General features: G+C 41.9%; 3 protein-coding genes across 4 annotated transcripts in view; 1 reads left to right on the top strand and 2 right to left on the bottom strand.

Annotated features, from left to right (window-relative positions):
• Positions 1–6,725: 6,725 nt before the first annotated feature.
• On the bottom strand, positions 6,726–12,726 carry LOC310938371 (exportin-4-like; the record flags this gene model as incomplete). The annotated part of the gene is made up of 6 exons (XM_083902864.1): positions 6,726–6,938; positions 7,034–7,150; positions 9,758–9,896; positions 10,030–10,171; positions 10,371–10,476; positions 12,664–12,726. 6 exons carry the CDS (start codon positions 12,724–12,726, stop codon positions 6,726–6,728), a joined length of 780 nt encoding a protein of 259 aa, XP_083758990.1.
• A 5,158-nt stretch (positions 12,727–17,884) lies between these two features.
• On the bottom strand, positions 17,885–39,482 carry lats2 (large tumor suppressor kinase 2). Its single transcript, XM_083903180.1, has 9 exons — positions 39,399–39,482; positions 30,826–31,492; positions 24,099–24,231; positions 22,113–23,677; positions 21,056–21,283; positions 19,484–19,838; positions 19,073–19,255; positions 18,877–18,983; positions 17,885–18,791 (listed from the first exon to the last, which is right to left on the bottom strand). Exons 2-9 carry the CDS (start codon positions 31,237–31,239, stop codon positions 18,240–18,242), a joined length of 3,537 nt encoding a protein of 1,178 aa, XP_083759306.1. The 5' UTR covers positions 31,240–31,492; positions 39,399–39,482; the 3' UTR covers positions 17,885–18,239.
• A 32,536-nt stretch (positions 39,483–72,018) lies between these two features.
• cox17 (cytochrome c oxidase copper chaperone COX17) overlaps positions 72,019–72,089 on the top strand; it is a 2,363-nt gene continuing 2,292 nt past the window's right edge. For both annotated transcript variants that reach the window (XM_083902204.1, XM_083902205.1), the window contains exon 1: positions 72,019–72,089. This exon is cut by the window's right edge and continues 38 nt beyond it. In XM_083902204.1, coding sequence (XP_083758330.1) covers positions 72,034–72,089 — 56 coding nt within the window. In that variant the 5' untranslated portion in view covers positions 72,019–72,033.

Genomic DNA, 72,089 nt, shown 5'->3' on the forward strand with positions numbered 1-72,089 from the left:
AATGGCAGTTTTAACTCACTCTATCGAGCGCGTTCACGTCATTAAAGTTCACGCTCTCAAACTAAGGGGGAGGAAAAAAAGAGTGAAACAACAATTTACACACTCAACCACACGTTTTTTTCACTCCATGCGTGTGTGTGTGTGTGTGTGCACATGCCTGCAGGGTGAGTAATGGACGCAGAGTGACTTGGACATGTGGTTCTGCAGGGTTTTTTTTCACCTGCTACTATCACAACCCTTTCCAACAGGCTCGGGAATAACTGACATGACGCGACCGTTTTTCCACTGGAAAGATAAGACGACGCCGACACACACACACACACATAAAAACACACACATAAAAACACACACCCAAATGACCAAATACACAACCGATGTAAACCACCGACCGCGGGAGTTTAAATCAAAACACGAGTGCAGAGATTCACACAGTGTCTCGTGCCTTAATTAACACCAGCCCAGCAGTCAGATGCCATAAAAGCGCTGCCGTTAGACTCGTCGCAAACCTACGTCACTCTGAGCTCAAACACTAACAGCGCTTCAAATTTAATTTCCTGCCCATTTTCCAGACCAAAGCTCCGCGGCAGACGCTCGGGCACGGCGAGGCGTCTCGGTATTTTTTTAGTTCTCGTCCACGAGAAGCTCAGTCCAGGTAGAGAGAGCGTCCACAAACACGACATAATCCACTTCAAAAAAACTTGTACGAGTTCTAATTATGCAGCAGGAGTAGAAAAATGCTAAAAACATCAACATGAATCGAGGCCGTTTTTTGTGGTGATAAAACGTGTTGACAACTTTCACCACGTCATAACCTCCGCACACGATCATAAAAACGTCTTGTAATTTCATAAGAATGACGACTTAGAACTTTTTATCGTGTTTTCTTTTCAAAGAATAAGTACTAAATCTAAAGTTATCATAAAAACGTCCATTTTAATTAAGACAAAACGAACAAAACAAACTACAAAAATGGGAATAGAACCCTACATAATTAATAACTAATACAATGAAAGATACAATAAAAACATATAATTTCATAAGAATAACGATTTTCTGCCAATTAGTTCTGCGCGTATATAATTATATATACATATATAAATGTATTTTCTTTTCGAAGAATAAGTACTACAACTTAAGATATTACAAAAAAAAAACATTCATCTTATTTACAACAAAACAAACTAAACTATAACATTTTCAGTTAAAATTGTGTGTTTGCACAAGTGATGACATTTACGAGGTTCCTTGAATGCATCCAGTGGGAGGCAGGCTTTACTTATGCACTGGAGTTTTGAATATTTAAACATTACTGGCAGTTATGTATTATTTTACGATGAATAATCAACTATTTTGATAACCGATAAACCGTTTATTAGGAGTGTTTTTTTGTTTGTTTGTTTTAATAATTAAAACTACTTTTCAGCCTCGTGTGAATTTTTTCCTGGTGAATATTTGTGAATATGTTCTTAGTTTCTTTGCTCTACATAACAAAAAATAATAATTTAAACTGAATTATTTTGGTTTACGAACAAAAACAAGACATTTCATCATTTCAACATAATTTGACTCAAACTATTACATTATTCGATTCGAAACTATCATTCGATCATGAAAATAATCACGAGTTACAGCCCTGCAAATCAATAGATGTGCGGCTGAAACAAATATTGTTGAGTTAGCACTTTTTATTTCCGTGAAACGCATTAATTATTTGAAATAATTGGATTAAATGCACCCGGTTTTGCGCCTCTTATTTGAGGTGTGTGCACGTGTAACCTTCACATTTTGCATTAGCAACAAAAACCCTCGGCAGATTAACCCAACGGTAATGTCATCATGGCCACCTTAAATAGCCAACAATCGGGGTGGCGGTAATCTACGTAATCTGAGAAATCTGAACATTGTGCGCCCCCCCTCCCCCTGGAAAAACAACCTTCATGCTCAAGGATCGTGGATTAGCGAGCTTCTCCTGTATCCTCTATTCATTACTGCTGATCCTGTCGTCGAGGACGGACGAGCCGCCGCCGCCGCCGCCCGAGCGGGCAGAAACCGCGGCTGAGCGTCTGCCAGTCGCCGCGCGACGAGAGCGCCGCTATGCTAAGGCGTGTGGTGGGGTTTAAGTGACATATCCCGCCTTAAGTCTTGGACTGCAGCCTCGCCATGTGAAATAACAGTCCAGGAATACCTCCACAATGACCACCCACCCACCCCCGCCTCCTCCTCCCATTCTTCCACCGTTTATTTCTACTGTTTAGCGTCCGTTTGTTTAGACGGCAGCTGTCCTTCATTTTCACTCTGCCTAATCAAATCAGCACCACATTAATCACGCAGCTGTGTTAAACGGCCCGCGTTTGCTTCTTCATAATGACACACTGATACGTTTGGAACAGCGGCGGCGCATTTGTTGCGTTTACTCAATTAAAAAGCAAGGTTATTAGAAGAAAGTACAGCTTAAACGACGATTAATCAATTTATTTAATACGAATAAACTACTTTGAGAAGCGATTTATTGATTTCAGTGCATTTAAAATAAGCAATATCTTCTTAAATGGGAATGTTTTTCCTGGTTTCTTTGCCAAATACGACAAATAAATAATTGAAACTTAATTATTTTAGCTTTAGGACATTTGAGAACATCCTGGTTTTGAAGTTTGGGAACAAAAGATTAATAATTTCAATGTTAAGCTAGCTGCGTTAGCTAGCTAAGTTTAGCGTTACTTTCGAGACTCACTTTAACAAATCGGGAGTCACGTCACGCATGTTTTTTCCAGTCAGTCATCATGGAAACACGCCATGCGTCAACGTTAACGCGCTCACGTGCCCAGCACTAGTTTTTATGGCAAAATATTTTGAGTTTTTAGCTTTTTACTCAACTTGAAGTCAGATAAACAGATTATTTCTACAAATTAGCTTCGTTTCCCTTATTTTACTACACTGTAATTGAAACAAAATAAAACATATCTGCGAAAGATTTTCACGGAACTTTAGCTTGGGGATGAAATGACACGAAGGTGAAGGAATCTGAAGCTCGGGAGATGAAAATGCATCAGCTGACGCCTGTATATACACACTATACGCTCTCGTCTGTGTTTAGACAGCAGTAGCTGAAGATTCTCGGCACAGGTCAGGGCCAAGGCAAACATCCAGCATCGGCTTACACACTCCTAATCCTAACCTTAACCTGAGGGGGCAAAATGCCCATAAATTGACCCCCGAACAGCTAATGAGAATAGTAAGCCGGGGCCGAGGCAAGTGTTTGGCTGACAGACGTCTCCTCCGGCACAAGAATAACTCCAGCTGAGGCAGCAACAACACTAATAAGACATATATGGTCGTTATTCAAAACAAGCTCCAAGATGCATTCAAGAAACCTCGTAAGTGTCATCACCACATGAAAAGTCCACGAACGTAACGCTTGCTGTCGACATTTTTTGATGAGGAATGGTAGTTTTGACACGTTCTCTGATTTTAAAGCTTCTTAGGGCACTTTCAGACCTGTAGTTCGATTGCTTTGGTCTGCACCAGTCAGAGAAATGTTAGAATATAACAAACAGATGTGGGTACGGTTTGCTTTCACATAGGCATAGCTCTAAACGAACCAAAATGGACAGCGAAGACCATCGGCACTGGAACCAGACTAACGCTGGTCTGGCACACTGGAACCAGACTAATTTATCAGACCGTTTCGTCCCATTTGGCTTGGTTGCTTTCACACCAGAGGAACCGTACCAAAGTAGGGCAGATAAAGCCTGCCTGAAGGGGTGGTCTCGGAACGGTTGATTTGGTTGCGCACCAAAGTACCGAGATTACATCCACACCAACGCAAGAGACCCGAACCAAGAGACCAAACGCGATTGCCGTCGGTGTGAAAGCACCCTTGAATGTGAATATATTCCGGTTTCTTTGCTCCATATAACAAAGAAATCATTCAAACTTGAGTCTGGTTTGTGGATTTAATGGATTAAATCGACAATACAATCGATATTTGCATAAACGTTCTTAAATCCACAAAGAGACCACGAAGCTGTTCGTCCACAATTGAGCGAGGTATTTTTTTTTTTAATGTAATTTAACCCCGACTGTGTCCGTTTTATTGGTTTGTTATAATTTTACAATGGTCTCTTATTTTTATGACTTTTTTTTTTACGACCATCTCTGATCTTATTTTCACTGTACGTCTCCTTTTACCGTTTCATATTGGTGGACAATAAAGGTCTATTCTCTTCATTCTCTTCAAATGAAAGACAGAAATATATTTTAAAAAATATAGCGTGCTCGAGTGTAATGTGAAACAACTCCAGTTTTGCCGAGCTGATGCGCCATGAAATCCGCACATTCCTCTCTCCTGTGAAGTTGAACAACAGATGTATAAAGAGCAGACTGCAGAGGAGACACCAGAAAGGCTCTCCACAGACACGGAGATGACAAGCAAACAACGTAAAAGGCCGCGTAAAAAGGCGAACGTCCAGCCGCCACCAGAGGGTGATGCGTCTTTCAGCTACGACGGCCATTTACAGCACCTGACTGTTTTCGGGGGGGGGCGCGCGGAGTGACACGGTGTCGTAGCGACGCCGCGGAGCGTGCCTCGGGGGTTCAGACGGCGGCGTGGACAGACGACACACACGCCGCCGCCAGGGAGGCTTTTTAAGAAGGCGTCGGAGGAGGAGGAGGGATGAGTGAGTGACCGTGTGTTCAGCCGCCGTCAGCCACGCAATTAAGCCGAGGGCCCCCTGATACTCATACTGGCATACGGCCGCCCGCCCGCACTTGTCCGCCCGCCCGCCCACCCGCGGCCTCCCAGTGGTCTTCATCAATCTGTTCTCCTTTTCAACAGCGGCGCGGACACTTTTCCAAGGTCCACTTGACTCAAACATGTATCTTGCTATTTCTAAACCACTTCGCCGTGTGTCACAACTCGGCAGCCAGAAACCGGAGAACGACGGCTCTATTTGCGCGGCTAGCTCGTATTATTTATAATTTTTAAACTGGCTAAATTTGCACTCGCTGTCATTTTAAATTCGCCTAATGATATCGACAGGATATATCCAGGATAAGACGCCAAATGTAAACTCGAGCTAAAGAAAACGACTGAAAAATGAGGTAAAAATGTAGATAATTTTACAATATATATTAATATTAAGACTTTTGGCCCAAAAAAACGCGCGTATTTAATTTTTCTAGACTGACAAACTTTAATTTTTGAAAAATAAGTGTATTTGTGGGTGTAAAATATATGCATTCCTTTGCATTTGTGAGCTTTTATGCTCCTCGATTATTATTTATGCCACTCATAACCTTTAACGACGTGTTCTATTTTTCTCTATAAACATAGTTATGACCATTATTACATCTATATGACAATAGCTTTTACATAATGTATTATTAATTAGGGTGCAAGGATTAATTGTCATGGAAAATGCACTTTTAATCTGACTATTTTTATTAAATTTTTTTTATTTCCCTGTTCATGATAGCATTGTTTACAGAAAAAAGTAATAATAACAATAATATTAATTTTTATATCAAGATTTTAGGGTTATTCTAAACAGCAGCATCTTTATTGTCCTTATTGCGAGTTAAACAGTAAATAAAACTGTCTAATTATTCAAATAATCGACGATTATCAGAATAGGCGTTAATTGTAGCCCTAAAGTAGGTTAAATTAATATAAACTATTCGTTTTCCTTCTTAAATTCAAAAATAAAAAAGGTAATATAGATGTACAGTATCATTTCAAAGAAGCTCGGCGCTGACACGGGATGAAAGTGCCGTCTAAAAATTGACCACAACGGCTCATATACAGTACAAACACAGGGTACATCTTTGAGACCGAGCGTGCCGGGCATACCAAGGGGAGCCTCAACAAGCCAAGGCGGGGGGGGGGGGGGGGGGGGGGGGTTTGAGAGGGGGGGGGGGGGCACTGTGCTGATGGAATGATACGGGGATGGACGCACAGACACCTCTTTGAAAGTGATACACGGCCCTGGGTGGCAGCGGAGCGCCACTACAGATCCGCTCAGACAGGCAGAGAGGAGAGAGGATGCCAGGCTGGGTGGGATTTAGGCCGTAATGAGGCCTGGAGACACACATATGGACGCGTAACACACACACACACACGGAGAGACACACATGTGCCGAGTGCCTAAGTTCGCTCAACAATGCGGGCCAACTGCAAAAGATAATACGCATGTGGGCACAAGAGATGAACTACAAAGCAAAAGAGACGGACAGACACGCATTCCGACAATATCACATATTTATAGAGCTACACACACACACACACACAACAAATAACTCCTGTGTCCTCACTCAAACAAGTATATTACTAGTGCACAAATGCAAAAGCTGGTGCTGGATTCTCTGGCCCCCAAAATGGCCGACATCTCCTCAAAAAATAACGTTCATCTACTTAAAACAGACCTTAGAACGACGGCGTTCTACGGACGTCGTGTAACTAAGCTAGGTTTAGCGCCGCCATGTTGGCGGGAAAAGCTTCAGCAAAAACGAACAGCAAATTTTAAACCTGACGGACTGAAGATATCTGATCCTTACACTGCCCCCTGGTGCTTTTCACTGGTATTGCAACAGCTAGGGTGAACCTTATTCCAGACCTTATTTCCTCTTCACCTCTGAACTGAAGAAGACTTTTGGATAAAACACCTTCAACTTCAAGCTCAAGTAAGTCCTCAAGACGATAAAAAGATGAGATAAAGAAATCCTGACCTTCACGACCCCGACTTCCCAAAGCCAGCTGCTCGGCCTCTGGCGATCAAAGAAAGGATATGATTGGGCGGCAGGAAGTTCCAGCTCAGCACCAGGTTGGCCAGAGACAGGTAGCGCTGAAAGACGGACGACATCTGCGCGTTGAGGTTCTCCCTGCGGCCGAACTCCTGCAGAACCTCCATGGTCAACACGAAGATCTGACGCAGGCTCTCCTCCTGGACGACGGAGAGGAAGAAGAAGAATGAAGACGGGATGTGAGGAGGTGGAAGAGGAGGAGAAGAAGATGATGGGATGGAGGAGGAGAACAAACCTGGAACAGACGCTTGCAGCTGCCGTGGAACTCCATGCTGAGGCCGATGCTGCTCGTCTTACTGGAGCTGGAGAACTCGCTGAGCAGAGCCGTCAGGATGGAGCACGCCAGTGTTTGCTGGAGCAGAGAGGTCAAAGGTCATACACAGAAACACCGCAGAGGTTGAAAGAGCAAGAAAAACGACCGAAAGTTACCACTTAATTTTCATTAAAATAACGTTATACGTTCTTAATTTAACTCATTTTAGTTCTTTTATTTTCCTCATTTGTTGTAAATGGCTATAGATATAAAGGGTACATCAGATTGTGTTGCATAAATGTGTGGGTCAGGAGTCATGTTCTGCATTTCCTTCTGTGGTTTTCGTTGTTTAAACCTCACAGAGATATAAATCTTTCACTACTTCAGCCCTCCGTGGCTCCCATGACCTTTTCTGGCATTGGGTAGCAAATGATTATAGTGCCCCCTGCTGGTTTTAGGAGGAGTTGTTCAGTGCAATGAGCTTTGACAAAACGGCAAGAGAAGAAACGGGTGAAAAAAGGAATAAAAGTAAATGTAGAAAGTGTAGAAACGGATATTAAAGAGTCGTTAATTAGTGCTGAATACATTTTTGGACAATTATAACACGTTCTCCGATTTTCAGGTTCTTAAATGTGAATATTTTCAGGTTTATTTTGCTCCATCGAACAAAATAATGACTAAAACTGATGTATTTATATGGTTAATGGACAAAACAAGACATTTTCCTGAGCCTTTTACGGACAAAACTAATTGAGAAGATAACCGACAGATGAATTGACCATGAAAATAAATAATATTAATATTTATTTTTACAACAAATCATTAAAATTGATATTTTTTTCGGTTTGTGGACAAAATGAGACATTTGAGAACAAGGTTTGGGAAACACTGATCCACATTTTAGGCACGAAACGACTAATTTATGGAGAAAATAAGCAACAGATGTCACTCAAAAGCAAGTAAAGGAATATTAAGTCATTGTTAAAAGTAGAAAAAGCAATAAAATACAGGATTAAAATGGAAAAAAATTCTAAATAACTCTTTTTTTTTTTTACCTTTTCAGACGTTTCAGCTCCCTAAATGTGAATATTTTATTTTTGTGATAAAGAAATCATTAAAACTGATCTTTTTTTCACAAAAGCAAGTAAAGGAATATTCATACATTATAAAAAGTATAAGAATTAAGAATAAAATACAGGATTTAAGAAGCAATTGAATAAATCCCAAGCAGTTCAATCATTGTAAATAATCTCAAGCCTCGATTTCCCTGATGTGCTCTCGATCATTTTTTCCCATGAAGTCGAACAACAACAGCTTTACAGAAACCAAAAATAAAAAAACGCCGTCACGAAAATGCGCTTTGACACAATTTATCCACAGAGCTGATTTTGAGCGTCTGAGCAAAGAAAACAGGCAAGAGAACGTTATACTTTACTGCGACCACAGAAAAAAAAACGCCTGGGGCTTCTGGAGGCCGCGCGGCCCTTTGTGACGTTCCTTTATTTCCAGACTGGAGCGACTCTTTAATCTGAGCCAGTTCCCACACACACACACACACACACACACACACACACACACACACACAGAGAAAAAAACTAAACAATCTGTAACCAAACCACAAATGTGGTCCATCAAAGACGAGTCAAACTGAAACACTACATTTGATGCTGTTTAATGCAGAAAGAACAACTTCACAGGCTCTGACTCCGTTCATCACACACAGAGAATTCTGGGACATTAAAACTTCTCTCTGCTTCAGCGTGGATCGAAAACTTCAACACGTGGTGGTTTTTGGGACAGTGTCATTATCGCAAAAAGGATAATTTACGGGTACGAGTCGAGAGGCCGAGGTTGCAGCCAGGATTGTGTAATGTCCAGAACTTTGTTGCTTTGTGTAAACAACGAGAAAAACGTGCGTTTATTTCTTCATTTTGTAACGTTTTCATCCGTGAGAGACGTTTTAAAAAGCAACAAAGAAAATACTCACATATACGAAAGCTGTAAAATAAAAGTATGTGTTTTGATTTGGGCTGCAACTAATAATCTTCCTGATGATTCTTTCGACGATTATTGGTCCATAAAATGTCAATCGGTGCTTTCAGAACCTCGAAATGACGTCTTGTTTTTGTCCACAAACCCAAATTAAATCACTTTTAAACGATTTCCTTGTTGCATGGAGCAAAGAAACCAGAAAATATTCACATTTAAGAAGACAAAAAATCAGAAAACTCAAACTCAAACCGTTCAGTTTGGTCCATAAAATGCCCGAAAAAGTTAATTGGTGCTTTCAGAACCTCAAAATTATGCGTTTTGTCCTCAAAACAAAAATTATACACTTTTTCCCACCGATTTCTTTGTTATATGGAGCATAAAACCCATAAAATATTCACTTTGAAGACATGCTTCAAAACAAATCTGCTCCAAACAGCTCCTCCTGATGTCATGTGACTTAATTCTCAAACACAACACAACAGACAACAAAGGAGAACATCCAGCAGCTCTTCTCTCTCTGCTCGCTTTGTCAAGCTTTGTATGAGAATAGACTGAAACACTAATCACAAGGGATCAGCTGACTGTCGTGGGCAGAGCCTGGCTGTACCGTACCATTTTACTCTGGTACCCCCCCCCCTCCCCAAGGGAAGGGTGCCAAAGAATGGAACAGTCCTACTCAAAAACGGAAATGCAAAAAAATACAGCGTCTCTTACCACCGTCGGGTTCCCGCTGCTGATGAGCTGTCCGACCTCGTGAAAGATGCTTTTGCAGTTGGTGGATTTCTCCAGATAGCCTCGCTTCACGATGACCGCCGTGGCGAGGAGGATCTGCTCGCGGACGTACTTCTGCAGACTGAGAGGAGGGAGAGGACAAAAATAAGGTCTTTCAAATGTCCCTGCAGGTCTTACTAGTCGCCACCGGAGGTCAATAGAGGACACACAGTCACATGCTGCACCACGTCGTCTCCGTCTGTCTCGTTTCTTACTTGGGTCTCTGTAAGACGTAGGTGAGCAGGAACGTCCGCAGCGACTCGATGTTGCTCCTCTCCAGAAGGACCCACTCCCTCACGGCGGCCTCCATGACGGCGGTGGCCGCCTGGAACAGCACATAGTCCACCTTACTGGTCTCTGGAGAAGAGACGAGGAGACAATATGATGGGACAATAGTCTAATATAATGTAAACACAGAGGTATTTTAGTGATTTGGGATTTTTCAGCTTCTTAAACGTGAATATTTTCTGGTTTCTTTGCTCCACATAGCAAACAAAAAAATCATTCAGACTTAATCGTATAGCAACACAGATTACAGACTAAGTGAACACTTTACCGAGGATGTGCTTGCAGATGGCAAAAGGAGATTTGGACTTCCTGAAGGAGAGGAATACATGTTCAGCGTGTTGTCTCTGTTCTGTGCTGACCATGGAGGGCGGTGCCTGTAAACAACACAAACAAACAAACACGTTATGTTATTAGTGACTCAAGTTCAAGGATTAAATAATTAAAATTAAAAGTCAGTCAGGGCTTCAGGAAACCAGAACAATAAAGAACTGTCAACAATAATCCAGAACAATAAAGAACTGCGCCACACCATGAGTGTACATACGATGTAATCCCAGGGTATCTCACGATAGGAGACGCGATACAATGGTCCACGATACCAATAATATCATGATACGACGATTCTGTGATAATCAATACATCACGATATCTGTCTAAGTAAAAAAAAAACGGGATATTAATAATATGCCATACCATCCAAACCTAAACTAGCTATTATATAGCTCCAGTAGCTAAGCTAAGTACACACATCTCGGCAAAAAGTCCAATAATGTGCATCTCTAGTAACAGCTGGATTTTAGGTATGAAAGTTAGCGTAATATAGCAAGATATCATCTGAAATCACAGGAGATTCTGGTATTTTAAAGTACAAAATCCAAATAAATAGAACAGATACCAGCTAAAATGGATTAAACCATTGAATGTTGAGTATGCAAAACCAGACACATACATTACATAAAGTTTACATCGCGGCACAGCCTAAAAACACCAGGATATTAATAATATGCCATATCATCATCCAGCCCTAAACTAGCTATTACATAGCTACAGTAGCTAAGCTAAGTACACACACACACACACACACATACTAACACAGGGACTGAAATCACAGGTGGTTATTGTATTTTAAAGTATGAAATACAAATATATAAAGCAGATACCAACTAAATTTAATTCATCCATTGTATTTTGAGCATGTTATACGGACCACTACCAGCCAGAATACAGAAATGATAGTACTTTTATGGTTGTTGTTGTGTTTGTTATGCTATATCGCGGTATATCGTGGGGGATATTAATAATACGCCATACAATCCAGGCTTAAACTAGCTATTATAAGGTAACAACAACACCTGTATTCTAAAAGTATGTAACACTTGACTATAAACAGCTAGAATACAGAAATTATAGCATTTTTACGGTTGGTGTTTTATCTTAAAAGTAGAGAAGTGTCTCAACAATGTATTGACACAGCCCTGAGAGACATCATAAAGCTTTAAAAGGACATTTATGTCCAGGTTTATATCGTGGCACAGCCTTAAAAACACCGGGATATTAATAATATGCCTATTTAATAGCCTTAAACTAGCTAGTGTATAGCTACAGTAGCTAAGCTAAGTACACACACAGGTGGTTATTGTATTGAAGTATGAAATCCAAATAAATAGAGCAGATAACAACTAAAATTAATTCATCCAGTAAATTTTGAGTATGTAATACAGACCACTACCAGCTAGAATACATAAATTAAAGTACTTTTATGGTCGTTGTTGTGTCTGTTATGCTATATCATGAAATATCGCGATATATCAATGTATTGACACTGTCCTGAGAGACATCACAAAGCTTTAAAAAGACATTTATGTCCAGGTTTATATCGCGATATATCGCGGCACAGCCTAAAAACCCCGGGATATTAATAATATGCCATATCATCCAGCCTTAAACTAGCTATTGTATAGCTACAGTAGCTAAGCTAAGTACACACACACACCCACGTTAACACAAGGGGCTCATGACATGCACATGGTTAGCCACTTGCTCCTGCTGGTCGTGGTGGAGGGTGAGAGGGTGAGAGGGTGAAAGGGTGAGGGTAAAGAGGGTGAGAGAAGCGGGTGTTTGTGTGGGTGAACAGGCTGAAGCTAAAGCCGCTCACTGAGCTTCTCCATCAGTGTGTGAGCAGCACACAAACTTCGCTGTAACGGTCGCGCGACTGAAAACAGCGAAGTTTCTGGAAAAGAAAGCGGAGCCGCATTGTGAACGAGACCCCGCAAACATGGAGGCTGTTTTGCGGTTAATTGTGTTCGGAGAGAGACAAGGAAAAAGAGGGAAATGTTGTCGTTAAAAGCGGGATAATTTTGCGCCACGCACTGTTCTCTCAGGTAAAAGAGAAAAAATGAAAAAAAAAGTGAGAACACATTTAACAACACAAACCGCGCACGGGCACAAACAAACAGCGGCGGCTCCTCGCGGCTTCCGTGCCCGCGTGAGTCAACCGCAGAAGCGTGCAGGGTCGGCGGCCGAGCCGCGGCGAGGCTTCCGAGTCACGGAGAGTTTCTCACCATTAAAACTTTGGCAGCGCTTTCCAGCTGTGTGATCACTTCTGGTGCACCGACCGCCGCCATCATCGTCCCTCACCAATGACGCGCCATGCGCTCTGCATTGTGGGATACAGCGCTACCACACCGGCGGCAAGCGGGGGGGGGGGGTGATGGGGGGGGGGGGGTTGAACCATCATAATCATCACCGCGGGGGGGCAGTGAGTGCCGATAACTTTACAGTCACTGCATTAAAAACTTTTTATATGTTTTTTTTTACTCACGTGAGATTTTTCACGTCACGTGTCAGTTAAAGGCACAGCGCTTAAAAATCACGTGTCATGGTGAAGTCGAACATTCCAAGTTTGTTGTGGGTCAGAGGTCACAAACCTGCGGCCCGCGGACCACATGTGGCCCACTGCTTAACTACTATGAATATTATGACTTTTTTTTTATTTCAACTTTATTCTTGTAAAAGTATGACATTATTCTCTTAACATTGTGACTTTTTTCCTCGTATTATTATGACTTTTAATATATTACAACTTTCATCTTGTAACATTACATCATTATTATAATAGTATTTTTTTTAAGTATATTACAAATGTATACTTGTGACATTATGACATTTTTCCTCACATTATGACTTTTAATATATTACGACTTTCTTCTTGTAACATTGTGACTTTTTTTCTCGTATTATGACTTTTAATATAACGACTTCATTCTCGTAACGATGTGACTTTGTTGTAAAATTACAACATTATCATAATATCATGACTTTTATTTATAGTATTATGACTTTTTAATATTATATTACAACTTTCTTCTTGTAAAATAACATTATTCTCATAATATTATGACTTTTTTTTTTTCCACTAAAAATATCCCATTATATCATAAAATATTCATGTTTCCGAAGCTGACGTGACAGAACTTGTTTTATTTTATCATTAAAAAGCTTGATCTTTTATGAAAACATGTAAAATAATCAACTTTTCGATCTACTGGATAACATTGGACAGAAATGTAGAATTACAATATCATTATACATGATTTACAACCTTAATTTACTTAAAAGTGACTTTGTCTGTAGTGAAATAAAAGCACCAGAGTCCAAGTTGGTTAATTTAATTTATACATACATTTTACACACAAAAGGACTGTGAAAGCATTTTTACAAATTCTCAGTTCATACATAAATGTAAAAAAAACAACACAAACAAAGCCGTCCTCATCTATAATACTGTGTAGACATGGATGTTTGAACATTAGCACAAGAGGAGGAGGAGGAGGAGGAAGATACAAAAAAATATGTATATCTGTATAAATATAAATTCAAGAGTAACACGAGAGCATTGTATCATACGTTAAGAAGAAGAAGAAGCTCCTTAAGAGTAAGAATACAAGACGGGAGGAGGTTAAGAAATCATCAAATCAAAGTCCGCTGAAGATTGTCAGTCGTCGCTCTCCATAAAAACCTTAAAAACAAACACAAATAAACCACACACACACACACACACACACACTCTAACACGTCACAACTCTCAGTAAATAAAGCTGATTTTCACGCAGAAGTCAGTCAACGACAGAAATGGTTTGGTCTGGACCGATTTAAAAGAAGAAAAAAAATGATGGGGCGAGAACGGAAGAGCAATACCTATCTGTGGTCAGTGGTGGCGCCATTTCACCTCTTATATATGTAGCTGTACTAAATATAATTGGGATTTTAATTCTTGCCCGATATTCAATCGAGAATACGGATTTTCGGACCGATAACGACATCGCCCACCAGCGTAGAATGGTACAGTCCACTTTCCCTCCAAAACATATTAAGCTACATGCTATAATTCAACAAGTGGAACTAGTTTTTGTGTCTCCCGATATCCAATTAAGTGATTTTTGCCAATATAGGACCGATATTGAGATTTCCCTCAACTGTATTCCATTCTATAGAGCGCTAGGTAGCGCAAGGTAACCGTATCAGAGAGACAATATTATCACTTTGCGAAAAAAGGCACATTTACAGGAAAAAAAATTAAAATTTTGCAAACGCAAACTTTCAATACATTGTCAAGCAAAAATAAAAACAAAACAAAAAGTTGTGTAACAAATGTTCTCCACATATTTTTTTTCATTATGCCAGTTTTACGCGACAAAGTCACAATACTGATGGAACAGCCGGGTGTTAAAGGGGACATATTATACCCTCGGTTTAGTAGCATCTCTTTAGGTCCACCTTAAAGGTCCACCTTAAAAAAAATACACAACGAAACTTAAGGGGACAGGAAGTTACATCAGCCACAGAGGCTACAGGGAGCTAACAGCAGTTAGCATTTGGAAAAGTGATCATTAGCAGGCTCTAGCAGGCACGTTGCCGTCATATATAACATGGACAGATAAATCCTCTGAGGCTGGAAGTTTGTGTAGAACTCTGTGCTGCACTGTGGAGCCAGGAACAGAACTTTTCAAGGACTTTGGGGTTTCGGATACCGTTGCTCTCGCCAGCACACGAGTGTGGAAGTCAACATTGCATGTTTTATCTCCTGTACTTAGACTGAGGAGGACCACAAAAACGTGAGTGATTCATCTTTTTTCACACTGTGCCAAAATATAAGGATTTAAATGACTAAAAAGTCGCATAAGTTGCATAATATGTCCCCCTTAAAGTTCAAAGGGGCGCGGTCACATTTTCACTGATTGTCACGAAGCTCAAGGGACGACGTAGCGGCCACACAGGCGGCCATTTTGGATCAATAATAAAATGAAAAATGTACCAAACGCCAACGTGTTATCGAAAAAGTCAACCGTTGAAAAGCAAATTATTATCTTTTTTAACCGTTTCATTTCCTGAAGCCAACAAACCGCCTTTTTTTTTGTTTTTTTGCACGTTTTTCTCCGTCTCCTGAGTTCAGGACCAGCCCGGACACAGGAAGTGAAGAGACGAGCAAACACACACAAAAAAAGGTTCTCGCTAAAAACACTGATCAACAACACACACCCACTCCATTCAAATTTATAAAAAAACACACACACACACACACACACACACACACACACACACACACACACGTGGCAGTTAGGCCGACAGAGAACAGAATACACATGATGTAACAATTATAATAATGTAAATAATAATATTAACCACATTAATAAGCAGCATGATGTAACTGAAAAATAATAATATATAATTATATATATAAAAACCTATATATTTGTACATTTCAGTACTAAAAGCTCAAAAAAAAAAAAAAAGATATTAAGTGTTTTAGAAAACTATATTTATAATAATGTATTTTTTTTTTTCTGTATTGCACATAGTCAAACGATCACATGTTTGGCTGTTGTAAGGAAAACAAATATTGCTTTTTTGTGTGTGTGTGTGTGTTTTTTTTCCATGGCGTCTGGTTACATTTAAAATCTTTGCAAAAGAGAAAGAAAATGGCTGTTAAATTGTGCATTTTGGTGAATACGTGTGTGTGTGATACTGTTTATACTGAATCTGTGCGTGAAAACAACTCTGTTATCTGTACAATTTGAACTAAAATTGTCTTTTCTTCACGAGAAACCGCGTGTTTGTGCTTAAACAAACAAACAAACAAACAAACAAACAAAAACGCCCCTTCCTGAATAAATGTGTGAAATTTCTGGTTCAGTCTTCAAAAAACAAAACGACGGCTTCTCGGATCGCAGAAGAACCAAACTCTACACGTGCTGCACTGCGCCTGTGCTCGTGTACGTTTACAAGAGGTAACGTTTGAAATGTTCAATCCAAGTAAATACGTCTTAAATGAGGAGATTTGTAACCGTGGACCACGGCCGCAACACATTTCTGCGATTTTTCCAACAAAACAGTTCGAGCACGACTCGGTTTGGTATCAGTCACGACTTCATAGTACATTTTATTATTAGAACTATAAATAGATTTGAAAACTATACGTAGATTTTAGAACTATAAGTAGATTCGGAATCTGTGAGTAGTTTTTGCAAATAAGTAGTTTTTGAAAATAAGTAGTTTTTGAAATTAAGTAGATTTTGGAACTATATGTAGATTTAGGGATTATAAGTAGATTTTGAAATTATAAGCAGATTTTGAAATCAAGTAGATTTTGAAATTAAGTAGTTTTTGGAACTATACGTAGATTTGGAAACTACAAGTAGTTTTTGGAAACTATATGTAGTTTTTGGAAACTATAAGTAGATTTTGGGATTATAAGTAGATTTTGAAATCAAGTAGATTTTGGAACAATAAGTAGTTTTTGGAACTATATGTAGATTCGGAAACTATACGTATTTTTGGAATTTGGAACCAAGAAGTTTTTGAAACTATAAGTAAATTTTGAAATTAAGTAGTTTTTGGAACTATACGTAGATTTTGGGACTATAAGTAGGTTTTGCGAAGTAGATTTTGAAATCAAGTAGTTTTTGGAACTTTAATAAATTTGGAAACTATCTGTAGATTTTGAAATTAAGTAGATTCAGAAAGTACAAGTAGATTCGGAATCTATAAATGGATTTTGGAGCTCTAAGTAGATTTTGAAATTAAGTCGTTTATGGAACTATACGTAGATTTAGGAAATATACGTAGATTTGGAAACTACAAGTAGATTTTGGGATTATAAGTAGTTTTTGAAACCAAGTAGATTCTGAAAATATACATAGATTTTGGAACCAAGTAGTTTTTGAAACTATAAGTAGATTTTGAAATTAAGTCGTTTTTGGAACTATACATCGATTTTGAAATTATAAGTAGTTTTTGAAACTGTATGTACACTTGGAAACCATCTGTAGATTTTGAAATTAAGTAGATTCGGAATCTACAAGTAGATTTTGAAATGAAGTACTTTTTGGAACTCTAAGGGGCAAAAAAGTCGAGCTCGAACTGCAGAATGGAAAAGCGTCCAAAGTGAGGCAGCCGTTGAAGCACATTTTGTTTGAAATTTGCTCGGTCGATAAAGACATAAAAAGACATAAAAGATAGAATTTGAAAAGCGGATTCTCGTCAAACGGGATAATACATTCTCTCTCTCAGAAAAAAACAAAAAAACACCAAGAACGACGATTTCTCCACGAGGAAATCCAGGAGACTTTTCTGAGACGAGACAGAGCCACACTGTTCCTCTCACCCTCTGAGAGTGTGTGTGTGTGTGTGTGTGTAGCTTATTTTGCAGCAGCTGTGAAAGACGTGTGTTTTTGCTCGTCCGTCGCCCTAACCCGACCCCCCTTTTCCCCCCCGTCACCGTAAACTAGTTCCACTCTTCACATTGCCGTAAAAAGCAGCTCAGGTAGAACAGGAAGTCGCTCCCCGTGTGTCACGCACAACGCATCACTCGTCCGTCTGTAAGACCGAGGGTGGAAGGAATGGGAGGAGAAACTGACGCAGAACCAGAATTCGGTCCGTTGCGTCCAAAGAATCCATTCATGTCCGAGGAGTTTGCGTCCAAAGTCTCACCTCTTGGTCCCGGATCAGGGGATTTTCTTTATTTTTTTTGAAGTCAAAGTGGATGTGCTGTAGACGCCACAAGGTGTCAGTGTTTGCCAGATCTGCACATACAGACGGAGGACATGAGGACATGAGGGTCGATCCCCATCGCTCCTCTTTACACATACACCGGCTCACAGCCCTCGCCCTGCTCCCCCTCCTCTTCGTCCTCCTCCTCGATGTCCTCGTCATCGTCGTCGTCCTCCTCCTCCCGCTCCTCGTCCTCCTCCTCCGGGCCCGCGCAGACGCCCGGGGCCTCCGGCGGTTTTGGGTAGCGGAAGGGGCAGCCGTTGTCGTCGAAGAACCGGCGGAAGGTGAACTCGTAGAAGGCGTGCTCCGGGTGCTTGCCGTGCGGCGAGCAGAGCATGTCCAGGGCGCGCGTGCTGTCGCCGCTGTCGCTCCACGCCCCGGGGCCGCCCTCCTCCTCCACCGGGTCAAAGTTGGACGTGTCCATCGGGTGCGCGATCTTGGGCCGGTACGGCGCCGGCTGCTGCCGCAGGTTGCTGGAGAAGTCCATCTCGGCGAAGAAGGGGTGCGCCTTGATCTCGCCGGCCCCGTTGGCTCCCAGTCGCTCCTCGGCCGAGCAGCAGAGGCGCGCGATGATGTCGACAGACTCCGGACTCAGTTTGACCTGCGCGGGCACCTGTAGTGTGCTCTCCCAGTTAATGACCTGTGGACAGAGAGACAACATATGAGGTTACCAAGGTGACACCATCATTCACGTCTCGCTTAGTTTTTCCCTCTTCTTCACTGACCTTAATCTGAGTCTCGGTGGGCGTGGGGGCCAGGAAGGGCGGCTGTCCCACCAGCATCTCAAACAGGATCACGCCCACGCTCCACCAGTCGCACAGCTGCGTGTAACCTAGCATCGCAAAAACATCGCAGATTAACATCGTTACGCTGCTATTTCACACACACGGCGTTAAGCATTTAATTTTTTTATTGACGCACCTTTGCGCAGCAGCACCTCGGGCGCGATGTAGTTGGGCGTTCCCACCAGAGAGTGAGCGAGGCAGCGCTGGTGCTGCCGGTTAGCGCGTTGCTCGAGGGTCATCAGGCGATCGCCGCAGCGACAGTTGGACACGTCGTCCCAGAAGTCGCTGGGCTCCATGCTGTCCTGTCGGACGTGGCTTCCTGTAGACGGAAGACGGGGAACAATGACGCATGTGATGGAACAACCGCTAACGGGGTTGACCCGGTCATGTTGACCCGGTCATGGTGACCCGATCATGGTGACCCGGTCATGGTGACCCGGTCATGGTGACCCGGTCATGGTGACCCGGTCATGGTGACCCGGTCATGGTGACCCTGGGATTGCCTCCAGCACCCTCACGTGGGTATTAATTTCTCAGATAGCCTCACCTTTCTGGTAGTACTTGGAGTTGTGCGTCCAGCGGAAGCCCGTGCACAGGCCGAAGTCCGTCAACTTGATGTGTCCGTCGCGGTCGATGAGGATGTTGTCCGGCTTGATGTCGCGGTGGATGAAGCCCATCTTGTGCACGCTCTCGATGGCCAGCGTCAGCTCGGCCACGTAGAAGCGCGCCAGCGGCTCCGGGAAGACGCCCATGCGGATGAGCAGGCTCATCATGTCGCCGCCGGGGATGTAGTCCATGACGAAGTAGAGGCTGTCGCGGTCCTGGAAGGAGTAGTAGAGGCGCACCACCCACTCGTTGTCCGCCTCCGCCAGGATGTCGCGCTCCGCCTTCACGTGAGCAACCTGAGAAAAAAACGACGCCGTTTAAATTACAAACATCATGGTTCATACACGCTTTTCCAAAGGCCAAGAACTTTTAAGGTCATTTTTAACAGGTTTGAGTTGATGTTTATGAGTTGGAATTTTGCGATTAATGATTGCGCCAATAAGATATTACTGTGAGCGAAAGAGAGTCAGTATTTCAAGCATTTTTAAGCACTTTATCCAACATTCAAGCACTTTTCAAGGATTTAAATCACCTGCACGAAATGCCTGAAATGTATAATTTCAAATGGAAATGTTGTTTTTTTAATAGCTGTTGTGTTTACTTTCAACTCATTTGCTCTCTCTTTGTTCGACTTTACTTGCACATTATTCGGCAGGGATTCTAACCTCAACAGACCGAGACAGAGATTATGGACTCCACGTTTGTCCTGCGTTAGGCCTAGTCTACGTTTCTGAAAATGTCGTAACTTAAAAAATGTTGTAACTTTTTGAAAATGACAACTTTTAAAAAAAGTCATGACTTTCTGAAACTGTCGTAACTTTTTGAAGACGTACTCACTTTTTGAAAATGTCGTGACTTTTTGAAGACGTATTCACTTTCTGAAAATATCGTAACTTTTGAAAATATTGTAACTTTTGAAAATATTGTAACTTTTTGAAAATATTGTAACTTTTTGAAAATATTGTAACTTTTTGAAAATTTTGTAACTTTTAGAAACAAATTTATTTTTTAGAAACTTTTTTTTTTTTAGAATTTTTTTTTTTTTTGGAAATTTAATTTTAGAAAATTTACATTTTTTTTAGAAAATTAAATAAAAATTGAAAATTTCCTCACTTTTTGAAAATGTTCAATTTTTTGGAAAATGTAATTTTTTTTTGAAAATGTTAATTTTTTTTGAAAAGTTAATTTTTTTTTGAAAAGTTTCAATTTTTTTGAAAAGTTTCAATTTTTTTGAAAAGTTTAATTTTTTTTGAAAAGTTTAATTTTTTTTGAAAATGTCCAAATTTTTGTTTAACGTGAAACAGTAGGTGGCGTCTTAACAAACAAGGGAGACAAAATTCAAGCACTTTCAAGTACCCCATGTCGATTAAGGGTGATTTCGCTTTCAATGATTTTCAAGAACCCTGGCTTTAATTCAGCGGAGGTGCAGCAGGTTTTAGTTTGATTAAAAACAGTTGTGGCTTCTTCCTCACGTTTTAAGAACCATTTTTTCACAAACGAGTCTTAAAATGACCTGGTTGCGGTTGAGGACGTCTTTCTTGCGCAGCGTCTTCATGGCGTAGAGGGCGCCGGTGTCCACTTTGCGCGTGAGACACACTTCGCCGAAGGCGCCGATGCCCAGCGTCTTGATCTTGACGAACATGGACTTGTCCATCTTGGCGCGGCGCAGCCGGTTGTAGTTGGACTCTTTCTGGTTCAGCATCTTCCTCATCTGCTCCTGCTCCGCCTCCGACAGTCCGGCCTGAACAAAGAAGAAGACGAAGAAGAAGAGTTAAGCGTTTCCAGTCACGACCTCGGGAATGCGTCACGGTGACCTTTTCGTGTCAAATTTAACTCGTTTGTCTCCGACACAGCCGTCTGCTGTGCGTCTGCCCGCGGTGTTTTTCGTCTCCCATTAGGAATTCTTTCAGTCTAAAGTTGGGTCAAAAGGAGCAGAGGCCAAAGTCATGATTCAGGACAAGATCACGCAAACTGGAATGTGAACTCTGCGACTCCTCGCCCCGACACAAAAGTCTGCCTGTCCGTAGAAAGGGAGATATTTTTAGTGCGACGACTCATTACTCATTTTAAACACACCATTAGCCACTAATTGCCTCAATTTTCCAAAGCGTTTTTGACTAAATTCCTTCATTTATTCATTTACTTGCCTGTCAAAATAAAAGTCCAAGGTCTTCACGGTTGCTTCAGGCAGTTTCACAGACATTCACATGTTTATATCGTGTCTTAACACTTTAGTTTTATCCATATTTTTTGTCTTTTCATTAATTTGAGTTGTTTAGATGCATTTTATCCTTGTATGTTTTATTCATTATTCTCTACAGCACTGTGGTTGCTTTACAAATAAAGCTGGATTGGAGTGGACAAAAACATTAATATATGTGCTTTTGTAGATTATTTAAACCAATTTTTACCAAAGAAAGTTGATTTTCAAACTTAAAAACTATTATTATTTACCGGTCAAAATAAAAGTCCATGCTTCCTTTAGGTAGTTTGACAGAAAACGGCATCATACTATTATTTACTTTTCTACTGTTTTCTAATCTCAATCTGTCAGATTAAAGCGCTCTCACCTTTGACATCTCTTGCTCCAGCTGCAGCCTGCGGTTGAGCTTCTGCTGGTGCGTCTTCATCACGTTCTCGATGTGCTGCTCCATGTAGAACTTGAAGGCGAACGGCGAGTAGGTCTTGATGCGCGACTCCCTCTTCTCCTCGTCGCGGCCGTTCTTCCTCACGGGCACCGGCGACGTCTGGATCTGCTTCTTGTCCTTCACCGCCTTCTCGCCTTTGCCCAGCTTCGTCTTCTCCTTCACCTGCTGCTGCTGCTGCTGGCTCTCGTCGCCCTTCCCGCTGCCGCCGCTGCCCGTGCGAGCGCTCCTCGCCGCCGGGTTGCCGAGCTCCTGGGCGCCGCACATGGCTCCGGCTCCCTCCAGGGGCCCCGGCTCGCCAGACATGAGCAGGTTTTTGGGGTACGGCGGCGGTGGGCAGCGCGGCTCCTGGGCGGCCTCGATGGCGTACGTCTCCTCGGGCATGTAGGCCAGAGGTTCTCCTGAATCCTGGCCCTGAGCCGTCATCCAGCCCGGGTGACACGGACCCACCGCTGTTTTGGGCTCCGGCCTCATCACGCGGATGCTCTTGACCGGCTGTTGAATGGGCGGGGACGTCACAGCCGTGATGGTGTTCGGCGGCCCCAAGGACGAATCCTGTTTCCCGGCCGTAGGTGGCGCCGCCATCACAGGCCGGACGCCGCTGGGGCCCGCAGAGCGACTGTTGAAGGAGTTGGTCCTGCTCGGCGCGCGCACCTCGCCCCTGAACGGGCCCTGGGGCTGGGGTTGCCTGGCTTGAGGGGCCCCCTCCGGGCCTGGAGGCCCCGCCCAGTGGTGCTCGTACAGGTCCAGGTTGAGGCTAGCCCTGGACGGCGTCATCAAGCTCTGCGGCAGATCCGAGAAGTCGGGGCCCATGGCTGCCACCCCACCCGGGGAACGGGACATCATGTGGACTTGGTGGGAGGTGGGGCTGGCCTGTCGGGGGTGGGAGTGCGGGGGCAGGTACAGGTTAGCGGGGTATCCTCCCCCTCCTGCGACCCCGGGCCCGCTCTGACCCATGGGCCCCTTCCCCTGCATGTTGACGTAGTTGTCTTGTGGCGCGATGGGGGGCGGTGCCATCTTATTTTGAAAGGACGGGGTCCTTTTGACGCCGTAGCTGGCGGGCTCCATCATGTGAGGTCTGGCGTGACCGTAGTCGTAGTGGGGGCCTGGGACAGGGCCCCCTGGTGGCTGTGGCTGGAGTTGCAGGGGTTGGCCAGGGACGTTGTAGCTGATCATGGGCCCGTGCGGGGCCCCCGGTGGGTACATGGTGTTGCCCGGGTTGCTCTGGGGGGCCATGACCGGTGGATACGTTCCCATGCTGGGGGGTCGACCCATCGGGTTCCCCATGGCGGGGCCCTGTGCCGCGCCAGACGGCGGCATCATGTAGTTCATTACAGGCGGGGCACTCATGTAGGGGCCCTCAGGGCCGTAACCGCCTGCCCCGTCGTACATGGGCGCCCCCATCTGGTGGTACGGAGGCATCGCACCTGCGTCTCCCGCAGCTTCCATCGCAGGCCGGTGATCCATGGTGTTCGGCATCCCGGCTTTTCCTAGGAGGAGCAGGAAACGTTAACGCGTTAACGGCGTCAACGCCAACGTAACCGCATGACGCGTTTCCATGACGACTGACCAGAAAAAAGACGCTTGGGACGTCATGTTTACGTACCAGGGCATCGGAGTCCAGGAACCGCTTACCAGTTAGCGCCGTTAGCTCGCCTACAGTCGAACTGGAGCCGTCTGTTTATTAAACCAAAAGAGCAGCGCTACAAATACCCAGCGTACCTGTGCCTCTGTTTTTGAAAGCGTTTCAAAGCATTTAGCGTTACTTTAGAGAATCATTGTGACAATCGGGAGTCACGTAAACATGACGTCACGCGTGTCTTTTTCCAGGTCAGTTGTCAAGGAAACGCGCCACAAGTTAAATATCAACAAATAAACAAACTAAACAAAGAAATAGCACTTTATTTGTACCTGGCGACGTTTGTTTGATGACTCGGACGATGAGTTCGTTCCGAGGGTCGAGGTAACCCATCTTGCTGATGTACTCCAAGGCCGCTTCAATGTTTCTGCTTCCTGTTTGCTTCAGCGCCCGCACTGCCATCTCCTGAAAACAACACACACACACACACACACACAAAAGAGTCATTCTGATGTCAAACTTTACCGAACTTCTTTATTAATTCAGACGTTCAAATGTGTCCTTTTAGAAGACGCGTCTTCAGTACAGTCTTGGACACAGAATCAGGTTAAATCTGGTTTGAGGTCACGTAAAAACAAACAAACTCGCAAAAACACACACAGTGATTCTGTAGGTGCTCAAACACCTGCATCCTCCTCATTTAGGGTCACATTCCACTGACTTCCTGTGTATGTCTCACACACACACACACGAGGACATACCATACAAATGTGGCGGACATTGGAAAAACATGAGTGAGTCGTTCTGAGCATCAGAAGACAAAGTTTCATGAAGAGGCCTCTGTACCTAATAAAGTGGCCGCTGGACACCGAGGTGTAAACATAAACAAAAACGCTGAGGGGAAAAAAAAAATCAGACCCACACCTACATGAGGAAATCCCCTCGAATGGCACATGACCTCACTGCAGAGACATGTCCAGTCTGCCCAGCTGCTCACACACACACACACACACACAGCAAGAACTGACCGGCGCCCCTGCTGGCCACACACAGATACAGCATCACATACGTGTAAATCTTCATCTCTTGGCTCCAGATTGATTTTATTTGGGTGGAGAAAGTGACAAAAATGGCTCTTTTCATTCCATTTAGACAAATATCTCAATATCACAGTATCGTCGTATATGGTCGTATACCCCGTGTACCTCCAGTTTTCATGTTTTCCGTCACATGTTATTTATAACACAGAGGAGAAACTGTGTGTGTGTTTGCGTTACAGGGACTTTTAATTGGTTGAAAAGCAGCAGCAGCAGCAGCAGCAACAACAGTGGGCACAGTCAGCTCTGAAACGCCGGAAATTCCACGGCCACACACTTTCTACGCCTCATGTTAGTGTGTGTGTGTGTGTGTGTGTGTGTGTGTGTGTGTGTGTGTGTGTGTGTGTGTGTGTGTGTGTGTGTGCGTGTGTTGTATAGGTGTAAGCATGCAGTGTGGACATGTGCCCGATTCCCGTCTCCTCCCATCACACACACACACACAAATGACCAAAACTGACCGTCCACACACACACACACACACACACGTGTGTTTATACTCCGTTTCCTGTGTGTGTGTGTGCGTGCGTGTTGCATTCCAGTGTAAGCAGCAGACAGTGCTGACTGTTCTGTTCCGTCACATTCTGTCCCTCACTCGCCATCTCTTTACCTCACACACACACACACACACACACACACACACAGATAATCTCTTATTAATCCAAGGATTAAGTACGATGAAAAAAAAGAAGAAAAGCTGTACATAAAGTTTATAAAATAGTTGTTTTGTTTAGAAAAGAGATATAAAAACATGAGAATAGAGTTATTTCAGCGGTTCTAAAAGCCTGGGTCGGGACCCACACTTGGGTCACGGGAGATATGTTTTAGGTCCCCAAAAACAAGTTTCCAGCATTTTTGCAACTTTTTACTTCAGATTTATGAATATATGTTTGAAATAATGTGCATAAAATGAAGTTATAGGGAATTAATTTACCAAAATTATATTCGGCATAAATTAGTTGCGAGATTAATGCACAAATTAGGAACAGAATGTTTAGGAAACATGAAGGACATATTCAAACGGAAACAGAACTTTACCAAAAAAAAAATATTTTTGTCTTTTTTTTTTATTTTAAAATATTTTCCCACTCTGCGACCCATTTTTCAAAAAAAAAAAAAAAAAGAGATAATTGTGGATTTCTTAATCCAAGTATTTGCCATAAATGAAAGTAAATCAGCATTTTGAATAACCTGGACTTTTAAATTTGAAAAAAACGACAAGCTATTACATGTATTAACTTTGAGCGTGGGAGTATTTAAGGTATTTCCTGTGGTGGATAACAGAGGATCAAATCACTACGTCCACTTTTTAATCTCCTTTTCCTAATTTCACATTTTCTATTTAGTAGAAAACCAGTGTTTGTAAACATGTGCAGATATAACTCATCTTTTAGGATTGTATGTGTGTTTAGGACCTTTTTAGGACATTTTCAGGACCAGAGGTCCTTTAAGAGACCAAAACATGGTCCTAATGAGGCAGATCCCTATTTCTTGGGGCATTAAATAAATCAGAAGTAAGATTTTAATTGTCGAAATCTGTGTGAGGCGAGCCCGGTGACCCCGGCTGTCATGGCGACAGATGTTCCTCGCTCACATTCCTCAGACCAGGAAGCAGGAATCCAAGTTATTTGGAGTCTGGATCGTCTCAGTTTCTGCGTCTTTCTGCGTCCACATTTTCACTCTGTGGTCACGAGCGTCAGTCGTGGGACGCGACTTCGTCTGAAAAAAACGCACAATCACCGGCCGACAAAACTCAACTCTGTCCCAACTGACACACAAACACACAATCCCCCCTCCTTGACCAAATTCTTTTAAAACACATTCCCCTCAAATCAAAGCCACATGGAGGACGTTCAGGAGCAGAGTGCAGCTGGACGGACACGCCGCAGAGGACGTCCTCGTCCAAACTTAATCTTAATCTTTCAGACTGGGCTAATTTACCAAATCCACTTGGATTGAATTGACTTTTCATAACATAAATGTAGCATAATGTTGGCTAAAACAATCAGAGTTGATGTGAATACACTCTCAAGTATAATATGCTAATACTGCAGGGCTAAAGCTACTTCTCTGAGCCCACAACACAGACACGGACCATTAAAGCTACACATTTGAGCTAAAGGACGACATAAAGTTTAACCGTCAACTACTAAATCAAAATGTGCTGCTAGCTTACTGGTAAACCTGATATGCTAAATGTAAGCTAGCCAGCACCTTCTCATTAAAGAAGCTAGCTTATCGTGGTGCTAGCTAACACGAATGTGATGCAGTTTCTTTCCCTTAGTTCAGCTAACTAAACCTACATATCTGCATTTTTCTTGTCATGTAATTTAAGAGAAAAGTTGGAAACCTTCCATGGGAATTAACTGGAAAATGTCAAAGTTAGGAACATAAATATAGCATAATCTTGGCCAAAACAATCAGAGTTGATGTGAATACAGTCCAGTATAACATGCTAATCCTCTATCACAGGACACATAGCACACAACTTACTGCAGGGCTAAAGCTACTTCTTTGAGCCCACAACACAGACACGGACGATTAAAGCTACACATTTAAGCTAAAGGACGAGATAAAGTCACCGTTTGATGATATTATGGGGTAGATCAGGGGTCACCAACCTTTTTGAGACAGAGAGCTACCTGAAGGCTAAAGAATAATATGGAGGGCTACCACATTAACATTATTTTTTTGTTTACCATTTAAATGATTAATATTATGCATTCAACTGCATACACATTAATTCCAGTGCTTACTCCTAATGATTACCAGTTTTTATAAACAATATCAAAGATATTTTACTGAGAGATCATATGGATACATGCACGTGAGGTGAAGTGAAGTGAGCCCGCGGGCACCGTATTGGCTGCCTGCGGGCTACCAGGTGCCCGCGGGCACCACGTTGGTGACCCCTGGGGTAGATAGAAAGTTTAATGATCAGCTACTAAATGTACAAAATGTACTGCTAGCTTACTGGTTAACCTGATATGCTAAATGTAAGCTAGCCAGCACCTTTTCATTAAAGAAGCTAGCTTATCGTGGCGCTAGCTACCACAAATGTGACGCCGTTTCTGTTTTTACAGAAAAATAGTGAGCAAAAAGCATTACTGTGAATGTGTTTTATACTGTTCAGAATTCAAATTTAACACAGAAAAATCTGTTGTTCGTGTTTTTTCCTATAAAATCCATTTTTCTTCATTTTAAATGGTTAATACATTATGTAAATAAATGCAGTTTATTGTAAATAACTGCCACATGTTCACTATAGAGTGTAAAAACTGAATTTGGAAAAAATTGACTGGGCGGAAAAAGGCTCTAAAAGGACTTATTTTAGGCTATATAAATGAAACTCAGTGAAATAAACCCACACATGCGCAGTATATTTAAGTTAAACCTCCAACGCGTCACACACTGGACCTTTGAATAAAATAAATTGTGCTGAACGAGCACCGGAGATTCTTTTCTCCTTCCACTTCCTGTCCTTCCCCGTCATCTCCATGCGTGGCGTGCCACTACTTCCACCCTCCGCCCTCGCTCCCCCTCCAAAACATTTCCTCTTTAAGAAAAAAAAAAAAGAACATTATGTAACGACACACACACACACACACACACACACACACACACACACACACACACGAAGAGGAGGAGGAGGAGGAGAACTCTTATCAAAAAAGAAAAAATAATGGATTTGCTACAGGAGGAGGTGAAGGCCGAGATTTAAGTTAAGGGGTTTTCAAGGACATGGGAACTCGTATAAACATACAGTATATATACATAAAAGTCTAGTTTTTAATAATAATTTTTCCTGTTTTAAACCTTTTAAAGCCAAATTTGAAACCCAATTATCAACAGTAACACATCATATTTAAATAGTGCTTTTAAATGGCGCTCAAAGACGCTTCATGTACATTTAGCATGCGCACTTAGACCATTACACCACCGACTCCTATAGACCATTTGTGATATCTAGACTATGGACTGGCGATGTGTCCAAAGTGTGGCCTCCACCTATCTAAGTAACGTACGCACAAACACACGCAACTTAACCATCACAACTACGTGCCTTAGTTTAACAACAACAATAACCCCAATTCCAACCCAAACCCTAAAACTAGGTCTTAACCCTGAAACAAGCCCTTTAAAGTTGTGAAGACAGGACAAAAATGTCCTCAAAGACACAAATACAAGTACACACACACCTATAACCCCTTAACCTAAAGCCCTACCCTAACCCTAATACTGAACTAGGTCTCTTTAGGACCTTTAAAAGATGTGAGGAGCAGACAAAGATGTCCTCACTCGATGGTTAATGAGTTTATTTGGTCCTCACAAAGCCACACATACATGAACAAACACACACACACAGAGTGGTGAAGTGGGTCAGAGTACGAGAGGCGACGCGGTGGGTGGGTGGACGTCGTTCCTGTTCCACCCTGTTGCCATTGAATGTCCACTTCCTGTTTGTATTGAACGGACTCCACCACAGTCAGTTCACACACGGTGGCAGAGAAAATGGCCACCATCTCTTTTATTTATTTATTTATCTATTTATATTAAATCTCCTACCGTTAATACACACACTCCTGTAGAACCAAAAGAATGTGTTTTTTTTTTCCTCTTTTAATTCAAGCTTTTTCAAAATAAAAGTGTCTTTGTTCACATGGTTCAGCAATAAATGTTGATTTGTGATGCAGAATTAGCCCATTAATCAAAAAAAACATGCAGAAATTACTACTACTAATAATAATAATATTATGAGACATTAATGGCACTTTTCCACGACACAGTTCCAGCACAGCTTGACTCAGCATGTTTTTTTTCGCTTTTCCATCACTGATAGAACCCGATACTACAGGAATCAAAGCCAACAATGAACGAACTGTAGATTAAAATCCCTTAAAAATGTGTTAATCTCCAACATTTAGCAAAGGAAAGGTCTAAAATGTCAATATTTAACAGAGGGGTCTGCCGTATTTAGCGAATTACGACCACGTTCAGTGGTATTTCAGGAACAGGAAGTACTGAACGAGTCTGCGAACAAATCTTTTTCAATCAAACCGATCCTAATGATTCATTTACACCCAAAACGACTGCTTTGCAAGTCACCAGTTTGTTGTGCGTTTGTGTCGCATATAAGAAACCACGCCACGGCAGTTTCATGCAGCCGTGCTGCGACTATGACTCCGCCCCCAAATTGAGGCGGAGCTATGAAGACAGACCTGCTCTACAGGAAAGCAGAGTAAAAACACAGATACTTTCAGGAACAGGAAGTACTAAATGATTCTTTTTAAAATCGACTCATTCTAATGATTCATTTACACTCAAAACAACTGCTTTACAAGTCACTAGTTTGTTGCGTTTGCGTCACGTATAAGAAACCACGTCCGGCAGTTTCATGCAGCCGTGCCGTGACTATGACTCCGCCCCCAAATTGAGGCGGAGCTATGAAGACAGACCTGCTCTAAAGGAAAGCAGAGTAGATAAAAACAGATACTTTCAGGAACAGGAAGTACTGAACGATTCTTTTTAAAATCGACTCATTCTAATGATTCGTTTACACCCAAAACAACTGATTTACAAGTCACTAGTTTGTTGTGCGTTTGTGTCGGGTATAAGAAACCACGTCACGGCAGTTTCATGCAGCCGTGCCGTGACTATGACTCCGCCCCCAAATTGAGGCGGAGATATGAAGACAGACCTGCTCTAAAGGAAAGCAGAGTAGATAAAAACATAGATAATTTCAGGAACAGGAAGTACTGAACGATTCTTTTTAAAACTGACTCATTCCAATGATTCATTTACACCCAAAACAACTGCTTTCCAAGTCACTAGCGTCACGTATAAGAAACCACGTCACGGCAGTGTCATGCACCCGTGCCGTGACTTTGACTCCGCCCCCAAATTGAGGCGGCGCCACTGCATGAAGGCGGACGAACGCAGACGATTCAGCGTGCGGTTTGCTCACCTGGTCACAGCCGGCGTTGACCAGCTCCTGCAGCATCTGCCTGTTGACCTCTCCGGCGCCCGCGGGATGTCCCGACCCGGACGACGAGGAGGAAGACGAGGACGAGGAGGACGGACCGGACTCGTTGGCGAACGGCATGAGCGACTTGCGGATCTCCCGCAGCGCGCTCTGGTAGTTGTTGAACTTCTGCGGCGGCCGCAGCTGCTGCTGCCGTCCGGCCGCGTCTTTGCCGCCCTTGCAGTCGGACGCTCGGCCACTTCCTCCGCCGCCATCGCCCCGGGAGCCGCCGCCGCCGCCGCCGTGCAGCGCCTGGCTCACCAGCTTGGCCGGCTGCTTCAGACCCTCCTTGATCTCCTGCAGCCGCTGGCGAGTGTTGCCCACGTACGGCGCCGCTGGGAAAGTCTTTGGCCTCATGGCCTCAGCGTCCACGGACACAAACGCTCTCTCTCTGAAAGATCACTTTAAACGTGACCGACGTAAATCGATAAATAATCTCCTCTCTCGTGCAGGTGGAGCAGATGACGATGTGTATGATGATGATGTGTGGGATACTACAGGCATTCCATGTTTTTCTTTTTCAAGGCTCGGGTTCCAGCTTATTCCAGGAAATGCAGCCGGTCACGAGGGCACGGCCGAACAGCCAAACCATGACGCCGCCAATCTGTGCCTGTGGACGAGAGAAGAGGGAAAAGAAAGAAGAGTTAGCGCAGCAGGAATGTGGTCAAGTGTCGCGTTCGAGCGTCTAAAATTAAAGTGAACACAGGGTTTTTGTTTTTCTTTCTTTTTGTTTTTACGACATACAGAAAAAGAAAGTAGAATCTCAGACTTTCTGCCGAGAAGGAAGGATTTTAAAAACACTGAAAATCCTTCTTTAAATCAGATTAATTCGACTTTATTTCACTAAATTATCTGCAGTTGGATGTAGGGAAAAACATTTCTGGGATTATCAGGGAGCAATCGACTCATCAATGAACCCAGAAAATTATCTATTATTAGAGAATAGAACATCTTTTGTCAAGCATGTAAATATTAGTGTTAGGCGCGCTAACAGGCTAACGGCGTCAACGTTACGGCGTGACGCGTTTCCATGACGACTGACTGGAAAAAGACACGTGTGACGTCATTTTTACGCGCATGTGTGCCTACACGGGTACGCTGGTTATTTGTAGCGCTGCACTTTTCCTTTAATAAACAGACCGCTCCAGTTCCACTGTAGGCGCGCTAACGGCGCTAAACGAGCTAATGCGGCTAACGGAGCTAAACGGTGCGTGGACTCTGGTGTCATTTTTCTGACATTTGCTGAAATTTTCTGACATTTTCTGACATCTCACATAATTTTCTGACATTTTACAAAATCTTACCACATCTGACATTTTCTGATATTTTGGGTCATTTTCTGATATTTTACGAAATCTTACGTCTTCTGATATTTTACGACATTTTACGTCATTATCTGATATTTTACATCTTACGTCGTTTTCTGATATTTTGCTAAATCTTACGACATCTTACGTCATTTTCTGATATTTTACGAAATCTGACATTTTCTGATATTTTACATCTTACGTCATTGTCTGATATTTTACGATATTTTACGAAATCTTACATCTTACGTCATTTTCCGACATTTTACAGACCAAACAAGTACTCGATGAATCGAGAAAATACTCTTGATTATGAAAATAATAATCAGTCGCAGTGATAGTGACCAGTGTGAGCGCGCTGAAACAACCCGGACTCATCATCTTTAGTACAAACACAGAACAGTTTCATAGCTAATGCATCATCGAGGAATGCTACGGCTCATAAAACGCCACCTGACCCTCCCTCACTCCCTCACCCCCTCCCCCCTCTCTTTCTACGACGAGCCCCATCAATGCATAGCTGTGGTTGCACAAGTTCCCCCCCCCCCCCCCCCCGGTCACTGCATACTTGTGCTGCGTGGTCATCAGTAAACACCGCTGCCACGGCAGGAGACGACGACGCTCGGACAGACATTCAACACCGCTCTGCCGCGTCTCATCTGCACCGAAACATGCGCCGCATTCTGCCGCCGCAGCGTTTACTCGCCCAGGGCGGACGAGGACGAGAGGTGACGTACGGGGGAAGACGACGACGACGGCGACGTCTTCAACAGCTTTTCGGAATAACTGTACGTTAGTGGAATGTTTGCGACAGCGATGCGCAGCGTGCAAACGCGTTGACCTTTAACCCCCGGGTTGCTGCGCTGACCTGTCAGGGGTCAATCTCTGACGACCTCTGCTTTAGGCCTGAAACAAAGAGGGGTTAAAAAGTCTCATTTAATGACAGCTATTCTTGCATAAAGTCAATTTGATTCACAACGTCATTTTTCTACTCTATTTTTTTATATTTTAGAGACCACCAGACAATATTGTCACGATATTTAAGTCACAATATGATATTATCATTGCAATATTTAAGTCAGAATACGATATTTATCATAATATGTATCGCAATATTTAAGTCAGAATACGATATTTATCACAATATGTATTGCAATATTTAAGTCAGAATATGATATTATCACGATATATAAGTCACAATACGATATTTATCATGATATGTATCGCAATATTTAAGTCACAATACGATATTTATCATGATATGTATCGCAATATTTAAGTCACAATACGGTATTATCGCGATATTTGAGTCACAATACGATATTATTACAATATGTATCGCGATATTTAAGTCACAATATGATATTTATCACAAAATGTATCATATTTAAGTCACAATACGATATTATTACAATATGTATCGCGATATTTAAGTCACAATACGATATTACAATATGTATCGCAAAATTAAAGTCACAATATGGTATTATTGTGACTTAATAATAAATTATTACAATATGTATCGCGATATTTAAGTCACAATACGATATAACAATATGTATCGCAAAATTTAAGTCACAATATGATATTACAATATGTATCGCGATATTTAAGTCATAATACGATATGATTACAATATGTATCGCAATAGTTAAGTCACAATACAATATTATTACAATGTGTATACATTGTGACTTAAATATCGTGATAATATCGTATCGCAAATGCACACAAAAGGCATCCCTTATAACGCGACATGAAAATTAGCATTAGCATTCGCCGTGACCGCAGCATAAGTATCTTCTAAATTGATTTTGTGTTTATCAAACAACAGTATGCTTTTGAATATCGCAATCAAACAAATTAATCTCCAAAATGTTCGGTCCTGGCGTTGAAAAAAAACCCCCGACATTTTGACACTTGACAAAGATTTACTGTGTTTTCATAATCTGCACACAGATACGACAACTATGTTTTTATCCACTATCTGGAAAATCCAGAGGAAAATAATCATGGTATTCATAAACTAAACTCCCCCCCCACCCCGCCCGCCCTCCACCACCACCTCCACCCTCCAGCCGTCACCCTCCGACCGCCGCCCGCCTCCGTGCCTCTGGGACATTTCTGAGAACGACACAGTATCCACTGTTTGTACAGATAAAACTGTGTGTAGACAAAAACATGTTTGGTTTTCCTTTTTTTTTTTTTCCTCTTTTATGATGATGGCGGTGGCGGCGGCGGTGGTGGGAGACGGAGCAGGGCGGGGCTGCGTGAACGTTGCCCCATCTCTGGGATCTCCAGCCGACCATTCCTGCGATGCTTCAGGCGCCGTCGTCTGACCAGCGAGCATGCCATTCCACAAGTAACTACAAGTCAACTCATACCAGCGTTGAATCATGGGACGGTCGGACCAAAATAACCCCCCCCCCCAAAAAAAAAACACATCTATGTACGATGACGTCCGTTTACAATTCACCAGATTAAAACCCCCATAATTCACACGCAGCATAACTGACCCATCAACACATACCCGAGCCTTATCTCTGCTCTGACCTTAACCTGACCTTTGACCTTTGACTCCACTCTGGACAGCAGTTGACACGATTTCTATAAAACAAATAAATTACCCAAAAAAAACGATGGTTTGAGGGTTTTTTCATGGCTGAAACGATTATTCTACCATAAATGAATGACTAAATTATAATTTTGTGTGTTTTTAAATAATTAAAGCTCCCAGACTATGATTTTTTCTGGATTTTTTGCTCCATATGACTCAAAAATCAATAAAAACTGGATCATTTTGCTTTGAGTACAAAACAAAACATTGAAGAGTAACATTTTGAACTTTATCGATAAGAATTTTCTCAACATTTGAGTAAATCACCGTTACTTGCAGCCATGTTTTTATTATTTATTAATAAAAACTACTTCTATGATTCATTTTCTCGAAATTAATTCAACATTTTCTGAATTTAAGTGACAAATAAGCTCCTCTATGACAGTAAACTGAATAAACATTTGAGATTATCCTCATTTTTGCAATATTCCATGTATTTTTAAAAATAAATAAAATAAGGATTAATGTTGAGTGAATTATTTCACATAAAACACAAAATATAATCCATAAAAAAGGTTGAATTGCAAAAGAAAGTTGTAAAATAAATCAAAGCCTTGTCACTTAATTCTGCAGTTCCTCCAACGGCCACTAGGTGTCAAAGGGGGAAAAAGGCAAAATCTCTGTAAAACAACTTATTTACTGATTTTACAGCTTCTCGCTGCGTTTGTTGTTGATTACGTGTTATTTTAAGGGTTTTGTAGAAGGAGATGAACGTTTGACGACACTGTGCTGCTCACTCTGCCTCAGATAATCCCACTCAGGTTTCCTCCACCTCTGCCAAAACACACTCGATTCACTCCGCCGACAATAATATTACGCTGGAGGAGAAAATAGGTTGTGAAATCTGTCTTTCAGCACCGACTGTAATATTTGGAAACGTCGGGAGCAGCTGACAGATTAAAAACGTTTGCCTCGGATTGCAGCTGGACTTTATCATCCGGAGACGCTGGGATTAAATCCAAACTGTCGGACGGACTTCGCAGAATCTCCCCGACTGCATTTGGAAAATTAAGAAGTACGAGGAAAAAGAACAGAAAAAAAAAAAAAACCTAGATGACTTCAAGACGGCAGATACAAGAATGTGAATTTTAAGACAAACTCTTCAAAATAAGAGTCAGAAAAGTGGCTTCAAATTAAAAGCATAGGTGAAAATATGCAATAGAATAAAAAAAAAAAAAAAATGTTGTTGTAAAATATCATATCAATATTTGTTTGTGGGAATCGTCGCGGTACGATATCAATAATATCACAATACAGCGATACACAGTCCATTATACCAATAATATCACGATACATGGTCCATGATACCAATAATATCACAATACAGCAATACATGGTACGCAATACAGCGAGACACGGTCCACGATATCCATAATTTCACGATACAGCGATACACAATACCAGTACTATCACGATGCAGTGATACACGATACCAATAATATCACGATACAGTGATACATGATACCAATAATATCAAGATGCAGTGATACACGATACCAATAATATCACGATACAGTGATACACGGTACCAATAATATCACAATATAGTCCACAACACCAATAATATCAGGATACAGCGATACATTGTCAACGATACCAATAATCTCACAATACAGTCCACGATACCAATTACAATCACGATAAAGCGATACATTGTCCACGATACCAATAATATCATGATGCAGCGATACCAATAATATCAATATATCGAGAGACAATCTTATAGCGATACAAAGCGATATCTGTCCAAGTGAAGAAAACAAAAACGTTGACGTGAAAAGTTAAAAAAGTGCAGGATTTCTCCAATTATGAACAACATATAAAGGTCAAAGGTCATAAAGTCTACGCATTGAGCGTGAATGGAGCATCTCTTAACGTAGCTTTTTCAGCAGTTAGCACACAGCAAACTCCTCCCTCTTCTTGTAGTTTTTGAACAAAAAACGCCGTTTGAAAGTTAAGCTAATCCCAATCTTTGGACTGCAGAAGAGCCAACAGTCCAACCAGGATTCAAACCTTGCTGCTGCTGCTGCGAGGCACCGGCACAAACCACTGTAACCCCCCCCCCCCCGATCACGTGACACACAAAGGACTAAATTTAAAAAGCAGCAACAACTTTAGCTGAACCTGATGTTGTCGAGCTGGCGGCGTCCGCTGCCTCCACCAACAACACATTTTTCCATATTTATAGACAAAGAGAACGCTTTAAGACAAATCTGTGACAGAGAGAGAAACAGAAAAGCTCCAGTGGTGCGTTGTGTAAAAAAAAGAAGAAAATATCAAAAATCCCCCTCGGGAGGAATGTTTTAGCACGGCTGTTAGCCGCTGTGACTGTGTGCAATTCATCATGCACATGTATCAAGTTCACGTTGACGTTTTTAAACAGTTATTCCCGTTCAAACGACAGAATAAACCCAGGTTTATGACCAGGGATTCCCAACTGCGGTTAGCCTTTAGCTAATACTAGCTTACATAAACATGACAAATAATCCGGATTAGATCTGGATGAAATTTAGTCTGATGGTAGAGTGCCTCGTCCTACACATGCACACCAAATTGTGTTTAAATCTGATGAGTTTTGACACAGATATGATTGTTTTCTATACGGTTTTGCCCATTGTAAGAGAGTGGGTCTTTTTGGACATTTGACAATGTTTTGCGACGTCATCGGTGGGCGGATTCTTACCAAAATTAAATTGGAACATGCTCGAGTGATCAGCTACCCATACCAAAAAATTCAGATTGATTGGTCGATAACTTTGGACAGGAAGGAAGACATTTAGAGACGAACCCAGTCCACGCCATTGAAAACATACGCTCCTTAACGGAAAATAAAAACAAAACACAGAAACCAGGAGACGATTCGTCACCTCGCCGTCTTTCTAGTGCAGCATGGCGTCTTAACCCGAGGTAAGGTTGGCGGAAAACATTCATGGCTAACAGCTATGCTAACAGAGGGAGGATGAATGACACAGGAAGTCGCATCACTGCCAAAAATGACAAAGACGGAGAAGAAAATTAACACGTTCACTCAAGTCTTGTCTCACTGACGCAGATCAGAGCCAAGGCATCAACAGAATCTGGGTTTAAACAGCTAATCAAGCTAACTTCACCAATCAAAACGTCCCCGATGAGATTAAAGTCAGACGGTTTCAAGATTAGAGTCAGAATTCTGAGATTAACATCGCGATAATATCGTATAGTGACTTAAACATTGTGCCAATGTATCATCATACTATTGTGTTGTGACTTAAATATCGCAAAAATAATATCATGTCGTCACTTAAATGTCGCGATGATATCGTGTTGCGACTTAAATATTGTGAGAATATATCGTGATAATATAGCGTTGTGACTTAAATATCGCAATAATATCATTTTGTCACTTCAATATCCCGATGATATCCTGTTGTGATTTAAATGTGTTGTCACTTCAATATCGTGATATCATGTTGTCACTTCAATATCGCGATGATATCGTGTTGTGATTTAAATATTGCGATACGTTGTCACTTAAATATCACAATATCATTTTGTGATTTAAATATTGCGATAATATATCGTGATAATATTGTGTTGTCACTTAAATATCGCAATATCATCGTGTTGTGATTTAAATATTGCGATAATATCAGGTTGTGACTTAAATATCGCGATGTGTCTTAAATATTGCGATGATTTCATGTCGTCACTTAAATACCGCAATGATAATCGCGTTGCGACTTAAGTATCGCAATAATATCATGTTGTCACTTAAATATCGCGATGGTATCGTGCTGCGATTTAAATATTGCGATAACTTATCGTGATGATATCGCGCTGCGGGCTTAAATGTTGCGACGACATCACGCTGTCACTTAAATATCGCAACGATAACGCGTCGCGATTCAAATATCGCGATACATAGCACGATGCGTAACTATTGACTTATAATCTGTAGATTATCGCGGCCCCAGATGAGATATCTGCAGCGGAACAGGTGTACCTAATAAAGTGGCTGCAAGTGTCCGCAGTCACTTTTACACAATTTTAACATATACAAACACACTTTTGTGTCAAGTAAATGTGACACATTGCTGTTAAACTACGAGATAAAGTTTAAAAACACAACTTTTGGACAAGCAGACTGTGATTAGTGGAGGTGGAGGGAGTAGATGTGAGAGGCTGGGCTTTAAAAAACCTCCATAAAAAGGTGTCAAAGGTGTAAAAATCAAACGTCAGGAGGAGAAAAAAAAACACACGGTTCACATCCGTGCTAAACATTTAGACCCGTTACAAAATGGTGTCAGTGTAGTTTTAGTCTTTGTAGTCGGGGCCTTGGACATGGAAAGGATAGGAAATCCCTGTGTGAGCGTCCTGTGGCCTTCACAGGAGGAGGAAACAAGCCCCAAAAACAAGCACACCTCACTACGCAAAAACACGCAAAGGCGACACAAAAACACACACTTTTCTCTGTTTTACGCTAAAACAAAACTCGGGACTGGACTTTTCCAACAGCAACAAGTCGTGGAAATACCTCCACACCTCCTCCTCCACCACCACCTCCTCCTTCACTCCCCTCCCCAGAAGAGAACAATCCCAGCGGCTCAACTCACCATGTGATGGACGTGAAGAGCGGACTTTTCCGTCCACTTTCGGGGGGGGGACTCGAAAACTCGGCCCGAACGACGACGCGTTTTTAAATAAGTTTAAAAAAAAAAAAGTCCGTCCGTGTGTGTGCGGGGTCTAAGTGCGGGGGCTCAGGGTGATGAAACGAGCCTCCATTTTCTGCCCGGAGTCACTCCGACACAGGCAGGAGGAGCAGCAGGAGGAGCAGGAGGAGGAGAAACGCAGGAGGAGCAGCAGGAGAAATGCAGCACAAAGTTGGACACTCGCTGCATTGTTAACATTCCACAGGTCACGTGACGGACCGACGCACGTCAGCGCCGAGGCAGAGATCGTCTCTGGCAGACAGGACCGCTCACTCTGCTCCCTGTAGTTTTGTGTGGAGGAGCCGGGTTTTAAAGGTTAATTCCGCTCAATTATTACTCAGTTTTAATGGTTCATTCCACTCAAATATTAAAGGTTATTCCGCTCAAATATTACTTAAGGTTTTAAAGGTTCATTACACCAAAATATTATAGTTTTAAAGGTTCATTACACATAAATATTACTTAAAGTTTTAAAGGTTAATTCCACTTAATTTTTACTTATGGTTTTAAAGGTTTATTCCACTCAGATATTAAAGGTTAACTGGCTCAAATATTACTTAGTTGTAATGGTTTATTTCACTCAAATATTACTTATAGCTTTAAAGGTTTATTCCACTCAAATATTACTTAATGTTTTAAAGGTTCATTACACCAAAATATTATAGTTTTAAAGGTTCTTTCCACTCAAATTACTTAAGGTTTTAAAGGTTCATTCCACTCAAATATTACTGTTTTAAAGGTTCATTCCAGTAAAATGTTTACTCATAATTTTAAAGGTTCATTCCACAAACTATGACTTTGTCTAAAAAGTTACTGTTTTAAAGGTTCATCTCACTTACATTTTTTTCTACTTATGGTTTTAAAGGTTAATTCCACCAAAATAGTACTTTGTCTAAATACTCATAGTCCCCAAGTTTTGCTTATCCTCATACATATTACACACACACACACACACACACATATATATATGTATTACTGTATTCTATCTTCATTCTTTTCCATAGCCTATTTATCGATCTATGCTAGCTAGCTAGCTGTTGAACCAGCCCGTGCATGGTTTTTGTTATAAGCCCAACAAAAATGCTGATGGTTTGTTTTTGGGACAACAACACAATAATAATACATATAATACTTATTTTTATAGAACATGAAAGCCTGGATCACATGGACAAATATCTCAAAAATTGCAAAACCAGATTTTTTTTAAATTAAAGTTGTTATACAACATGACAGCCTCTTCGATAAAGATCTAATATCAGCGTCTGTTTAATAGCTTCTTCCACATAATGACTTGTAAAATAGCCTCAGAGTGAGACTCTTTCTTTTTCGCCGCTCTGTGGCTGCACATATTCAAGGGCGGGGCTTCCTCCCAAAAATCAGTCCATTACTCAGTCAGTGGTAGGAATCTGTGCTAATGAGCCAGAGACCATGAATCACAGTGACAGTAAATAAAGGTGTAAAAGCTCTTTTTAAGTCGTCGTGTTGTCAAACAGAATGCGACGCTTTGCACCGACACGGACGTAAATTATAAAAACTTTTATTCATCAGTCACAGAGAGAAACTGAGGATATTAAACCATTAATCAACATGCAACCATAACAGTAAAGGCAAAGCGACAGAAATGTACAGTGACACCTGCAAATTTGTTTTGTTTTTTAAAAATAAATAATCTACTATAAATCAACTATATATGATTATGATATGAACTTAATCACAACATAATTTTTGCTCGTAATTTTAGATTTCTTAGGTTAAAGACAGGCAAAAAACAACGTGACAGATGTATTTGGTCACACCAAAATAGTCCCCTGTGGAATTTGGAATTTTGTTTTGTTTGGAGGTAATGGAAGACATGAGGACAAGCCCCAAATCATCCCAGAACTTTAACAAAACACAATAAAAAGTGTTTTTATTTGACATACAACTCTACTTTAATGGCTTTAATCGTTTCGATGCGTAAACGTCACAACAGTCGCCCTTTTAAAGTGGGCTAGAACGAGGCCGTTCCATTAGCAGCAAAAGCTAACGTGGCTACGTCCCAAACGAGGAAACGCCACTTTTAAAAGAAAACAAGGAAGGAAGCTAGTTTCAAAACGACAGGAATATACCGAGCACAGAAGGCACATATGACTTTGGGCTAACATCGTACTTTTTTAGCATTTCTAAGGCTACACACAAAGTACTATATTTTATTTTGATCCCTCAAGTTGCACTCTATGAAGAAGTACCTGACATCATTTGGCGTTTTTACATATTAAATAGTGAAAAGGTGCCATAAAGGGGTAAATTCTTACTGTTATTGTTGAGTGTATAGCATGCTAGCAAACCAGAAAAAGGTCCAAAGCGTTTGGTATTTAGAAAAAAAAACTAAATGGGTCCTCTTCCGAGTAGTTATTTTCAAAAATAAACCCTGTACAAAAACAAACACTCTACTTCATACCAGTACACGACTACACAAATCACCCTGAATGCGCGTCATCGCCGTGTAACCTCTCAAAAACAGGCTGTAGCCTTGTGCTAAAACAGAGACGTTCCAGCGGTCGCGTACTCATGGTTCAGCGCGATTACAATCAATTAGAAGCACGACACACTGAACAACGCGGGACGATGGGGGGAAAAATTAATCTGCGACTAATTAAACGTACGTTCTCCGCGCGCCGAGGTCGACACACCTCATCAACAACACTTAGCGTCTGAGCCGAACCCAAGCTAGCTGCTAGCTTGGATTCAGTGTGACTGTGAAGAATCGCAGAAGCATTTACAACAAGTCAAACGTCTGTCTGTGTGTGAAGTGTTTCCTCTGTGGATCATGAGTTTGTCCTGCTTTGTGCTACGTGGGATTAACAGAGCGTAAAATTGGACCTGGAAATATAAGGAACAAGCATAATTCCTTCTCTTTCAACAGCACAAAAAAAGATCTTTAGAGGTGCCAAATTAATTTAACACTGTTTGAATATTGTGGTAAACGGTGGCGACATCTTCGTACAGCTCAGCTAGCATCCAATTTCTTTCGCGCATGACAGCGGAATCATAGCGAGGGTCGCTAAAACTTTTTGAGTCTGGAGTTTAAGTCCAAGTTTGAGTGCAAAAATTGGACTAAAATAAAAGTAATTATTAGTGCTGGGCACTAGCTTAACGCACGTTAACGCATGACGCGTTTCAATGACGACTGACCGGAAAAAGACCTGCGCGACGTCATGTTTACCGCTTACCAGTTAGCTCCGTTAGCTGCATTAGCTCGCATAGCACCGTTAGCGAGTCGTGTGCCACTGTTTTTAAAGTGTAGCGTTACTTTAGAGACTCATTTTAACAATGTGGAAGTCACGTAAACATGACATCACGCGCTTCTTTTTCCAGACAGTCGTAGAAACGCGTTGTGCGGTCACATGCATTAACGTTGACGCTGTTAACCGCCATTATGGTCGACGCCGTTTCCCGCTGTTGACGCCGTTAGCGCGCCCAGCACTAGTAATTATGCAATAATTTAGCAATATATCAGTATTTTAGGGCCGCACAACATCAAGGAAACATGGAATATAAGGTAGCTTTGTGGAACATTGCGACAAATCAACAAATATTTGAGTATACCATGTTAAGTTTTGTCCAAACAAAAACGACAATCTACATTCATCACAGACACCTTTTATAGTTAGCGCACATGTAGATATCGCGATTGTTTGCCAATTTCACAAAAAGAACAGTCAATAGTCCCTGCAAAAAAAGTAGATTCTAATAATTTCTAGAAAATTATATATATATATAGTTTCTTTTAAGCATTCAGTAGTTTCATTTTCTCCACAATCATCATATGTGAAAATTACAAAAATATCCTTCAATATATCCTTCTATCTCGTATATCTCAGAGGTGTAGCTGCATTACCCCGTGAGCTGCCTCTCTTGTTGTAACACACACTTTGTTTTGTCTCGCTCTGGATTTCTACGCGGGGGGAAGCAACACAAAAAAACAGCAGCTTTAACCAATAAAACCCACTTTTTCTGCAACACAGGGAGGAAAATAATGAGTGAAGTCAGCTGCTGTAGTGTTCACTAGGAACGATTTGAATGAAAAGGTGCAGACAACAACACACTGCACTTTCTACGTGCACACAACGACGATTCTAGACAAAAATGTTGACTCACGCAGTCATCGTTAAAAAGAAACAAACAAAAAACGAATCCTACATTAAACAAAACAAAATACCACCCTTTGCACGTCTGCGATTCTTTTGTCAGTCGAATTGCATAACTTCATGACATCACGTCTCAGCAATGTGGTTTCCTGGATTTTTGGGAGAAGCCATTTCTGAGTATGAACTGCTCCATGTAAGAGTGAGTCACTATCACCCAGAGTGAGACTTAAAGGGGATTAGGGCTGGCATTTTTTAGACCTGAAATTCAAATATCTTCAAAATATACAGCTTAGAAGCGCATTAGTCTATCTGATCTGAGGTAATAACCAAATAATAACCTTTAGATCTTCTTAGACCCCATTAGAAAAATAAGACACTATATAATATTATCGCGGCTATCCAAAAATCGGATTTGTTCTTCCCATGTGCAGCTACTTGCAGTTGCGAAGGTTGTTTCTGAGGTTATCGTGAGGGAAAAAGCCACACATGCGTAGACCAAATCGGGTTTCTGGTCCGGATCAGGTAGTGGTAGTTATGTTATGTTTGTTGTGAAAATGCTAACGCTAAAAAAAAGCAAAAGCAACACTTTTCCAACTAGCACCCTTCCCTTGGGGTACCAGAGTGGTATGATACGGTCAGGGGCGGAACCAGTCAGCTGATTGGGCGACAGAAAAATGTCCCTCCCTTTACGTCTTGTTGAGACAAATAGCCAAAAAAAACAAGCAGGTAAAGTAGAGCTGCTGGATGTCCTCCTTTGTTGTCTGTTTTGACGTCGCAACCAGTACGCTACGCATTTCACACCCCGCCTACCAAGTAAAGGTACTGTTCTCAGTTGAAACGCAAACCTGACCCAGAGCTTCACCAATCCAAACCATACCGAACCGTACCCCGATGGAAACACGGCAAACAAATCTCACCCGTCGGCTACCCGTTTGCAAAAAGTGACAACCCTAACGTGGATTCGTCTCGTATCAGGTAGTGTTGTGTTGTTGTGTCGTGTTGACGTAGCAGAATAGCAGTGGGAGCAACATGGTCTCCGGTCCAAAGCAGTAAAGGGATCTTCGAGCATCTGACCAGCAGTTAAGTAGGGGGCGCTAGGTGTTTCTGTACGAGTCACTCTAGCGGAGCAGCAGAGATGCACAGGTTGTTTAAGGCACAGGCGACTTGCACAATCTTATCAAAGGTGGAGAGGTTTGACGCGCGCTCAGGGGCCGTGGTGAACGGGGTCTCGACCGGGCCGGTGAGCATGGTGTACCGCCGCTTCACCGTGGAGATCACCCTCTCCACGTGTCTCTGCACGCTTAAAGCGTCAGAATCCGGCAGCAGAGCGCCGTCCGAGCCTCCGATCGTCTCCCCTTGGTAGCTGCTAGCGATTTTAAACTGGGCTCCGCGGGCGGCCACAGAATCGCCAATGTCTAGGTTGCGACTCGCCAACACGATGTCGCCTGGGAGGAGCTTGCACAGAAACCCGCAGCCCTCAGCGAGACTCTTGTCGCTGACGTTTCCCAGCACGCCCCTGGACACGAAGGTGACAACGCCTTGCGGAGCCACACCGATCAGATACTTCAACACGTTGCAACTCGTCCCGACGCCCTGAGAGCTTGGCGCCGCACTCTGCTGCTGCTGCTGCTGGTTGTTGCCCCAGGAAACCGGCTCGTCGAAAGGCACAGTGAAACAGTCGATGATGACAGCGCAGTCAGGGTGGGAGGCGCGCAGAGCCGCCGGCAGGTTTTTCCGGAGCTCGGCTCTGGACGGCCAGAAGACGGCTGTGGGCACCAGCGTGGAGGACATAATGTTGACCATGCGGTGCACCGTTCTGGTGACGGTGCTGACTTTTACTCCGAAACGGTAAGCCAGGTCTTGATTGCGAAGGTCCAGACGCAATCGCATGAGAGTCAGCAGCAGCTGCTGGAACTTGGACAGCTTCACGTTCTTGGTAACGTCCATGTGAGGCGCCAGCAGCCACATGACCGTCTCGAAGACAAAGAAGTTCGGCAAACCGGTGTAGAACTTCACTTTCTCCGCGTCGTTCCTCAAGGAGTTCTCAGAGAGGGACATCTTCTCCACAGACTCCCTGAGGGCCTGGTTCTCCCTCTTCAGGGCTTTCAGGAGGTCATCAAATTTACCCGATGCCTGAGGGAACCTCCCTTTCTTGCTGTCACTTACAGATTCTTCATCGTCGTCGTCTTCTTCATCAGTGCTGAGGGAGGACGACGCACTTTCCTCTGCGATGGCCTCCTGCTCTTTCTCCTCGGGCTGCTCCACCTGGACCCCCTCACCGGCGGAGGATCTGCCCTGGCCCTTCAAGAACAACAAGGCGTTGGCCGCCTCCACGCGAGCTTCCTGCTTATCCAGAACCTCTGGGGCCGCTGGCTCCTTCATCTCTGGGGATAAGGGAGCCGCTGTGAACACTGAAGGAACATAATCTGGAGAACGTGGATTCTTCACCTGTTTACCTGCATATGGTAAAGGGAAGGTGAAGGAAATCAGAGTAAAGTCAGCGTATTTTCAAGAACTTAAAGAACTACTTTAATCCACAAGGTTTGAGGGAAAGTTGACATATAACAAATCTAAATTGACCGTATAGGTGTGGAAGAAGTTTTGATGTATTCCATTTACATCGGAAGTCCGAATTAGGAGTGACGTCACTGCCCGAGTTCAACGCATCCTACCTGAGAAGTTATCGATGCAAGTTACTTTCAAGCTAGCCATAGTTAGCAAAACATGTCAGGGTTGATAACATTGCTCCGTAATTCCAAGTTGGAAATCAGTTTTTTTTTTCTTCTACTAATAATAATAATAATAATCACAAAAGATCACTAAAAAAAAACACTAAAGAACACCTTAAAACCTTGGAAATTCCAAGTTTCTGACCACAAATGGAACACACTATGTGATAAAAGTTTTGCACAAATAAAATGCACTGTATAATTACTACTATAATTAAGGTTTAACTTTGTCAACAAACCTTATTGATAAAACCAAAAATCCATGATGAAGTAGAGCTGCAAATAACAATGATGATCTCCACTAATTGTCAGAAAACATACCAGGAAACAACTAATACCAGAAAATATTCACATTTAAGAAGCTGAAAAATCACAAAACTGACAAAAATTATAGAAAAAAAAACACACTCAAAATGATTATCAACATAGCCGACGAATAATCCTACAATGATCATAACTTGAATATTCAATATTTTACTTGCACTAACTTATTTATAATGATAAACAATATATAGCACAACAACAATGACCCCTGGTGTCTAAACTCACATTATGCATCTGTACGTGTGGAGTCCCAGTACCAGGAGCGGTCCTGGTGCTGGTGCTGTACCTGAGATGAAGTGAGTGCTGCACAGCCGACTGCCGTCGTTGGGCACCCAGCCCTCCCGGTTCACGGCAGCGATCCAGCGCTGCTTCCTCTCGGGGTCGCGGGGGAAACGGTAGAAGGACAGCGTGGTGCCGGGGGTTCTTCTGTTCCTGCAGCCTGCCACCACACACGTGTGAACCATAGTAACCGAGGCCACTGTGGTGGTGGTGGGGGGGGGGATACGCGTGGAGGTGTGCGTCGCCGCCGCCGCCGTCCACTGGCTGCGTTTTGACTCCCAAAATGGAGGGCGACGATAAATAAATATATAAAAAAGAAATAAACGACAGAAACGTCACCGGCGGCCTGATTGGACCGGTGTCCGGCGACGTCACTGAATCTCACGCGGAGCTAAATGCTACAAAGCTAATGTTGTGAACTGTTAGCAAGAATAAACACCTGCTCAGCTTGATAAGCGGTCAACTCAAACTTAGTTTAGTTACAGTTCGCCACACACATGATATAAAATGTCAGTAAATACAATAAATTAAATATTATATTGGTGTAAATAACCAGTAAGTATCAACTTTATACAATTATTAGCTTAAACACATTAAAGAACAGCATATATATATTAGCTGATATATGGCTAAATAATATTTTAAACAGAATAATATGAATACAAAATGTACATATAAAATTAGAAGACAAACAATTCAGTGTAGCTGAATAAAGTAGGAAAACTTACCTGAGAAACAAACATTAAATAGCAGGAGAAGACATTTCTGTTGGTGCTAGGTGGCTAACTGTTAATTTAGTAATGAAGTGTTAGCTTTTACCGGATTATAGGAAGAACATACATCTTGACAATTTTAGCTATAATTAAAATAATTCAAGAATAAAGGAGGAAAATTAAAGACAACAGTTAATATTTAGCACGAGTCAAATATTTGTTAAGCTGCTAGTGGCTAACAAAGTCAATAACACCGTTTAACTAACTGTATCGTACCAAATAATTCATTTGTGTTAGTTAACTTTTAGTAAATAATGTTATATTTAATTAACAATCATAACAATGCTATAAACTAGTGCCTACTTCATGCACAAACTTGCCTTTGTCACAATTTATGTCCATAATAGTTCCACACATATAGAAAGTTTTGGAAACACCGTTATAAAAGAACATTTAAATGTTTCAAAGAGCTCATTTCTGTATCAGACAGTAATATATGGTGAATTATTACAATATTTTATTTACAAATCAGATAAAAATCAATGAAGTACAAATAAATAGCCATATATGAGACATATTTACAATCACAACAAATAAAAAAAAAAAGTTACAAAGCTGTATTTGCTCCTGTTATATCTCCTGTTCATGTGAGTCCAGATGAGACCAGATGTGACCAGATGAGACCAGATTTCACCCTGTCATCAGATGAGAGGGTTCTGTCTCCCGGCAACCTTTAACTGTGAGCGCTGAGTTTGTACACAGCAGCAATCCTGACTCTGTCCACATGCTGCAGCCTCTTGAGCTCGGTGAGGAAGAGGATGTATATGATGTAGATCCTCCTCAACTCATCCATCTGAAGCTCTGTACTTTCTCCTGCAGAGGGCGCCAAAAGAACGCCAAAACTATTACATTTAAGTTCATTTAAGCAGCAGCTCTAGTTTCTGCCTCGTTGCGTCACAACCTTTCTACAGTTTCTACAACAACAGGTTCAACTCTTCAAATAAGCTAGTAAATAGCTATAGCTAAGGTATTTTCACTTGTGTAAAATTAGCTAGTAAATAGCTATAGCTAAGGTATTTATTTATAGTTGTATAAAATCAGCTTGTAAATAGCTATTTGTAAAATATGTTCAGCTGTATAATACATGCTAACAAAAAGTTACAGGAAATGTGTTTTCAGTTGTGTAAAATTAGCGAATAAATAGCAATAGCTAAGGTATTTATAGCTGTATAAAATCACCTAATAATTTGTTAGTTGCAGCCCCACGATACATGTGAACATCAAATATCTGGACTTTGACAAAAGTTTGGGTCAGAAAATACCTTTAATTTTAAAAAATGGGTAAACAGTGGTTGGCTATGGGGTGAATTATGTAAAATAGCTATTTTCTCAGATTTTCCAGCTCCTTAGAAGTTTCTTTGCCCCATAGAAGAAATAATTTTTTTCTCGATTTGTGGGTCATTTTGACGTTTGGGAAACATCACTTAAGACTTTCTGGACCAAACAATTACTCACTTGACTTGAGAAAATAAATGGTTAAATTCAATATGCATCCATTACCACAAATATTAACTATTCTGTGCCATTTTATTGCAAAAATGAAGAGAAATTAAAAGATATGAACCGTTACTTTTCTCTCATTTGCAAAAACTAGAGCTAAAACAAGCACTGTGCCAAAAAGCAGTTGTTTTGCTCTCCCTGTCACAGAGCTGTTACTCACTGCTTGGCCTCTGGGGGGCGTCCCTTGGCGCCTGGTAGCCGTGTTTTTGCCAGTGTCCTCTCAGCGTGTGGATGTCCTCGCCCACCCGCTGCTCCATCACTGTGCACGACAGGCTTTAATGAAGCTGCTCACCTTTTCATCCTGAGCTTTCTGCTGAATCAGCCGATCCTGGATCTGCCCGTGTGTGCGAGGACAGACACGACATAAATCATGACTACAGCAAATTTGAGCACATTATTAACGTTTCTGACTATTTTTTTACTGCCAATTCAGCGACACCTATTATTATTCTATTTAAATATGAACTTCATATTATTATTTTATTTAATAAAAACTTAAATCGGAGGCCATTAAAACTGTTTTTGGCGATTTCAACTTTAATATTTAATACTCATACGTTTATTCTTAGTCTATCGCTACGATAATCGAGCCGGAACATTGTATTTTACTTATAGTAAAGTATTAATTTCATATTTGTGAGCTGAATGGCCGCTGTGCCTTTATACAAACAAAGTTAGCCTTAAATCACCAGAAAAATGAACAGGGTTTGGTGCGAGCACTTCGTAGCTTCGGGTTCACGACCTCACAGTTGAGTTCATAGTACGCTAGCATAACTTTCGCAGCCGCTTCCGATAAAAATAAGGATGTTATATTAATATAACATAATTAAATACGTAATTTGTGGATGTCACTCACCCGCTGTCATCTTTCGTTGTTACGGTTTTCAAACGAGTGCTGGAGCGTCGCAGTTTCTGACGCTAGCTTCTTCAGTGCGGAAAAGAACAGCGTCATCGGCTCCATTTTGTTTCAGATTCCAGTCAAATGTTAATATATAACTTAAAAACTCGATCAAATACAGACGTGAATCGCGGTTTGTTATTGTTTTTTATACTTCCTCAAACTTGTCAGAAAACACTTTTCGATTTTACCGCCTTTGCTATTTCCGGGCTTCAGGCGGAAGTTACTTTTCTTCTGCTCCCACAGGTTGAGTAGTTTTTGTCCAGCGCCCCCTGCGTTCACTGTTGAAACTGAACGAATCTAAAAAGTGAATACACATTTATTTTTCATTTTATTTCATTTTATTTCATTTTATTTCATTTTATTTCATTGTATGTATTAGTTTTTATAATTAGATAATGTTTCTAGTTGTTTCGTTTGTTTATTCCATTGTAATTCATTCAAATGTAATAATTTAAACAAATAAAACCACACGTTTATCTTCTTATATTGTTATGTCTATTATGTTATTGTATTGTACATTTGCTCTGCTGTAGTTTTGTACTTAAAATTAGAGTAGCTGTATTGATACTCAGAGGACATATTTAAAAAGAAAATCAATAAATAAGATCAGCAAAGGTCTATACATATATTTATTTGAGTTTTTTTCTAAAAATAAATTTAAAAAACCTTGTTAAATTAAATAAATATATCTCTTTACATTTGGTAGAGTAAAGTCTTATCTTATGTTTGCCAGTTTTACTCATAAATATCAACCACGTCAAGTACAGAGTAAACTGCAGTTGTGTGTATAGTTACCCGTTATCAGACACACCGGTGGCTGGAGGAGAGTGTATAAATACTGGACTCACTGTGAAGGTCAGCACACACCTGCACACAACTACAAACCAGGTGAGTTACAAAAACACAACACTGATTTATACACATTTCACTATAAATGGATCAAATTGTGTAAATTTCTGTAAAGAACCAGAGACATGGCGATGTTTGGAAAGGTTCTGGAGCCCGTGGGCTACATTCAAACTGTGAGGTGAGCTGGGGGTCAAACCCGTGACCCTACATTTGGAAAGACAACGTCATTTTACCACTGGTGTACCATGACTTTTTGTGTGTTTGTGCGTGTTGTTCAGGGTCCTTGTTCAGGGCATTTGCTCTTATCTGAGCGGCAGCGCCACAGTGGAGGAGACCGACGTGGCCAAGAAGAACCTGGACCACATCGACCAGGAGCTGGGAGCTTCAGGTCAGGGTCTGCTGGAGGACGACGAGGTCCACGGGCTGGAGGGCGACCTGGCCGTGGTCTACTACCAGCTGGGCACGGCGGTGAGGAAACTGTCCCTGGATCAGATCCATGCAGTTACGCTACAACACAAGACACAGAGTCACACATTTGGTCCTCGTCTCTTTCAGGTGAGGGCCCAGTCAGACTTCACCAAGAAGGAGACGGAGGTTTTCCTGCAGTACGTGCAGGATTACCGTCTGGAGAGGCAGCTGACGGCGCTCTACAACCGCCTGATGGGCGTGTCTGCGCTGAGCGACCGGCGCACCCTGCTGGAGGAGCTCATACTGACCCGCAAACCCAAACGCTGGGAGCTGAGGGAGTTCTGCGTCAAGGTCGGTGGAGAGAAAATCACTGTGTCTAAGTCGTCGTCGTCCTGCTGCAAAGTGCTGGCTTTGAAAGTTTAATTATGTTTTAAATCATTTTACCGAAGCATGAAGTGCTGCTTAACTACAGCAGCGGGAGGTCTGGGGGGGGGGGGGGCAGGAAGACAGAGGACAGTTCACTGTGACACAAGAAGACACAAACAGACGACAACGAGACACAAAAAAGACTACAGAGAGACACAAAAGAGACACAACTGACTACAGAGAGACACAAACTGACTACAGAGAGACACAAACTTACTACAGAGACACTAAAATACTTCAGAGAGACAAAAGAGACACAAAAAAGTCTACAGAGAGACACAAAGACACACAAACAGACTACAGAGAGACACAAAAAGACTACAGAGCCACAAAAAGACTACAGGGAGACAAAATAGACACAAAAAGACTACAGAGAGACACACAAAAGACTACAGAGACACAAACAGACTCAGACACAGACTACAGAGGGACACACAAATGACTACAGAGAAACACAAAAAGTCTACAGAGACACACAAAAGACTACAGAGAGACACAAAAAGTCTACAGAGACACACAAAAGACTACAGAGACACAAACAGACACAAAAAGACTACAGAGAGACACAAAAGACTACAGAGACACAAACTGACTACAGAGACACAGACTACAGAGACACAGACAGACACAAAAAGACTACAGAGACACAAACAGACTACAGAGAGACAAACAGACACAAAAGACTACAGAGAGACACAAACAGACACAAAAAGACTACAGAGAGACACACAAGACTACAGAGACACAAACAGACACAAAAAGACTACAGAGAGACACAAAAGACTACAGAGACACAAACTGACTACAGAGACACAGACTACAGAGACACAAACAGAGAGACACAAAAAGACACAAAAAGACTACAGAGACACAAACAGACTACAGAGAGACACAAACAGACTACAGAGAGACAAACAGACACAAAAAGACTACAGAGACACAAAGACTACAGAGAGACACAAACAGACTACAGAGACACAGACACAAAAAGACTACAGAGACTACAGAGACACAAAAAGACTACAGAGACACAAAAAGACTACAGAGACACAAACAGACTACAGAGACACAGACACAAAAAGACTACAGAGACTACAGAGACACAAAAAGACTACAGAGACACAAACAGACTACAGAGACACAGACACAAAAAGACTACAGAGACTACAGAGACACAAAAAGACTACAGAGACACAAAAAGACTACAGAGACACAAACAGACTACACTACAAGTGAGATTTTACTCAGGAAAACCTTAAACCAAACAAAGTACTTGACATCTTCACGTTCACGTCCACAGACATTTCGTGAAAACAAAGCAAACATACTAAGAATCCCTGAGGACATGTTTGCAGAAAGCAGAATCATTGAGAAGCACAGCTGTACAGGATTAAATATTCAGTTTCTAAACCAAAGAGATAAGTGTGACAGAAACACACAGATGTCCTGAGGGGGAACAGAACACAGTCCTCTTCTTCTTCTTTGGTATGAAAATAAACTGAATATTTAATGTGACCTTCCAATGTGTTTCTTGTGAGCTGAGTAAGCACATTTCTCTTTTTGCCGACTCTGTTGTAAAAGAACAATCTCGCTTTTATTATCCACTGTAAGAAGATGCTGTGATGTCTGATCACGCTTCAGACAGAGATTTTCCTCTTCACATACTGTAGTATACAGTGTACTGTATTATACACTATACTGTATACTATATACTGTATTATACACTATACTGTATACAGTATGTTTGAAAATAGTGACTGAGAACATGTGGAATAATATTAGAAGTGTGGAGAAAGAGTGACAACAGTTTTCTGTTTTTGGTAGCTCTAGTTAGCATAACTCCAAACATCAATGTCTTTGGTTAGCTAGTTAGTATTGCTCCTAACACTACTGTCTTTGGTTTGCTAGTTCGCTAACTCCTAACACTACTGTCTTTGGTTTGCTTGTTAGTATTACTCCCAACACTACTGTCTTTGGTTTGCTAGTTAGCTAACTCCCAACACTACTGTCTTTGGTTTGCTAGTTAGCTAACTCCCAACACTACTGTCTTTGGTTTGCTAGTTAGCTAACTCCTAACACTACTGTCTTTGGTTTGCTAGTTAGCTAACTCCCAACACTACTGTCTTTGGTTTGCTAGTTAGCTAACTCCTAACACTACTGTCTTTGGTTTGCTAGTTAGCTAACCCCTAACACTACTGTCTTTGGTTTGCTAGTTAGTATTATTCCAGACACTACTGTCTTTGGTTTGCTAGTTAGTATAACTCCCAACATCACTGTCTTTGGTTTGCTATTTAGCTAACTCCTAACACCACTGTGTTTGGTTTTCTAGTTAGCTAACTCCTAACACTACTGTCTTTGGTTTGCTAGTTAGCTAACTCCTAACACTACTGTCTTTGGTTTGCTAGTTAGCTAACTTCTAACACTACTCTTTGGTTTGCTAGTTAGCTAACTCCTAACACTACTGTCTTTGGTTTGCTAGTTAGCTAACTCCTAACACTACTGTCTTTTTTTTCCTAGTTAGTATTACTCCTAACACTACTGTCTTTGGTTTGCTAGTAAACTCACTCCTAAGACAGTATTGGACTTGTCTCTCGTGGTATATCAAAAACAAAGGTCCAATATCATGCATTACTTACTAGAATATATATGTTTTGTATCGTTTTACAAGAAAATGAAAATGAAACAGAACCTGAAGACCGTTTTCTCTGTTAGATAATTTGCATGCAGGTAACTGGACTGGCAAACCTCTCTGCTTCAGCACAAGGTCACATAGAGCTGCTCTGCTCTTACATAAAGAATAAAAAAGGACATGGTGGTCCCCTCTATAAGTCCCAAAGTCATCGTTTGTCCATTAGTCCCATCTGTTACTGTTTGACGCCCCCAAGCTGGTCACACACAGAACCAGCCTGCTGCATATTCAGTGTCCACTTTGTGCTTCAGAGCGGCCGCAGGCTTGTTATGTAAGAAGAATTGTCCAATTACCTTATTGAATGAGCATTTAGCCGTTATTATGTATGATTTAACGCTCCAGAGTGGAATGTCTGTCGCCCCCCTGAGGAGTTCTGAGTAATTACCAAAACACTGCTGGTATTTGTTCATGACTCATGTCTCAGTGAGTCCAGCTGCTCTGTGAAACTGCTGAATCATCTACTTTTTTTTTTTTTTAAAGAAGCAGAATCCATTTTTCATAAGCATCGGAATAACCCTGGATAATAAAAAGTTTGAAATGTCAGACATGTATTAGCAGTTAACCACCAGGAGGCGACTCCATCGTTTGAATGGAAGTCTATGGGGAAATGAGCTCCTACATTCTCATTGGGATTTAGTCAATGGACATTTTCCTGACAAGGTCACATCGTCTCAAACACTAGTATCAGTTCTTCTTCAATAGAACATGATGTCAGTTTTGTAAATTCTGTTCCCATGTTTTCAGGACAATATGTTGTCCAATAGGTGCCAGGTTGCAGGTGAATTTCTGGCCTCAAATAATGACAAAATCGCAAATCTCAAGACAACACTTGTTTTGCCAGTCACGCTGCAGTTCAGCGCGAGGGCGCCTTCTACTAAGCACGGTGGTTAACAGTCGGCAATCTGTCAAGTAGTTTTCATCTTAGAAACTCAAATCAGTCCAGAGAGCGTTCAAGGGGCTTTGGGTTGTTTATCCTCCGTGGATTAGCTTTAATGCTGATGCGGTTCCTGCTCACAATCAGCTCTTTCAAGGACTTGTTTGCACTCTGACCTGATTTGAATAAAAGAGCCACAAAGGCAAGATGAAAGCAAGGTGATTTCACCGCTTAACGCCCTCCTCATTGATGCTCGGTGAGATTACTCCGACGTCGTTCGCGTAAAAACGAGCCGAAGGAACCCGGCGGCGATCTGAGGACGGTGACATCTAAACATGTGACGTTCCCTGCTTTGAACTTCACGAGTATCCAGACAAAAAGCTGACCTTGATTCAGCAAACTGACTTCCTTTAACCTTGAAGAACTTATCGTGTGTCAACATCCATAAATCATGCGCTGGCACAAGAACACAGGGGGGGGAAACCTAAAGTACATTAAACAAAACTAAAATAACTGCTGCTAAGCCGCCAACACGTCTGCAGATGGCGCTCGGCACACTCTGACCTTGGATGACCCCCGTCGCTGCAGTCTGAGTTAGGGACATCTGCGAGGGTTATTTTCAGGAGAGCGGAGTGCGACTCCGTGCTCCTCAGCTCTAACGATGAGATTTGGAAAAATGCTATTAAGGTCACAAAACAGGGAAAAACCAAAAATCCCAGATGGCTCTGTGAAACGCTGAAGACAATGCAGGGTCAGAGACAAATGATTGCAGCTGCACAGGGTTTATGGTAAACATGCACATGCTTTGTCAGGCACAACCAGCAGAGGAGAATGTCTCATTTAAAGGTGCAGCCATTTTAATGACGGTTGTATTTAAAGACTTCTTGTCCTGATAGCTAGCAATAAATGAAGTTGTATAAAACTTGTTTGTCAATAACCGACGAGCCTTCCTTCACAAATCCTGACTTGATGAAGAAAAGATGTAAGATCTCAAATCCACAGTTCTGCTACATACGCTACTATCAGTGTTTTGGCTAGCCCAGGATCTTGCGTTAGCCATTGTAGCAATATCTAAAAAAAAGGAACCAAATTTGACCTTCACCTTATCTTCAAGGTGAATTCCTGGATCTACACGCAGGCTCTTACATCTTAGGGTTGATCTTAAAACTATTCATGGCCTCCTAATCTGTCTACGTACATGTGTAGAAACCAAAATCAATATGGCCTTGGCTCACAGGGTTTTTCTATAGTTCATGGTCCCGAGGGTGATCTTATTACGCTGCTCATTTGACACGGAATAACTTGGAGTAATCTGGAAGTGTCAGAAATGATCTCAATTTCAGTCAATTTTGAAGGATTGAGAGAAAAGACTCCCTTGGTTCGATGCACAGTAACTGCTTCTAATTTGTTGATTAAATGAATTTTTGAAAATCAGGAAATGAAATTGAAATTTTACACAGTAATAGTCAGCGTCGCCCTGAACAAGGATCAATTGAAAATATTTGCATATCTCTTAAGGAATATTTTTAATGAATTTTTGAAAATCAGGAAATGATCCATTTGCCCTGATGCACTTTGACAGTGAGCTGACTTTCTTCTCGAAAACAAAAAGTATCTCGGAATGACTTTAAATTCAAGATCATAATAGTCGGTATCACCCTGAACAAGGATCCGTAAAAAATATTTGCATATCTCTTAAGGAATATTTTTAATGAATTTTTGAATATCAGTAAATGATCCATTTGCCCTGATGCCCTTTGACAGTGAGCTGAGTTTCTTCTCAAAAACAAAAAGTATCTCTGAATGACTTGAAATTCACGATCATAATAGTCGGTATCACCCTGATCAAGGATCTATTGAAAATATTTGCATATCTCTTAAGAAATATTTTTAATGAATTTTTGAAAATCAGGAAATGATCCATTTGCCCTGATGCACTTTGACAGTGAGCTGACTTTCTTCTCAAAAACGAAAAGTATCTCAGAATGACTTGAAATTCACCATCATAATAGTCGGTATCGCCCTGAATAAGGATCCGTAAAAAATATTTGCATATCTCCTAAGGAATATTTTTAAGGAATTTTTGAAAATCAGGAAATGATCCATTTGCCCTGATGCACTTTGACAGTGAGCTGAGTTTCATCTCGAAAACAAAAAGTATCTCGGAATGGCTTGAATTTTTACACAGTAATAGTTAGCGTCACCCTGAACAAGGATCCGTATTTTATAATTGATGAATAACATTTTATTTGGCTTGAACCAATGTTATTGATCCTGTACTGGTCAGACGCTGTCCAGGAATAGCTAAGATACTGTGCCGAACCCTCAGAATCCCAGGCCTCTGGTAGACGACCCGCTGTTCTAGCGCGACTACATTAGATGAAACAAACATGTCTTATAAAATAATTTCTGGGCAGCATTTGTGTGGTAAAACAACAAACTGGTGTTTCCTTTATTCCAACAGGTAAACTTTGTCCTAGGCACCGGTCTGCTGTGTCTCCTCACACAGGCCGCTCTGAGCGGCAGGGATCAGGCTCTGCTCATGAAGACCTGGTCCGACCGCATGGGCGCCCTCTACAGGAAGATGAAGAACATGGGAGGCCGCTGCTTGGGATACTTTTTGGAGCAGGCAGAAGAGGACATCAGGCAAGAGCTCCGCGAAGCCGTGCACAACCGCGCACCACCTGAGGAGGCGGCATCGAGCATCCTGAAGAGCCTGGAGAAGAACTACGATTGGCTGCGCTGGGCGGTGATGCTCCACCCAGCCGTGGGGTCCTTGGAGGACGAGCACGAGGGGGAGGTGCAGGAAGCGGAAGAAGGCGACGACGCACGCGAAGAACAGCCGCCCGACAACTTGCTGTCGGTGGCATCCGACGCACCGATCCCTCACGTGGTGGTGTGCTACCGCGACACGCCCTCATCCCTGGACAAGAGCCGCATCCACCAGCTCATCGTGGATCTGGAGTGGAAGATCCCCAACCCGCCGCCCGAGGTGTACGCCTCCATCGAGGAGGACCCGGGCAGAGCGCGGCGCTACCTGGCGTCACGCATGCTCAAGAAGCTGCAGGAGGGCCTGGGATCCGGCGTGGCCGTCCACGTGGTGCCGGGCAGGATGGAGATGAGGTGCAACTTCCCATCAGCCTCCTACTACATCTACGAGTACAAACACCGGCTGGCCTCGGGAACCGTGTGCGTGTTTGGATGAAACGGGAAAAACCTTTTCCCTTCTCACACTGGCATTAACTTGTCTTGTGTAATATCGCTTCAAAAATAAATGTCTCTCCTATGGCACTATGGGATTTTTTTTGCCTTCATTTAAAGTAGTTAATTCCAAAGACTTTGTCTCCTGTTCACAGTCTACCACAGAATTAATCACAATGTTCTTGATGTGGACAAATATAGTCGCTTGTCCTCGCCCTCCATTACCCCCACTTCCAGCCTGGGGCCCTTAGTAATTGCTTGCTTTGCCTACGCCGTTATAACATCCCAGATTAGCACACGACCAAAAAGGACAAAGTTAAACCTTTGTTTGATTTAATAGCGGTGGATTATGTCATTTGTTTCAGCCTGCGTGCGTTTCCTGCCCAGTCTTATTCCAGTAAAGTGTGTCCGAAACTGTTTTGATAGGAATTATGACAAAAATAATGTCTTTAAAGCCTTGTGTATAAGTAGTGGAACTACGGTGGCCTACACATACACCAGAGAGGAAGTCAAATTGTACTGAAATAGTCGTAAATTCTCTGGCTAGTTTGTCCTTTCGGGCTGCTGTAGAAACAAGATGGCCGCCTTCATAGAAAGAAGTAAAGTGCTTTGCAAAAAATTAAATATTATTATTATAAAGTACATATAAAAAGGCTTATTTTAAGGCTACAGAAAAGCAAAACAATGTTTATTTTAATGCAACTACACACACACTTATGTTAACATATTCAATTTATGCTAATATACCCTCCTGAAAATTCCATATTGGACCTTTAAAATATTTTTTTTTTACCTTTCACTGGTGCAGTATTTCTTCAACATGTGCCTGTGTTTTTTGGTGTATTTGTGTTGTTTTAGCAATTTACCTGTCACATTTCTGCCGATATCTCATATCCAAACAGCGTCAACGTCGGCGCTGTACTCACACTGGTGCCCTAAGTAAGTCACCTGCCATGTTTGGAGCCTCTAGGACCTGTAGGACATTTATCAGGCAGTAAAAGGTGGACAGACATCAGATGTTTGACCCGTCTTTAATGTGGAGTTGTGATAATGTTGATTATTTATTGCTAATAACATGAGTAAGAAGGTAACGCGTCCTTGTGTCCTCATGAGGAAACAGCCTCAGTCAGTTTTTGTCCATCATCACATACATTGTCCTTTGTAATCTCTGCGGCACAAAAAAAAATTCAAAGTGGTTTTTTTTGGTCTTACACGGATCCACAATCAGTGCTGAGCAGAGCCAGTTTGTCAAAGTCCTTCTTCAGATCCGGGAAGCCCTCCAGCGCCTTCTGGAGGTTGGCATGGGACAGAGTGAAGCACTGGCAGTCGGTCAGGGATGTCACCGTGGCCAGATGTTTGCCTTTGGTCAGCATGCATGTCTCTGTCACACACACACACACACACACACACACACACACACACACACACACACACACACACACACACACACACACACACACACAGAAGGAACCATCAGAGCGTGGTTAATGAGTGAAGTCAGCCCAAATGACAGGGATGAACACTGACAATTAATCCAAAATGAAATAACCAGACTTAGCTTAGAGTGTTTTTTATTTATTTTTTGTCCTGCTTAGCTCTAAACACCGCTGACGTCATGACCTGTTCCCTCTTAGGCGCCCAAAATTAGATAAAACCCACAAAATGCTCAATTATGCAAACAAACAGGGCTTAGAGTAGAGGACAAGATTTTGAAAATGTAATTTATTAAGTGCTGAAGAGACTTTATGATTACTATACACCTTTAGGGATGTTTTTTGAGGAAAAACAGCACCTTTTTCCTCGAAACTTGATCCATGTCACTAGAGATAATCCACAGAGCAGACTGTCAGCTGTGGATTATCTAGAGTGCAACTGTTTTTTGGAGTTTGGCTCCACGTCCTCAAATGAGACAGTGGCGTATAACAACTTCAAAAATAACCCTGTGCTATAAAGGTAGAATCGACGTCCAGTTACTAAAAAGAACACATTATTGTAGGGATATTATTGGCACAATATAGGGAATTGGCAAACTTATTATCGGATAGCTGCGAAAACGCCAAGATCCGCCAAGATCTATTGACTAAAATAGTAGGTTGAAAAAGCGGCTACCTCACTTTGATGCTAGCGCCCCCTACAGCAATAATTTTATTGATGTATTTTGCACCATGAAGATATTTTATATCCACATTGGTATCGGTCTAAGGCCTAAGATATCAGCAAAAAGTCCCAGTTTTGTGTTATGTGTTATCGATAAACGAAAAAAGTTATATTTGTCAGATTATATCAGATAGAAGGGAACAAAATAAGAAAATATTGGGCCAAAAAATTTCTCCATCACTATTATTTACCGTGTTATACAACCTCTCTTGGCCTCGTGTGCTTACGTTAGATAGATTAATGAAGGTCAATGCATTAGAAAACTGGCAATAAATTCAGATTATGTTAGGAACCACTCTAATGGAGCAAAGATGCAGCAGCACAATGACGACTGAGCGAAAGTCTAAATTGGGAAAACTATATATAGTCTCTTATTGTACACAGGGAGTCTGTGAAAGTGCTTCATGAAGATCCACGTGAGTAAAATTCTGCCCACCTGCGAAATAGTCTCCGTCGCACAGCTCCTTCTCGTAGGAGTCCGACTCCATGAGGACCTGGCCGTGCTCGATGAAGTACATGCGGTTTCCCGGGACGCCCTCGCGCACCACCACGTCCGCCGCCTGGTAAACCTCGTACTCCAGTTTGCAGAGGACGGCCCGGATGAAGCTTTCGTCCAGGCTGTGAAACATGGGCACTTTCCTCAGCAGCTTGCTGCACATCACCGTCAGGATTTGCTGGAAAAATAATGAAAGAACATGAATAATTCAACGAGACAGAAGTGATTAATGTACATGTTCTCTACATTCATGTTCTCCACGTTTGTTTACACCTGGGATTGGGGAGAAATCTGTCCTGAATGTGTCTCCTGTGATAAGATCCCTGCTTCCCATTGCTCTACATGCAAACACTTATTTCTGTTCACAAAGGGCAGATGATACTAAACAGTTTCACTTCAAAAGATGTGTCCGTTGTCTGTTTGTGCGTCAGCGCAAGCAAAAATAGAACCAGAGATGAGAGCAACGAGCAAATGAAAGAAGATTTGAACCATTTTAAGTAAAAAAAAAAAAAAAAAGGGGTTGAATGAATGGGAAGTGTACTAATTATTGTTGTCAAACGTTAACGCATCAACGGCGTTTAACGCACTTTAACGCACGTTGCGTTTCCATGACGACTGTCCGAAAAAAGACGAGCGTGACGTCATGTTTACGTGGCTGCGGATTGTTAAAATGAGCCTCTAAAGTAACGCTTAACTTTAAAAACAGAGGCACACATACGCAGTTACACAGGTACGCTGGTTATTTGTAGCGCTGCTCTTTTCCTTTAATAAACAGACCGCTCCAGTTGGACTGTAGGCGCGCTAACGGCGCTAAAAGGAGCTAAAAGGAGCTAATGCAGCTAACGGAGCTAACTGGTAAACGGTGCCTGGACTCCGGTGTTGCGGCACGCAAACATGACGTCATGCACGTCTTTTTCCGCTCAGTCGTCATGGAAACGTGTCATGCGTTAACGTGCGTTAGTGCGCGTTAACCTACTGCACAGCACCAGTACTAATACTTGCCGATTATACATAAAATAATGGACGTACTTTTCCTGTTACGTCAATCAGAAAGTGAGAATATAGCTAATAGCCACCAGGGGGCGATTGTGCTATTTATGCTAGCGTGATTGACAGCAGGAATCGTCCAATAGGAGCCAGGTTCCAGGAAATCGCGATCTGGAGGTTTCAAAACGGGATATTCCATTTGGATGAGTGTGATGTTACGACTTGGTTCTCACATGTAAAGACAAAAGACTCGGAAGTAGAAATCAGATACAACCGTGACCCGACGTCCCGCTTTACCTCCTTAAGCGCCGACGACACCGTGTCCATGATGTCCTTCTCGTCAAACCACTTCCCGCCGCAGCGAGCCTGGTAGTAGGTGGTGATGCGAAGCTGCAGCTCGGGCGGCAGCTTCATGAAGGTCATGTAGTGCTCCAAATGGCTCATCTGCGTTTTGACAAACCAAGCCACAGAGATACATGCTATTATCCCAGAGACATGAATCCACATGAATGAACTGAAAACGGCGTCCATGAAGGACAGAAACTGTCACCCATGAGGACCTTGCTCTTGTACTCCTTGGACGCCGGGTCGACGTCGACGATCATGATGGTGGCGTTGGCCACGAGGACGGTGTACATCAGGCAGCCGGACACCATGCTCACCATGACGATCCACATCTCGACATAATCTGTGGACCGACACAAATGCCTCAATTTAATGTACTGTAGGTGTTTGTATCTGACAGAGAGAGCAGGATACGCACACTTAATGGTGCATTATCTAAGAATTAGTGACATCTAGTGGTGAGACTGGGACTCCTACGCTTCGTTATCCACTGGTTTTGCTAACAATGGCCAGCCCATTAGCAAAATAAGCATGTGAGGGAACTACGGTTGGCTTTGCCTAATCAAAAGGATCTTTTGATGATCTTTTTTGTTTACGTAGTGAGCTATCACTTCAAAACAAGATGGCGGCCTCCGTAAACCAAGGTCCTGTACACGTGAATACCTTATTCTAAGGCTAAATGTAAAGGCTTTACATATTAATGAGTATTATGTTAAATTTCAGCCAATAAACTCTAAACTGCCAGTGCCAGGGAGAGGTAAATCAACAAGTCTCACTTGTTGGAGCGTCCTCGGAGCCGTAAGAGAGGGCGATCATCTGAGAGAGCGCTCGGAAAATTCCCCAGGAGTACTTCTCGATCACTGTAGCATTCTGGAATCGTAAGAATCAGATGTTCAGCATATAATCTAGCCATGGATTAACTTCTTCTTCTTGTTAGGACATTTAAGAGGAAAGAGCAGAACGCCTTTACCATGAGGTTTCCCCTGCGGACCCAGCAGTCGGTGGGGAACTCCTCCAGCATGGGGACAAAGTACTGGATGCAGCCGTTCCAGTGACACAGCAGGAAGATCATCATGAACAACGACAAGACGCGGAAGAAGAGGCGGACCACCTCCAGGTTCGCGTTTGACACCTGTCGTAAAGAGAATGCAAAGACGGTGTAATTACAAGAACATGGTTTCCTTCAAAGTCCAAATGGGAAAAACAAGCAGACAATCAGAGAGCAATTTAGCCACCATGTAAGACAAAACATCATGACTGCAATCGTATCCTATACGTTTCTGTGGAGGTGGAAAAAAAAACGGTTTGGTAAAACGATCTGGCACAATCCGACAGACCAAGGAGGATCAACTTAAATCCAAACAAAAGCTCAGCTGACTGCCAAGAGAGAGAGAGAGAGCGGGCAGAAACATTTACCAGAAACCATTTACCTCTGCGGCCGGGTGATTAAAGGCTAAGAGTTACAGGTAAATTCCATCCAGACGACCTGAATAATGCACGAGAGCCAAGGTCCACAATATCGTGTTTCAACGCGAGAAGAAAGAACAAAAACATCAAGAAACTCACTCTGGAGGTCTGTCCTCTCTCGCTCTCCCTTTAAGACGCTATTTGAGCACTCGAGTTTTTCTAACATGCGATTTCAAATTAAGTTACGGATCGATGCGCGAGGCATTTAGCCCCCGGCTCTCGTTTTACAGATGACATTGCGAGCGATCAAAGTCACGTTTGTCACCTGAGCCGAGGTCTTGGTAAGGTATCTGCAGGTGGGAGAAAGGTTGATTGGGTTTCAGGTGTGAGAGCTTCGAAGAGCGTCTGGATTTTTTTTTTTTTTTTTGGACACTTACTTTCTCCACCTCGTTGAAGAAGCGTACGAGCCTGGAGACGCGAGCGAGGCGGATCAGGCTGATGATCCGCACAAACATGAGGATCCTCATCACCTTGTTGGTCTTGGAGGGATTGTCTTCGTGTTGATAGTGTAACCCCTGAGACAGTGGAATTAAAGATGTACTGTAAATACTGTAAATGCCTTTCTGTGCCAAAAAAGATGTAATTCTCCTCACTTCAAAACACAAAAAGCTGTTTCCGGCTGGTTTGTCATTTAATCATCTATGTTGGCACAAGATGGCTGCCTCCCTAAAGCAGGACCCTTAAAATAAGCCTTAAATAACAAGCTGAGAAGTCAAAAAAGAAAAACTAGCATGTAAACGAAACTCGAGCTCGGAGATTCTGTCTCAAAAACTCCAACTTCTAACAACAACTGGAACGCACCATAAGCTTTCTGGCTGGTCTGGATATTAGCAAAGACTAGCAGAAACATGTTGGCACAAGATGGCTGCCTCCCTAAAGAAAGACCCTTGACTAGACTATATATACTTTAGGTCCTTTGGTGTATAACACCAAGAAGGTGAGAACTAGTTGAAAAGTTGAAAAGTCGAAAAAGACATGGACGCAAACGTATCTTAGGCTAGCTATTGCTAGCTGTTGTTAGTAATATTAGTCGTATTTGAGGTTGCGGCAACTTTCCGCGTTGGAAATCCGACCTGAGGTGGAGTTCCAGTTGAAACTTCTGGACTAGGAACTCGGAAATTCCGACTTCTGACAACAACTGGCTTCCCCTTCAAACGCAAAAAAAACAAATTTTCTGGCTAGTTTGCCTGTATTTAAGCACGGTGTCGCAAGATGGCTGCCTCCTGAATGCAAGACCCTTCACTACAGTACATATACAAGTCTTATGGTGCGTTCCATTTACACTTGAAGTCAGAACTGGGAGTGACATCACCTCAGAGTTAACGGTGTTCCAGTTTAGAAGTTGGAAAAAACTCATTGGGCTAGCTATTGTTAGCCTTTTTTAGCAATACCAGGCGATAAAAACGCTCTACACTGTATTTTTTGTAGAGCCAGTGGCAGCCATTTTGAAGTCCTTCATAGGGGTTTGTGAGGTTGTTTGAGTTGTAAATCCAACTTGGAACTCTGAAAAGCTTCCAACTACAGATTGAAGGCTACAAAAACCAACTTATGCAAACAACATACTTATGGGTAGTTTAGTTTAAGCCTCCTAAATGTTGCACACCGGACCTTTAAATTGCCTGTAAAGCACTTTCAGTGAGCTCCAAGTCATACATGATTTGACCGGCTTTTCTGCTGCATCATCATCCACAGTTCCACTTTTGTTGTGTTGTGTTTTACCGCGAACAGCAGAATGTAGCCGATCGGGAAAGCGGCTATGACATCTGGTATGAACCACGTCCTCAGGTAATTGAGCCGGATCCGCTTGATATCCAGAACTGCTTCCTGTAAAAGAGAGAAAACGGAGCCGCGCATTGAGCAGATGTATAATTTTACAGGTGAACTGAACTCTCGACAGTGATGTCAGACGAACCTAGCAGGACAAAAAAAAAAAACAACAAATGCCAGTGTCTCTAAATTGTTGCTAAAGCTTATGCATGAATGTTTCAAACTGACTGAGAATCAAACAGACATGACAACACTACATGTGGGTCAGTTTGTGTTGAGAGAAGTCGCAAAGCATATGCAGATAAAAACAAACAATATTTCCCCCGATTCACCCCGCTCAATAATCCCCGTTATAAAATCAAAGAGCAGGAGCCAATTTCACTAAAATGCGGAGGAAATTCTGTTAATCTACAGCTTCCTGTACTGCAGATGGGACAGAGGTGGATTGTGTGTGTGTGTGTGTGTGTGTGCTTGTCTGTGCGGGGATTACAGTCTCTCAGATTGTGTCTGAAAATAGCCGCTCTCACCTCGCTGTCCTCGACGATGAAGCCCATGCGGAAATTCAGCGCCACGTCGATCAGGAACAGAGTGTCTGAAAACACGTTGAATCCCTCCCACGCCAAGCCGCTGGTGGCGTCCAGGAAGGCGATCTCCATGGGGATCCCGATCAGGTTCAGGAAGGTAATGGCCATCATGGCCATGATGTAGTAACTCCTTCAAAAAAAAACATTTTAGAGGAGAGTCTCAGGTCATTTTGTATTCCTGATACTGTAACTGCATTCCTCCTCAGCCAGGATTCAATAACAGGCTCAAATGACTCTGCTCTCTGATCCCATCTCTGCTTTCACTTCATCCGATCGCCTTATGGACTATTAATAACAATAACAACAACAACAACGTATGGACACCGCAAAGTCAACCATCTGTGAAAAACATGCTGTGGAAAAAAAAGTCATTTTACCCTTATCCACCTGCTTCTAATCCTCTGATTTTATCTTTATATACACAGAGTACACAGAAAGCATTGTCGGCCACTTAATGTTTAAATTAATAATGCAATCTATACAAAACAATACAGTGATCCATTATACCGTGATATGATATTTATCACTGATGATCATTCCCTGACCTCAGAGAAGATGCAACTCCGGGTTGATTAATCATCAAAACGGTCACTAAATATTTTTTATATGGTGATTTTAAGTCTGGAAGTTACTATAACAACAACAACAACAACAACAACAACGTCCAGCTCTTATAGCGATATAGATCGTAACTTAATAATAAGATAAGACGAGACGAGACGAGACAAGACAAGTCGAGATAAGATAAGAATTTATAGATTGCTGGAGCCAAAATCCTTAAAAGTAACCTTGACTATATATATATATACACACACACACATATATATATATATACATATCATTGTGTGATTATTTTCCCGTCTTTAAATGTAAAATTGGATGTTAAGGATGCTTAAAACCTGACGTACAGAGTGCAAAAAATAATAATAATTTGATTGTGCCACCTGACATATATTGTTGTTGTGAAGTTAAAAATACTGTTCAAAAATGAGTTAAAACAGTTAGAATAGTTACTCAATATATGAGACATTACATCTATATTGAAAATACTTTTTTAAAAGTACCTTTTTTAGAAGGCGTTATTTGTCATTGACCTATATATATTATACGTTATCTGGTCACTAGACAGGAGTTTATCTACAACTTTTTAACGAAACAAATTCACAGAACAATAATAAATTGTTGACAATATAACTTTTTAACAATTAATGCTATTTCGTAGAGTTTCTGAGAGATTAATCGCAACTTCCACTTTTTTTTTGGGGGGGCGTCCCATCAAGAATACCTCATGAGGCTGAACGGGTGAATGACAAAGATCCCGCTCTGCAGCTGCTTGGCGCACTCCTTCTCCACGGCCACCTCGCTGCCGTACACGTACAGCGACTGTCTGTTGAGCTGCGGCAGGAGCAGGGCTCGCCATCCACAGGTGGCCACCGTGGGCATGCCGGGACCCTTCAGCTTCTCCATGTCCTCCCCCCCCCCACAATAAAAAACTCAAGGCTCGGTCTTGTCTGATCAGCCGCTCGCGCTGTCCATCCTCCCCTCCTGCTGCTGCAGCTTCTTCAAATCTTCTTCTTCTCTGACCCTCCCTCCGCCGCCACTCTTTGGTCACAAGGTAATTTTCCAACCTCAGTGCGTTGCTGAAGCTGTGGAGCACAGGAGTGAGTGCACACACACACACACACACACACACACACACAGATCCCTCCCTTCCTGTCAGCCTCGCTCTATTTCTGCCCCCACCCCTAGCCCGATACACCTCTTTTCTTCTTTTCTCACCAGCTCATCAACTATTCAGAGTCTGTGTGTCTCTCGTCTCCTCATGAATCAAGCCGTGTCAAGAGGGCGAGGGCAAGGTCCGGCTCAAATTAATACTGAAGACAATGGCATGTGCGTGTGTGTGTGTGTGTGTGTGGATGACATCTGGCTGCTCTCGTCCACGGACAAGTTCAGTCTGGGCCGTCAGAACCAAGGCTGTAATTAAACACTGTACCGTGTTACCTGACGCTGTACATATGCTCCCAGCTCTGATCCAGCTCCTGTGCTTGTTGTTTGGCCCAGGCTGAATAATATATAGATAGTTAGCTATAGATATACAGTAGTTTTGATTTTGTTACTGGGCTAAGGTTATAAAAAGATAATGCTCGACGAATGGGGATTAACTGAGCGTCTTTATGTGCATGAGGTGAGATGAGGGTGTTTTGCTACGCGATTACACTCTTTCTGTGTTTCTAGGACAGTAGGGGAGAGAGTACACTACCGCTCAAACGTTTGCGGTCACCTATACAATTTTTGTTGTGTTTTCCATTAAAAGTCACACTTTTATTCATCATTAGAGTTGCAAAATGAATAGAAATAATAATAATAATTTCGTCAAAGAACCGGCAAAACTGTTTTCAGCTGTGCTAACGTCATTGCACAAGGGTTTTCTAACCATCCAATAGCCTTCTAACGCGATTAGCAAACACAACGTACCATTAGAATTACTGGAAATGAGCCTCTATATGCCTATGTACATATTCCATTAAAAACCAGACGTTTGCAGCTAGACTCTAGAAATAAAAGTGCTAAGTATAACCATATAAGGATCTTCGGGTTGTCCTCATAGGACAGGGGTGTCAAACTAATTTTCACTGAGGGCCACATCAGCGTAATGGTTACGCTCAAAGGGTCAGCTGTAACTGTCATACAGAATAAATGTAACCAAATATAATGTAAAATAAAGGTAACTACTCCGTAACATATTGCTAAATAAGTTTCTGTATTTATTGCTTATTCAATTTCACTCATCACATGATGCATCTGATTACACTCCGATCTAGTGGTGGTGCCTTCACTTTACGGGTAACGCAATCGCCATGCATTGTGGGAAATGTAGTTTATGGTCAACGCACGCCTTAAAGCAGCATAGACCTATTTTAACACAGATTTTTAAGACCAATTAATCACTTGCGGGCCACATAAAATGACGTGACGGGCCACATCTGGCCCCCGGGCCTTGAGTTTGACAAGTGTCATAGGAGAACCCTTCTTGGTTCCAGGTAGAACCTTACCCTTAGTGTTACCAATAACCCCTTTAAAACCCTTTATTCAGGAAAGGGGTTTTAAAGGGTTCTCTGGATCAAAACGGTTCTTACTGGAACCATTAGTGTTACCAAGAACCCTTTTCAGATGCAAATGGTTCCAGGTGGAACCTCAGCCCCCTCAGAAGAACACTTTTGGAACCCTAATTTCCAAAAGTGTAGAATAGTCGTTTACCACATTAACAATGTATAGAGTGTATTTCTGATTCATTTAATGTTATATTCATTGGGAAAAAAGTGCTTTTCCTTCAAAAACAAGGACATTTCTAAGTGACCTTCTAAGTCGTCAACCATCTGTGAGCACGTGCAGAGCTAAGAGACTAATCCGGTTTAGAGAGAAAAATGTCAGGAGCCATTACCGCTGCAGTTTATAACGCGTGGAGGAACCTCAAAAATCCAAATTATACAATAATCTCATTCCCGAAAACAAGAACTTGCTGTAGTTGACTGACTTTTTGGAGGTCAAACTCACATGAGCACATCATGATGGGTTATTTAAAGCTGCTGTCAGCGAGTTCATCTTTTGGAGGACTCTTCTGACCAACTTCCTGTCCATTAACGCCGTCATAATAAAGGCTCTCAGAGTAAGGTCTTGTCTTGGCGTTGGTTTGGTACAGTACGGTACATATTTATTTTCTATTTATTTTTATTTTTGGTTCTTGGTGGCACCCTCCAAAATGGTTCCAGGCAGAACCTACCTGGAGCCAAAAAGGGTTCTCCTATGAGGACAAGCCGAAGAACCTTATATGGTTCTACATAGCCACTTTATTTCCAAGAGTGTAGAGATATAAATCATACCTTCACAATAAGATAAGAGATAAGATGTTTAACTTTTTAATGAAACTAAACTTAACATCTTGTCCCACCAAGTTTCTACAGCATAAAATGTAGCATTTTAAATATACAAAAAGTCACCCAGAGCATGTGTTCTGTGGTCAAAATGGAAGCTTGCTACACAAACAAAGAAGCACGACAACCTTTACGGTAGTTCCAGATTTTTATATAAAAATAAGCTCGACCAAAAAGACAAATGGTGCCCTTTAACTCGGCTTGTTGTTACCAAAATGGGTCTTTTCCAATGTTTTTGCCCATGACGCTCACTTGCATTGTTTTGTAGGTTAGCGACACACACTACAGGGTTTATAGGACAGTGTAGAACAAGAACGCTTACACTTACAGCCAGGTAGAGGAGCTCTGCATCTGCACACAGTCAGAACCATCGGCTGTGGCTCCACGTGTCCATCAGGGGGCAGATTTCTACAGGAAACATCAAAGCACACTGAGTGTGAAATTCAAACGCAATCATGATGTCACTTGTTCTGTGTATTCAGTGTTCATGGATTGTAATCACATTAAAATCAGCAAAAGCGTGTTTCAAACATGGGGTGGGTTGGTGGAGGGGGGGGGGGGGCTGCATGTTTCTCACACAGAGCAGAACAAATGGGCAAAATGCTTACGCGTTCATTTATCTAGCACACAGCTGGCCCTCAAACCAGAGAAAGTGAGTAAGTGCTGCTGCTTACGCACTGCTTGGCTGTACTGACGCACTTAAAGGGACCAGCAGCAGCAGCAGCAGCAGCAGCAGCAGTGCTGTTCACCAAAATATCAACATTTTTCATATTAAAAAAACTCCCAGGACACTGCACTGCACAGTATATTGTACCCATCCGTAATATACTGTAGTTCTACAGAAAAGGACGTGTCCACCACAGAAGCTGCTGTAGAAAATACAATCCATGAGGTGGCAACTCGCGCCGTTCATTCAAGTATTAAAAAATGATTATTCAATTAATCAATTATTAATTGCCAATCAGTTTGCGTGTTTTTTTTTGGTTATTAAAATGCTTCTTAAATGTGAATATTATCTGTTTTCTTTGCTTCATATGGCAAAGAAATGATTAAAAACACCTTGATTAATTGAGAAAATAATCAACAGATGAATCGATTATGAAAATAACTGTTAGTTGCAGCTGTAAATAAGTCCAATAAGAAATAATTTAACAATAATTCTCCGTTTTCATCTTCTCAAATGTGATTTGCTATTGCAAGTTCAATTTCTTTGACCTATTTTATCCTCTTTGTCTTTGGTTTGACCTCATTTGTTGTAATAAAAAAAAAAAAGGTCAGCGTAGGATTATTGAATTATTATAATTATTAATATTATTGAATCACAGGAGACATCTGATACAGATTTGCATGATTATTTTCTAAACAAACCCCAATTTATTCAGCATATTAAGCAGAAAATATGGGAAAAATCCTAAACAAATAAATGTTATGTACTTACTCGTCCAGATTCTGTTGATTTTTGCCGACTTGAACCAATGTTTTCAAGGTCAAAACTGAACTTTCGTCACAAAGAAAATGCTAATGTACTACATGAAATAACGCTTAGCTAACGATATTTATCCATAATTCATGTCCAAATAACTAAGCTAATCATATATAACCAGTCATTACCTCCTCCATGTCTGTAGTGTACCCTCTTCCCGCCTTTTGTGTCAGAGTACTCCATTTCCCAGAAGCCACCGCTCACGTTTCTGGTCACGTGAGACTGCTACGTCACGTACATGTGCTCGCTCGCTGCCACCGTTCCTCCTCCTTCTTCTTCTTCTGTTCTTTTTGA

This window comes from Microchirus variegatus (assembly GCF_963457635.1).
Source record: "Microchirus variegatus genome assembly, chromosome: 16".
NCBI classification, from domain to species: domain Eukaryota; kingdom Metazoa; phylum Chordata; class Actinopteri; order Pleuronectiformes; family Soleidae; genus Microchirus; species Microchirus variegatus.

Coding starts and splice junctions, on each gene's coding strand:
- lats2 (XM_083903180.1), bottom strand. CDS start 31,239: ATGAGGCCAAAGACTTTCCCAGCGGCGCCGTACGTGGGCAACACTCGC. Junction 24,232..30,825: donor TCAACGCCGGCTGTGACCAG/GTGAGCAAACCG, acceptor TGTTGTTTTCAG/GAGATGGCAGTGCGGGCGCT. Junction 18,984..19,072: donor CGAGGTGCTGCTGCGCAAAG/GTGCGTCAATAA, acceptor TTGCGATGCTAG/GTTACACGCAGCTGTGCGAC.